We start from the raw sequence: 72089 nt of genomic DNA, 5'->3' as shown, positions 1-72089 counted from the left end.
CTGTGCTAGAGGACAAAGACTGGACTTTGTGTTGCCTTCCTTTATGTGAAGAACTCTCTAAGGGCTTGATTTAGAGCTTTCCTCCTGTTTGAAGTCTCAGGGACAGCAAAGACTTCTCTCTACCAGCACCTGGAGCCTCTGCTGAGACTCCTACTCTGTCAAGTGGTGCCCATCCAGTTCCTGGGAATCTAAAAGGAGAAGCTGGCAGGCCAAGAGTGAGAAATCCACACACCGACCGCCTTGCGGCTGAAAAATCGACGCGCTGCCAGCTTTGCGGATGAAAATCAATGCTTTCCTGCAACATGACCAAAAGATCGCCGCCCGTGGCTGGAGAAACAACGTGCAGCATCGCTGACGGAGGCTGGTGAGATCGCAACCTGCGCTGCGTGGTTTTCGGATCATCATACAGCTGAATTTCTGACACAACCATCGCTGGGAGTGCAAAAACGAAGCAAGGCCTGCCTGGATCTGAGAGTGCGGTCCGAATCGAAACATCGCTCTCCTGCAGAGATAAGAAACAACACACGCCAACTCGACTGAAGGAGAAACGACACAAGGTCTCGCTCGTGAGTGAAATCGACGAATCACAAGCCCTTTTTGACGCACACTCGCCGGTGCAGGATTATTTTTGACGCACGAGGTACATTTTCATGCTAACAGCATTAGGGTTGTGTTTAAAACTACATTAAGACTCTTTTTGCTTTTTAATTGATAACTTGAATTGTGTATTGTGGATTTTTGTTGTTTTGGTCTTGTTTTGTTTAAATAAATATTTTCTCTTTTCCTAAACCTGTGTTGTGTCATTCTGTAGTGTTTTTATTGAATTACTGTGTGTGTTGGTACAAATACTTTACACCTACCACTCTGAAGTTAAGCCTACTGCTCATGCCAAGCTACCAAGGAGGTGAAGAGGATTATGAATGGATGGGATAGGGGATTTGGGGAAAGGTGTGACAAAGACAAACACTACACAACAATAATCTATCAGTGCGCTGAGCAATACACCATCACCAATCTGTTCTGGAAGGAAATGTAGGAATGTGGATAGACAGAGTTCAGTTAAATGCATTGCAAACAGTCCTTCAACCCCAGAGACGTAAGGCAGTATATATATCTAAATGCTCTGTCATCCAGGTTTGAAAAATACAAATTATGGAGGAGTGAAGTGAACCCACCTAGTTTTAAAAACATATGATTGTTCAAAGAAAAATGACTCTTGGGAGCCTGGCCGAACTGGTCCGGTAAATAAGCAAAAGTGTTGAGCTTTTGCCTTTCATTCATGCAGGACAGGAGAAGCCCTGCGGATTGTAAAACAGAAAGTGTATTATAGAGTCAAGGAGAAGGACAGAAGGAAGGTAATCTTCATGAGGAGTGTACTCCGAGGCAAAGCAAGTGCATAAGAGAATTTTCATGATTGAACCAGCAGTGAAGCACACACATAAAGCAACATTTCCCAAATCAACGCACCTCACTCCAGTCTACAGAGCTGAGTACCAGGCCTTAGACTCATCATCATCATTGTTTCCCTTTGAAGTTGTTAACTTCCTTCTTCTGGCTGTTGAGGTAATCCTGCCCTGCGTCCTCCCATCCTCCTCCTGACTCAGCCCCGACTCACGCAAGATAGATCTGTAGTGAACTGCTGTTGAAGAATGTAGGAGGCTGGACTGGCTTGTAGTGAGTACCAAGGGGTACTTGCACCTTGCACCAGGCCCAGTTATCCCTTATTAGTGTATAGGGTGTCTAGCAGCTTAGGCTGATAGATAATGGTAGCTTAGCAGAGCAGCTTAGGCTGAACTAGGAGACGTGTGAAGCTACTACAGTACCACTTAGTGTCATATGCACAATATCATAAGAAAACACAATACACAGTTATACTAAAAATAAAGGTACTTTATTTTTATGACAATATGCCAAAGTATCTTAGAGTGTACCCTCAGTGAGAGGATAGGAAATATACACAAGATATATATACACAATAGCAAAAATATGCAGTATAGTCTTAGAAAACAGTGCAAACCATGTATAGTTACAATAGGATGCAATGGGGAAACATAGGGATAGGGGCAACACAAACCATATACTCCAAAAGTGGAATGCGAACCACGAATGGACCCCAAACCTATGTGACCTTGTAGAGGGTCGCTGGGACTATTAGAAAATAGTGAGAGTTAGAAAAATAACCCTCCCCAAGACCCTGAAAAGTGAGTGCAAAGCGCACTAAAGTTCCCCTAAGGACAAAATAGTCGTGTTAGAGGAATAATGCAGGAAAGACACAAACCAGCAATGCAACAACTGTGGATTTCCAATCTAGGGTACCTGTGGAACAAGGGGACCAAGTCCAAAAGTCACAAGCAAGTCGGAGATGGGCAGATGCCCAGGAAATGCCAGCTGCGGGTGCAAAGAAGCTTCGACTGGACAGAAGAAGCTGAGGTTTCTGCAGGAACGAAAAGGGCTAGAGACTTTCCCTTTGGTGGACGGATCCCTCTCGCCTTAGAGAGTTGTGCAGAAGTGTTTTCCCGCCGGAAGGATGCCAACAAGCCTTGCTAGGCGCAAATCGTGCGTTTGGCGTTTTTGGACGCTGCTGGGGCCCAGGAGGGACCAGGAGGTCTCAAATTAGACCTGCAGAGAGAGGGGACGTCGAGCAAGACAAAGAGCCCTCACTGAAGCAGGTAGCACCCGGAGAAGTGCCAGAAACAGGCACTACAAGGATGCGTGAAACGGTGCTCGCCGAAGTTGCACAAAGGAGTCCCACGTCGCCGGAGACCAACTTAGAAAGTCGTGCAATGCAGGTTAGAGTGCCTTGGACCCAGGCTTGGCTGTGCACGAAGGATTTCCGCCGGAAGTGCACAGGGGCCGGAGTAGCTTGCAAAGTCGCGGTTCCCAGCAATGCAGCCCAGCGAGGTGAGGCAAGGACTTACCTCCACCAAACTTGGGCTGAAGAGTCACTGGACTGTGGGGGTCACTTGGACAGAGTCGCTGGATTCGAGGGACCTCGCTCGTCGTGCTGAGAGGAGACCCAAGGGACCGGTGATGCAGCTTTTTGGTGCCTGCGGTTGCAGGGGGAAGATTCCGTCGACCCACGGGAGATTTCTTCGGAGCTTCTGGTGCAGAGAGGAGGCAGGCTACCCCCACAGCATGCACAAGCAGGAAAACAGTCGAGAAGGCGGCAGGATCAGCGTTACAGAGTTGCAGTAGTCGTCTTTGCTACTATGTTGCAGGTTTGCAGGCTTCCAGCGCGGTCAGCAGTCGTTTCCTTATCAGAAGGTGAAGAGGGAGATGCAGAGGAACTCGGCTGAGCTCATGCATTCGTTATCTAAAGTTTCCCCAGAGACAGAGACCCTAAATAGCCAGAAAAGAGGGTTTGGCTACCTAGGAGAGAGGATAGGCTACTAACACCTGAAGGAGCCTATCAGCAGGAGTCTCTGACGTCACCTGGTGGCACTGGCCACTCAGAGCAGTCCAGTGTGCCAGCAGCACCTCTGTTTCCAAGATGGCAGAGGTCTGGAGCACACTGGAGGAGCTCTGGACACCTCCCAGGGGAGGTGCAGGTCAGGGGAGTGGTCACTCCCCTTTCCTTTGTCCAGTTTCGCGCCAGAGCAGGGGCTAAGGGGTCCCTGAACCGGTGTAGACTGGCTTATGCAGAATTGGGCACCTCTGTGCCCAACAAAGCATTTCCAGAGGCTGGGGGAGGCTACTCCTCCCCTGCCTTCACACCATTTTCCAAAGGGAGAGGGTGTCACACCCTCTCTCAGAGGAAGTTCTTTGTTCTGCCATCCTGGACCAGGCCTGGCTGGACCCCAGGAGGGCAGCTGCCTGTCTGAGGGGTTGGCAGCAGCAGCAGCTGCAGTGAAACCCCAGGAAGGGCAGTTTGGCAGTACCAGGGTCTGTGCTACAGACCACTGGGATCATGGGATTGTGCCAACTATGCCAGGATGGCATAGAGGGGGCAATTCCATGATCATAGACATGTTACATGGCCATATTCGGAGTTACCATTGTGAAGCTACATATAGGTAGTGACCTATATGTAGTGCACGCGTGTAATGGTGTCCCCGCACTCACAAAGTTCAGGGATTTGGCTCTGAACAATGTGGGGGCACCTTGGCTAGTGCCAGGGTGCCCACACACTAAGTAACTTTGCACCTAACCTTTACCAGGTAAAGGTTAGACATATAGGTGACTTATAAGTTACTTAAGTGCAGTGTAAAATGGCTGTGAAATAACGTGGACGTTATTTCACTCAGGCTGCAGTGGCAGGCCTGTGTAAGATTTGTCAGAGCTCCCTATGGGTGGCAAAAGAAATGCTGCAGCCCATAGGGATCTCCTGGAACCCCAATACCCTGGGTACCTCAGTACCATATACTAGGGAATTATAAGGGTGTTCCAGTAAGCCAATGTAAATTGGAAAAATTGGTCACTAGCCTGTTAGTGACAATTTGAAAGTAATGAGAGAGCATAACCACTGAGGTTCTGGTTAGCAGAGCCTCAGTGAGACAGTTAGGCACCACACAGGGAACATATACATGCACACCTATGAGCACTGGGGCCCTGTGTGACAGGGTCCCAGTGACACATACATATAGGCCACAAACTTATGAGCACTGGGGTCCTGACCAGCAGGATCCCAGTGACACATACCAAACATACTGAAAACATAGTGTTTTCACTATGAGCACTGAGGCCTGGCTATCAGGATCCCAGTGAGACAGTGAAAACAGTGACAAACACCCTGACATACACTCACAAACAGGCCAAAAGTGGGGGTAACAAGGCTAGAAAGAGGCTACCTTCTCACAAAGAACAAGTAGAGAAACAAAATTTGAATATTTTGCTGTGTAGTAGTTTTGTGTTTGTTAACTAAAGTGACTTGTCTGGTCTCTGAAGAACCAGGAAAAAAGAATGGACCATGCCAGTAAATTTCATCAAGTTTTAAAGGGCCAATTGACTTCAGGAACAATGGCCACCTATCAGTCCACAATCATTGCAAATCATCAAAATCAAGTTTACAAATTAGTTGAGCACTGTCTGCCACCACATGAATCATCAATCATAACTCACAGTCACTCAATAATATATAATACCTCATTGGTGCAATAGTTAGTAGTTACCTCTTCCAATCCAAGCACTGTGGTAGGTATACAATTGTATCTCATCTTTGATGCAAGCAACTCATTGAAAATTGGCATTGGAAGTCTTGCAAATCAATGTTCTACTGGGGCAGCCCTGCTAGGTGATGCAATTTTTTTTTTTAGGCATACGAGGGAGGCAGGTATTGTCTCCAATGTGCTGAAGTGAATGTGTAGGCTTCTTCAATGTATACTGGTCTAACTCTATTCTGGCCATACATGTAACTAAAATGGTGCGGCAGCATAAAGTAGATAGAAACAGAGGCCCTCATTATTACATTGGTGGTAAAAACCAGCCGCCAAAAGACCTTCGCTGTGGCTACCAGCCGTCTTCTGTATTATGACCACAGCCGGATTTCTGCCAGAAGGATGGTGAAAATTCAGCCGTGACCATGCCGCGGATGGCTGTAAGGTGGCGCTGCTGCCACCAGCAGTGCCACGTAAGTAGACCTCCGCCAACCACACAGGCGGTGTTCTGCTGGCGGATGCTGCTGATGGCAGCAGGGCCCCGTCCCCTCTCCTGCCAGAGGACCCCCTGAACACAGGTAAGTGGGTGCTCCGACACAGGAGTGGGGTGGGGATTGCCATGTGTGTGTGTGGGGGTGAATGTTTGTGCGTGCCTCTATGCGGGTGTGTGTTTCTTGTTGGATGTGTGTGCATGTATGGAGGCGTAAGTGCGTGTGTGTTGTGTGAATGCATGTCTGTGTGTATGTATGAAAGTGTGTGCTGATGTGTGTGTGAATGGATGTATGCATGCATGGATGTGTGTGGGAATGGGTGTGTATATGCGTGTGTTTGTGTCTGAAGGGGGTGTGAATGGAGGAGGGGTTTGGAGAGGAAGGGGGGTGGGTGGATCTGAAAAGGGGGTGAGGGTAGGGAAGACGCTTATCATTGACAGGAAAGTGATTCCCTGTAAATGATAATGCCTACCGCCATGGTTTTCGTAGCAGTAAGGAAGCCACGAAAACCATGGCGGTAGGCGGGGTCATAATCCTGCCGGTGATACAGTGATGTCCGCCGGGCTATCGGCTTTTACCGCCCTGGTGGTCGGTGTGGTACATTGGCGGTTTGGCATCAGTCAAACCGCCAATGTCATAATATGGTGAAAAGTGCCGCCAGCCTGTTGGCAGTACTTTCCACCATATTAGCACCAACCGCCAGAGACGTAATGAGGTCCATAATCTTCCACTGGCTACATCGTTTTTTGGCAAAAAAATAAGTTTGTTGATAAATAACTAAAAGGAATACTATGGTGGCATACTCAGTCAGAGCAGTAGCGTTTGTCTTCAGGCTCAGGTGGTTCACCCAGAAGTTGGTCAGGTAACACACTTGATTCTGACCAATCATCCTCCTCCTATTTTATTTCAGGAATTGTGTGTTCTTGTGGAATTAAATGTTAGTTCATTTTGATCATGGTCAATCTCTCCACATTTTGAGGTGGAAGACTGGTCCTCCTCACTGTGACAACTGTGCCAGCTGCACTCAATACATGCTCAGCAGACACATTGCCTACAGGACAAGCCTGTTACTTTACTGCCAGCCTGATGAGCACTGGGCATTGGCACATCTTCACTTACCAATACCTCAATGGATTTTGATCCATATAGACCTCCTTTAGCTCATCCACATATTCCCAGAACATCCTCTCTATGGTTATTGATGTTGCAACTAGCTTGACCTCTTTAGCATTATTTTCTGCACTGAACTTAAGACCTGCCACTTTAAACCAAGCCATTGCAGAGGTTCGGGCCAATTATTGAGTTCCTTTATTTGTAGTTTTTGCTGGTGTTAATGTTTCTGGTGTTGGAACTTCAGCCCTGGAGTGCAACTTTCGTAATTTCCAGCCATTCTTCTCCGAGATCTCTGGCTTGCTCAACAAACCACCTCTTGTATTTTGAAACATCCCATTCCAAAAAAGGAATGAAAGTAACCAGAATTGTTTTGTACCATGAATCAAATAGTGTGGCACAGAAGTACCCTTTGGACAACATGATGTCATTTTGCAGCCTTGCATTACAAGCCAAACAAAGGATTAAGCTCTCAACTCAGGCATGCGTTTCTATGTTGTGTTGTCGTTCACACCTGCGAGTATGAAATTTTCAGACACTAAGGGGCATATTTATACTCCGTCTGCGCCGAATGTGCGTCAACATTTTTGACGCACATTCAGTGCAAACCTTGCCCCATATTTAAACTTTGACGCCCGAGCCCGCGGACGTCAAAATTCTGCTGTGTGCATTATTTTTTAGATGTGGCAACCCGCCTTGCGTTAATCATATGCAAGGTAGGCGTTCCCGTCCATAAAATGACTTAAACTGGCGTGCGTCGTATTTATGCTTTTGGGCAAAAAATTACACACAGCCCGATTTGCGTCAAAATTTAACGCCTGGGTCAGGGCAGGCGTTAAAATGAGGCAAACACACCTGTATTTAATCAGAACACACAGATAAACAGGAGAGCAGCAGAGCAGCAAAAGGGAGACATGGAGGTGCTTCTCATCCAGCGTTCACGCAGACGCAGAGCCCAGCAACAACAACAGCAGCTACCACAACACCAGCAGGGACCCCAAAGGCAGCACAGAAGGCAGGAGAGAATATTCCACCCCAGAACAACCCTTCATGGCCTCAGGGAACATGATATCATCCAGAGGTACAGGTTGAACTGGCAGGCCATTCAGCAGCTGCTGCGCAACATAGAGCCACAGTTGGCACCCACCTTGCTGACACCCTGCACCATCCCAACAGACACCAAGCTGCTTGCCATACTTCACATGCTGGCAAGTGGCTCTTTTCAAACAACTGGTGCCCTGGTTGCCGGAATATCACAGCCATCATTCTCTGCCTTTTTGCCCAAAGTCCTGGATTCCATCATTGGACTCACACCCCGCCACATCTCCTTCCCTAACGCACTGCAGAAGCAGCAGGAAACAAAACAGGGGTTCTACCTCATTAGTGGCTTCCCACATGTCCTTGGTGCAATCAACTGCACACATGTACGCTTTGTGCCACCTGCTGCAACTGAACACCTCTACCGCAAGAGGAAGCACACACATTCCATCAATGTACAGGCCATTGTCGATCACCAAGGATTGATCACCAACATCGTGGCCAAATATCCTGGGAGTGTACATGACTCATTCATCTTCCGTCACAGCACCATCAATCAACACTTCCAGGATGGACGGTATGGCAATGGACTACTTGTTGGTAAGTACAAAAACCTACTTATATACACACTGCACAGCAACCCTCTAGGACACACAACACATACACCACAACAGCAACATGTGGACAGGAACACACTGAGGTCGTGACATCGCTAGCCATGTGTCATAGGTCACCAATGAACCTGTCACACATCTGAAATAACTGTACAGCCTAATGTTACGACGTCAATGATCACACAGTTTGGAGTGTGTTGCCTAAATGTCACCTTGCAAATTGTAAGCGTCTCAATAATGTTTACATTAATCCATTGCATAAGTCTAAAGGTATGTCATGTCCAGGGTACATTGATATGAACGTGTTAACAACACTGTCAGTTTTAACCTGTGTATGGAACTATCATCTCACCCACAGTGAAGACACAGGGACACCTGTATCACAAGTCACAATGCTAGGGAGGGCACACTGTATTGCAAATCCCAAAACATACTGCTGACATCCGGTCAGCAGCCAAACACTTGTTCAGCCAAGGAAACAACACAATGCAGATGGTACATCCTACAAGGCTAGGATGCAACAGAATAACACAAAAGAGTCACAGACAACACAAGACAACTACTGCCATGCAAGGTGATATCAATGGGGCAAGCTACATCAACATGATCCCATTCATTTTCTCTTTCAGCTGATCAGGGGTATGGGATCCAGCCATGGATTATGACACCTATTGGCAACCCAAGTACTGCAGCAGAGCGTGCCTGCAATGACGCACATAGGAGGACACGCACCATAGTCGAGAGGACCTTCGGCATCCTCAAGTAGAGATTCAGGTGCCTCGACATCACTTGTGGTAGCCTCCTATATTCCCCTGAAATGGTCAGTGAGATCATTCTAACATGTGCCATCCTGCACAACATTTGCATTAGAAGGAACATTCCCCTCCTGGAGCCAGAGCCACGCATGCCTGAAGAGGACGAAGAGGAGGATGCTGGCCTGCAACATGAGGGAGAACAATAAAACACGGCAGCTGGATTGCGTAGGCGCCAACATATTGTGAACAATTTCTTTTAAATATAATAACCATCACCACTTTATTAACTAATGTAAATAAACACCGATAATAATCACCATATCATGATCTGGCTAATCATTTGTGCTCACCTTTATCTCTAACTATCAGAATAAGAGTGTTGCCTCATCTAGCATTACTGACATACCGATCAGGACACAGAAAATCCCAGAGAAATTGTGATGCGTATCATACAACGGTCACATACACACACACTGTAAATGACATAGATCCTGTACATTTCACCTTTGAAGGCCAATAGCAGAGGACCATACCTATTTCACACACACATGTTGGAAACATGGTTCATCGCAGCATATGGTACACAACTAAGACACCATCACTCAATAAGGGGAAAACAAACCTCAGACATGAGGCAGTTGATGTGCTTTTGCATCAGTAACAGGAATGTATGACCAGACCCTTGACAACAGTAAGTCCAACTGCATCCAATCTTTGCAAGGACTATCTGTGACTAGAGCTCCATATAAGTAGAACATAGACAGCACAAGTGCCACACATATGACAAGCATTGAGCACATGACATTCCATGTACATGTCAGCCCATTTCCTAACTCCTGACACACCCATGCACCTGGTCACAACCCACCTGTCTGAAGAGGTCCCTGGAATAGTAATATGTGTACCCCGATAGTCCCTCCTCTACACACACAGATTAACAATAGTAATCCAGTGTGCTACACCCTTTCCTATGGTATACCATTGTCATAGTACATCTGACTGCATGGACGTCAGGTCAATTAATACACTGGCTTGTAGTTTCTAAGCCCTGTTAGCACCTGTAGATTGCTTCCCGTGTGAAAGGTACTGTTGGCCATTTGAATGACTTGTGAGAAACTGATGCAGCCCACACATGTGATCACCACCATGCACACCACACATTTCAACATACACTGCCCCTGCTGATGCCTGGAACAGCATAGAAGTTGCCATTTTGTCAAATACACCATTAAGCATTGCTAGTAATGAAGCTGTGTAACACAGCCCTTGGGTTCATGTGTCACCTTCAAAAACACAGGACATACACAGTTTTACATGTCAACTGTCTAGTTTGTCCTCCAAACAGTCTTAGTCAGACCACTGATTATGTAACTTGTGAAATTGCTGGATCCTGATTGACCCTGCATCCTGTCAGCCTGACTGGCATCTGTCTGTACGTCACCCTAAAGATTCCCTGTGGCTACATATGTACCACACTTGCTTTACCAAACCTCTCATTCCTCAAAGTGTATTTTGTCATGTGCTTCGTCAATGCATACCCAAATACATTGTATAGCATCATCTGCCTTTTAATTGTACCATATTTGTTAAATTGTCTTTGAATACCAAAATCATGGCCCATCCCTTGTCTGGGTCTCATTTATGCATGAATGACAAAGTGTGACAGTGTCCCAGGGCCATATGCAGGGATTGGGTCCGGGGCCTTCAGCAGAACCAGCAACCTCTGATAATGTCCATGAAAAGTCCACACATGTTAGGACCCTGACGGTTCACACGCTGAATTACATTGCTCACAACATATTGATGGGCCGTGTGTGGTGAATAGCTGTGAAAATAATCAGCACAGAGGCTATGATGTTCCCAGATGTAGTGGAAATTTCAGAGGCCAACCTGTGTACAAATGTTGTAATGACACCTGCCAGACCATGTAACCTGAGACATGATCTCGCTCAGCACACCAAAGTTGCCCTGTTGACAGTTTCATTACACGTCTTCAGTGACAGGGTGGGACCATCCCCATGTAGGCTCTCATGTCCTCATTGACTTTATGCACATTGATCTCCGAAGGATACTCAGTAGATTCAGGAATAGCTGCCACTGACTCATGAAGAGACTTGGATGTAAGTGTGACAACATACACCCCTAAAAATATACAGGATCAACACTGGACCACACACATGAACAAGACACCTCTGTGCAATTGATCACTGGAAATATGTGGACACGTACTGCCTCGAATGCTGGTCCACCACAGCCACTGGAGAGTTGTGGCTCAGTTATATGACTTCAACTGTGGCATCAAAATACATTTGTGGTTCACCTTTGGCTGTCTGGGACAATTACATGGTACCCACTCAATGCATGTGCCTGACTCACTGTAGGATTCACCAACAAGTGCCTAGGAAGTAGTTACCAAAAATCTAGGACATAGTATGGTGAAATTGTGGACTATTGACATGAACAAGCGTCTGCCATCTATCTGGTGCATGCTTTGTCATTTGTGGTGTCTACGTTGCCCAAAATTTTGAAAGTGCACACAACGGATGTTGCTACATGTATGAGTAACACATGTCCTCTCTCATTTCCACAATGACTTGCATCTAAGGTATGGACACATTGACTTCACATTCATACAAGCATATTTTCAATTATGCATCTTGTGATGCACAGTGTCACGGTTTTCACTGGGCTTACCGTCAAAGTTGATGAGGGTTGGGGAACGACCCCGGTTCCGGCAGGTTCTGCTCTGCCTGAGGTAGGGGCGACCCCTTCCGGTAGCCACGGTGCTGTTTGATAATAGCAAGCCACTACAGTCCGTGCCCTCCAGAAGGAGTCCCAGAGGAAAAACCCCAATAGGGTAAAAAATCTCCAACAGGAACTCCCTGAAACAGAAGGAGGACACCAAGGCATTAGAACTGAAGATCTGAGAGTACAGGAAGACTGGAGACGAAGATAGGTCAGGAAATACTGGATTCACAAGAAGAAACCAGCCGGAGCGTAACTACCACCAAAGGAGTGTTGCAACGCAATGAGAAAGAAGCTAAAGTCCCCTTATATACCCATAGAAAGGAAGTGAAAAACAGGAAGTAGAAATACCACCATCTTGGATTGGGAAACAGGTCATGTTAAATGATAGGAAATATGTGCCTAGAAAAAGGAAAGCAATGCATGCAGGGAAGAGAGGATGTGAACAGCATGCTGGGAAAGGAGGAAGCATGCATAAAAAGAAATCATGTGCATGCAATCGGCTTTTGCTCTTGTATCCGGTAAGTAAGTGACAAGAGGGTTTCTGCAAGTAAAGGATTATGTAAATGCACCTTTAGAATGTTCAGCGCACTGAATGCGCTGTACGCGGCAGGTTCGATACCCGACTCTGAGTCTCTTCCCCTGCCGCGTCTGCCCTTGATGTGCGAAGCAAAAGAAGGGAGCGCGGCGAGTGCCGCGACCCCTGACCTGCATCGCGGCTTCTCCGGCGATCTGCCTGCAAGCCGCGGCTTCCCAACGGCTTGCCTGCGGACCGCGGTGTTCAGAGAGTGCCGCGCCGCGGCGGCCCGTGCTTGCGGCTGCGGCGTGACAGTAGGTCCCCTCCCCGAGGCCCCAGGTTTGTGAGGGAAGAGTCGAAAAAAGAGACAGACCAAAAGAGGAGCATGAACTGAATGGGCATCTTCCCAGGAACAGTCACTCATAGGATAGCCCTTCCAATGAATAAGATATTGGAGGCGTCCATGGAAAAACCGAGAGTCACAGATTTCCTGGACCTCGTACTCGGGCACATTATCAACCAACAGAGGGGGAGGACAGGAGAATTGTCTGTGAAAAGGATCAGGAAGGTAAGGTTTAAGTTGAGAGACATGGAATACAGGGTGTATCTTCCAAGTCCGGGGCAGGCGGAGACGCATAGACACTGGGTTAATCTTTTTGAGAATCAGGAAGGGACCATAAAAACAGGGTTTGAATTTGTTCTGAGTAAGTCGGAGAGGTAGGAATCTAGAGGAGAGCCAAACTTTATCATGGACCTGATATTGAGGAGCCGCACATCGTCTCTTATCAGCTATCTTTTTCATGCGAGACTTAGTGACCACAAGGTTGTAATGGATAACACGTTGGACACCCCGTAGCTGTCGAATATAGGAGGAGATAGCAGGAAGATTGGAAGTATCTTTCAGGGGAGTTGGAAAGGCCTTAGGATGGAAACCGTAGGAGCCATAGAAAGGGGAGACCTTTGAGGCGCTGCGTATGGATTTGTTGTAGGAGAATTCTGCAAGCGGTAAATAGGTAGCCCAATTACTCTGCGTAGCATTGCAGAAGCTACGTAAATATTGTTCCAGACCTTGATTGAGTCGTTCCGTCTGTCCGTTAGTTTGAGGATGGAATCCTGATGATGAGGCCACTTCGATTCCCAAGGTCTTACAGAATTGTTTCCAGAATCGGGATATATATTGAGGACACCTATCCGATATAATGACCTGAGGTAATCCATGAAGTCGAAAGATTTCTTGTGTAAAGATTTGACCTAATTCTTTGGCCGTTGGTAACGTTCTTAAGGCCGTGAAGTGAGCCATCTTAGTGAAGGAGTCCAGGGTTACCATTATTACGTGATTTCCATTTGAAGAGGGTAATGAGCACATGAAATCTGTGGAGATGGTGTGCCATGGACCTGGGGGAACAGGTAGTGGGCGAAGTAATCCTACTGGTTTAGTACGGGGTGTCTTGGCTTGAGCACATATAGGACAAGATGATACATATTCCTCAGTATCTGTCTTGAGAGTTGGCCACCAGAAGGAGCGAAGCAGAAGTTCTTGAGTAGCTTTCATTCCTAGATGACCTGCGATGGGGGAATCATGACACATACGTAAGGCTTCAGTCTGTACTAGTTTAGTGGGTAAGAACAGGGCCTTATCATGATAATAATACCCTTGATCTATATGAAGTTGCGGACGCAACTTATTCAGCTCTGTGTCTTCTAGATGGGCATATTCGGACCTGACTTGGTCTAAAAAAGTCTGTACTAAACCAATGATCTTGTTATTGTCAAATAGGTTCTTAACAGGAGAATCGCTGCACTCAGGGTAACGTCGGGACAAGGCATCCACCAGGATGTTCTGAGAACCAGGGATGTATGTGATATAAAAGTCATATTGGCTGAAAAAGAAAGCCCATCGAGCCTGCCTGCTATTCTGACACTGAAAGTTTCTTAAGCACTGTAGATTTCTGTGGTCTGTCCGGGCTTCAAAGGGTTCTTTTGAACCCATCAGAAAGTGTCTCCATTCTGTGCATGTGGTCTTTAAGGCGAGTAATTCACGTTCTAGCACGGAATGGTTTCGTTCTGAGTCGGATAAAATGTGGGAAAGGAAGAATACTCTAAATCATCATCGTCTTGTCTTTGCAGTAAGGCAGCCCCAATGGCTCTTTCGGAGGCGTCTGCGACAACAATGAATTGTTTGCTGGTGTCTGGGTGTCGTAGAATGGGGGCTTGAATAAAGGCTTTCTTTAAGTCTTGAAAGGCTAACTCTGCGTCTTGTGTCCAACAAAAGCCCTTCTTTAGATGGTCTTTTTTAAGGGTTTGAGTAATGTAGCTGGTTCTCTGGGCAAAGTCTGCTATAAATTGTCGATAGAAATTGGTTAATCCCAAAAAACACTGAGTCTCCTTGATGGAAGAAGGAGATGGCCAATTCAGTGTGGCTTGCACCTTGTCAGAATCCATAGCGACTCCAGTTTGGTTAATGCAATACCCCAAGTATTTTGCTTCCGTCTGATCAAACTCACACTTTTCAGGTTTGCAGAATAAATGGTGTTGTCGGAGTCTCTCTAGAACTTGGCGAACATGCTTAGAGTGTTCCTCTGGGTGAACAGAAAAGTTCATAATGTCGTCGAGATAAACCACTACTGTTTGTTGCAAAAGATCGGAAAAGATAGAATCCATGAACCTTTGAAAAATGGAAGGGGCATTGGTGAGTCCGAATCGCATTACTCGATATTCGTAGTGACCAAAAGGTGTTCTAAAAGCTGTCTTCCACTCATCACCTTCTTTAATTCTTAAAAGATGGTAGGCTCCTCTGAGATCCAGCTTGGTGAATCTCTTTGCCCCTCTGACTGCTTCTAGGATGTACTTAATGAGGGGTAACGGGTGCCGATCCTTAATAGTGATCTTGTTTAATCCTCTGAAATCAATACAGGGACGCAAATCTTTAGTCTTCTTAGGCACAAAGAAGAGAGGAGCCCCTGCAGGTGAAGAGGAGGGAGCAATCAACCCGCTCTGTAGGTTCTCCTCAAGGTATTCTTTAAGAATCTGTTTCTCAGGTTCTGTGAGAGAGTACATTCGCCCGAAAGGAACCACTGTATCTGGTTCTAAAGGAATGGCGCTATCATATTCTCTATGGGGTGGCAGTTCAGGTCTTTCTGGCTTCTGGAATACGTCTGCATATTCCTGATAATGCCTGGGAACTCCCTGTAGGACGTTAATAGAACATCCCACCTTCGGGGGTGCTGCTAAGAGACCTTTTGGGGACCAATAATCCCCTGCTAGGTAGCAGTGGTGCTGGCAAAAGTGAGAGGATAAAGAAATAGTTCTTGTTTCCCAGTTGATGTAAGGGTTGTGCCGTGTGAGCCATGGAATTCCCAGGATCATGACGTGGTGTGGTGATGAAATTAAATCAAATTAAAGGTTTTCTTGGTGTTTCCCAAACTGTAGACAGAAAGTAGGGGTGGTATATTGTACGGGTCCTGAGGCCAAGAGTGATCCATCCACCGTGTGAACTTGTTCTGGTACTTCCCTAGGTACTTGTGCTATCTGTCGTTCTTTGGCCCATGCTTCATCTAAATAGATGCCACTGGCTCCGCAGTCCAATAAAGCCAGGGTTCTTTCTTCCCCGCCATCAGTTAAGTGAAGGATAACTGGTAAAAGAAAAAGAGCAGTTCCTTCCTCCCTGGAAGAACAAATGGAAGGTATTTCACGATATCCCGTCCTCACCCTTCTCACTGAGGACGGGAGTTGGCGTTTCCCAAAGGCTTGGTTGGACGAATGGGGCAGGTGTGAATTAAGTGACCAACTGCACCACAATATAGACAAAGTCCCTTACTTCGTCTGTGTTCTCTTTCACTAGCTGATAAAGGTCCTCGAGCCGTATCAATTTGCATTGGCTCTTCCTCGGTAGCCCCCTTAGGTTCAGGACGGACTTCTTCGGTATGATGAGAGAAGGTGCAATACGTCACTGAGTGTGATGGCAAACAACTCTTCTTTTTCTCCATTCTTCGTTCATTCAACCGATATTCTATCGTCAGAGTCTGGTCCATCAATCCTTTAAGGTTCTCTATTCTAGCAGAGTGCACCAGTTCGTCCTTAATGTCCTCTCTGAGACCTATGTGGAACAGTTTCACCAAGGTACGTTCCACCCAGGATGTTTCTGCTGCTAATTGTCTGAAACGGGTGATGTATTGAAATACATCTTGATTCCCTTGTTGGATATCGCAAAGAGCTTCTTCTGCTGAAGCTTCGAGTCCAGGGCGCTCAAACATCTGTTTAAAGGTTGTGACAAAGGTGGAATAATTAGACAGGCAGGGATCATTTCTTGTCACTAAAGGAGTGGCCCAAGCCAAGGCTGGCCCTGATAAGGCGCTATTCAAATACCCCACTTTGGTCCTGTCTTGCACAAATTGCGAGGGGCGAAAGGCAAAATAAACCGTCAAGGCATCCAAGAATTCTCTCAATTTGTTAGGATCCCCGGAGAAACGAGGTGTAGTGGCAGATAGTGAGGGGACAGTGGTCCTGGATGCAAAGGCTTGTCGATAGACGGTATTTTCAGTACGTAGCTGTTGGAGTTCTTGAGCCTGTTGTTGTATCGTCATGAGCAGGGTCTGGCTGGAGGGTTCCGTATTTGCCACTGGATTATCCATGATTCCGGACTGCAACTGGATTTTTGGACATTGCAATCTGTCACGGTTTTCACTGGGCTTACCGTCGAAGTTGATGAGGGTTGGGGAACGACCCCGGTTCCGGCAGGTTCTGCTCTGGCCGAGGTAGGGGCGACCCTTTCTGGTAGCCACGGTGCTGTTTGACAATAGCAAGCCACTACAGTCCGTGCTATCATCTCCTGATGCCAAACATGCCCAAATTGTGCAATATATATATGTAGGCCACACATATGGCCATCTAGTGCGTCAGCCAACTGTCAAAATCCTGTTAAGGAAGTAGCGGGTCATGGTCCGCTGCAGTATGATATCTCACATGTGAACATACACCATCAACACCATAGTGGGTGCAATCAGCCTATCTCAGTTGTGTCCCAAATGTAACATAACATAAAAAATTTAAAAATCGCCAAAACCAGTCCATGCACTGAAATTTTGACATTGCTAGCGTTATGCGTAATTTTTTTTCACCAATACAGATTGTGCATCATATTTCTTGACGCACAGGAGTGAAAATTAGGCCACATCCAAATAATTGTAAAGACTATTTACTATTATTTGGATGCAGCCTAATTTTCACTCCTGTGCATCGAAAAATATGACGCACATTCTGTATGCATGAAAAAATATGACGCATAACGATAAAAACGGTGGCCATTTTATGCAGGATGTCATGTAATAGGATATCCTGTTTACAGATTATGTACAGTGGGTGTACTTTCACTTTCACTTTGCAGTCTGTGAATCTTCTAGACTGTGGCTGTGTTCAGAGTGTTGTCCAGTGATTTTGTGCTTTGGTGTCCTATTTGCTATCTTACTTGTTACTTTGTGAAATAAATATTGTGTTTTATTTACAATTGTCCAGTATTGTAGTGTATTTGTTGTTTGTGGGAGTCTGTTGTGGGTAGTGCTAGTTTGGGGATAGTTGGGCTCTTTTAGTTGTTAAGTTTACTTTTCTTTTTTTTTCGTACCCCTGCTTTACCCCTTTTCTCCTTTCTTCTTCTTTCTCCCCATTCCCCTTTTCAGTGCCAAGATGTTGGGTAGGCCACGTCTTGGCAGGATGGGTGAGGAGGAGTTGGTGGAGTTTAAATGGCTGGTGTGCCATTTCTTCCCACTCATGATCGAGGCAGTTGGCAGGGTGATACAGGGGTTTCACACTGAGGTGTGAAGAATCCGGTGGGGAAAGGTGCTGCATCACTTGCAGCACGTGTATGGGAGCCAGAGGAATGACCACCAGCTGAAGCACCGCTGGGCTGACCTCATCACCATGGAGCAAGATTCTGCTGGACCACCTGGGAATAGTGATTGGTGGCCCTGTTGGTGAATACAAATCATGTAAATATACACGATTAAATGCTCTGTAGTGACATCAGATGATTTGTACAATATCTGCCAGCTACGTTGCTGACTGTGTGCAATGCTGGGGAAACATACATGGTAATTGATGCACTATGAGATGGATCACAATTGCTAGCTGTCAGGAAGCACGTGCTCTGCAAACTTACAGTATACTTTTGCTTAATGTAATTTGGTGCCGCCTTTGTGTCAGACAACAAAACAAAATAGGAACTAATCATGTCTATATAGGTCACATTTGCCAGTGAAGTATAGATGTACAAAAATATTGGCAAACTTTGTTGATGCAATAGCTAGACTGACTTTAGAAACACTACATGATGCAGAAAATGAGTGCTGGCTTCACGTCAATTGATGATAGCAATGTGGCCCAGACATATGTCTCATGTGAGTCTGGTGAGTGTGTAAGGAAAGCGTTCACGGAAGTTCCATGAATGTTAGGGATTATTGTGGTCCTTCATCTTTTTGGATACATGTCAGATCTGGATTTGAAAACATCAGGAAAAGGTGTAAGGTGCCCTCAGCTAATATCTTAGACTGGTATTTGGAGTTTGTTGTGCCACATTCCAATTAGGGATGGCAGTCCAAAGGTATACACATGGGTTCATATCTCTATGTTTGGTGCAAATCACCATTGCTGGGCCACATCAAATGAAGAAAAAGTCCCTGGCCCTCTGTACATTGTACCTATGTGTAATAAATATGTCATGGCCACATAGGCTGTTTGACTGGTAATGCAGTCCTCAAGTAACCAGGCTTTGGATGTCTCTCTTGGATGCACATGATGAGACGATTACACACCATTATTATTTCTGTTCACTAATGAAGGAGCATGTTTGCCACCACATGATAGTTAGGGCCACTGCATGTGTGTGGATATGTGTGTAACTGTCGCAGGAGACCCATGCTATGTACATGTTGATCGTGATATATCAGATGCAGTATCATCATGTCTGAATGGCTTTCATTACTTTAGTCAGCTTACACATTGTTTTTGTCTTTGAAATTCTTGGTCAGTGCACAGATTCTGAGCACATTTCTTCCTTCCATGCCTTACAGGTGGACTGGCACCCTACAGTGTGGGAGAGGTGGCTAAATTTGAGGACCCCGACCACTCCAGTAAGTGTTATGTCTGTTATGTGTTGTGTTTGCTGGTGATGTGTGATGGACTCCTGTGTGTTTAACACATAGCAAGGTGTGATGCGCTGGCCAATCATTTGTCTTGTTCCATGAATGGGATTTCAGTTTCTCAAAATTTTTGAGATGGCCAATGCTTATCCTATTGTATTATCTAGGGATTGTAGGTCATTCCTGTAGGCCCCGCAATGAGAACTGGGATGAGTCATGTGGATAACACTTGGATCAACAAGAGTCGCACTGGAACTCATCTCAGATTTAGTCTGCCTGTCAGACCTACATTCTCCTAGATTGGTACTGCAAATCGCTTTCCAACAGACTTCTGCTTCCCTATTCACCAAAGTACTTATTGAACTGTAGGTTGAACTTCCTAGCAGCATGTATTTCCACATGTAGTGCTACAAGTATGTGGAACTTGAGTGCAATGGCCTAGGTGTGCATGCAAATCATGATCATTGGTTTTCTTGCAACTCTGTGTCTTTTGTAAGTCATGCCTTACTGGAAGTATATGATGTGGACCAAGCTCTGCATTTCCTGACATGTGTGGCGCTAGGATTGGTCAAGGGTTTGCAGACTCCTAATTGTTGATAGACCTTGCCTGTGGTGTGTGTGTAGAGCCAAACACGTGTTGAGCTTTCTATACACTCCTGGGTGTTTATGTTGTTTGGCATTGTTAGTTGTTTCTCCACCCCTCCCCCTCAAACACAGGCATGGGTACCTAGGACTGATGCTACCAGTATGTTACACATACATGTGAATAACTGAATGTTTGATTGGAACCTAGTAAACACACTCAGGTATGGCACATGAGTACTATACTTGCAAGTCCAATTACAACTTGCAGACCATGTGGCTTTAGTTTTTCATCCCGTACACTGACATCTGTAGCCCAGGCATTGGCGGAGGATGTTCAGCATGATTGTTAGCTGACAACTGGCAGAACTCAGATGGCAAGTGTAGGAGGCTGGACTGGCTTGTAGTGAGTACCAAGGGGTACTTGCACCTTGCACCAGGCCCAGTTATCCCTTATTAGTGTATAGGGTGTCTAGCAGCTTAGGCTGATAGATAATGGTAGCTTAGCAGAGCAGCTTAGGCTGAACTAGGAGACGTGTGAAGCTACTACAGTACCACTTAGTGTCATATGCACAATATCATAAGAAAACACAATACACAGTTATACTAAAAATAAAGGTACTTTATTTTTATGACAATATGCCAAAGTATCTTAGAGTGTACCCTCAGTGAGAGGATAGGAAATATACACAAGATATATATACACAATAGCAAAAATATGCAGTATAGTCTTAGAAAACAGTGCAAACAATGTATAGTTACAATAGGATGCAATGGGGAAACATAGGGATAGGGGCAACACAAACCATATACTCCAGAAGTGGAATGCGAACCACGAATGGACCCCAAACCTATGTGACCTTGTAGAGGGTCGCTGGGACTATTAGAAAATAGTGAGAGTTAGCAAAATAACCCTCCCCAAGACCCTGAAAAGTGAGTGCAAAGTGCACCAAAGTTCCCCTAAGGACAAAATAGTCGTGTTAGAGGGAAAATGCAAGGAAAACACAAATCAGCAATGCAACAACGATGGATTCCTGACTGAGGGTACCTGTGGAACAAGGGGACCAAGTCCAAAAGTCACAAGCAGCTCGGAGATGGGCAGATGCCCAAGAAATGCCAGCGGTTGGTGCAAAGAAGCTCTTACTAGGCTGAAGAACTGTGAATACTGCAGGAACGACAAGGGCTAGAGACTTCCCCTTTGGAGGATGGATCCCCCACGCCTTGGAGAGTCGTGCAGAAGTGTTTTCCCGCCGGATGGACGCCAACAAGCCTTGCTACATGCAAATCGTGCGTTTGGCGTTTTTGGACGCTGCTGGGGCCCAGGAGGGACCAGGAGGTCGCAAATTGGACCTGCAGAGAGAGGGGACGTCGAGCAAGACAAAGAGCCCTCACTGAAGCAGGTAGCACCCGGAGAAGTGCCAGAAACAAGCACTACGAGGATGCGTGAAATGGTGCTCACCGAAGTTGCACAAAGGAGTCCCACGTCGCCGGAGACCAACTTAGAAAGTCGTGCAATGCAGGTTAGAGTGCCGTGGACCCAGGCTTGGCTGTGCACGAAGGATTTCCGCCGGAAGTGCACAGGGGCCGGAGTAGCTTGCAAAGTCGCGGTTCCCAGCAATGCAGCCCAGCGAGGTGAGGCAAGGACTTTCCTCCACCAAACTTGGGCTGAAGAGTCACTGGACTGTGGGGGTCACTTGGACGGTGTCGCTGGATTCGAGGGACCTCGCTCGTCGTGCTGAGAGGAGACCCAAGGGACCGGTAATGCAGCTTTTTGGTGCCTGCGGTTGCAGGGGGAAGATTCCGTCGACCCACGGGAGATTTCTTCGGAGCTTCTGGTGCAGAGAGGAGGCAGACTACCCCCACAGCATGCACAAGCAGGAAAACAGTCGAGAAGGCGGCAGGATCAGCGTTACAGAGTTGCAGTAGTCGTCTTTGCTACTATGTTGCAGGTTTGCAGGCTTCCAGCGCGGTCAGCGGTCGATTCCTTATCAGAAGGTGAAGAGAGAGATGCAGAGGAACTCGGCTGAGCTCATGCATTCGTTATCTAAAGTTTCCCCAGAGACAGAGACCCTAAATAGCCAGAAAAGAGGGTTTGGCTACCTAGGAGAGAGGAAAGGCTACTAACACCTGAAGGAGCCTATCAGCAGGAGTCTCTGACGTCACCTGGTGGCACTGGCCACTCAGAGCAGTCCAGTGTGCCAGCAGCACCTCTGTTTCCAAGATGGCAGAGGTCTGGAGCACACTGGAGGAGCTCTGGACACCTCCCAGGGGAGGTGCAGGTCAGGGGAGTGGTCACTCCCCTTTCCTTTGTCCAGTTTCACGCCAGAGCAGGGGCTAAGGGGTCCCTGAACCGGTGTAGACTGGCTTATGCAGAATTGGGCACATCTGTGCCCAACAAAGCATTTCCAGAGGCTGGGGGAGGCTACTCCTCCCCTGCCTTCACACCATTTTCCAAAGGGAGAGGGTGTCACACCCTCTCTCAGAGGAAGTTCTTTGTTCTGCCATCCTGGGCCAGGCCTGGCTGGACCCCAGGAGGGCAGCTGCCTGTCTGAGGGGTTGGCAGCAGCAGCAGCTGCAGAGAAACCCCAGGAAGGGCAGTCTGGCAGTACCAGGGTCTGTGCTACAGACCACTGGGATCATGGAATTGTACCAACAATGCCAGGATGGCATAGAGGGGGCAATTCCATGATCATAGACATGTTACATGGCCATATTCGGAGTTACCATGGTGAAGCTACATATAGGTAGTGACCTATATGTAGTGCACGCGTGTAATGGTGTCCCCGCACTCACAAAGTTCAGTGAATTGGCTCTGAACAATGTGGGGGCACCTTGGCTAGTGCCAGGGTGCCCTCACACTAAGTAACTTTGCACCTAACCTTTACCAGGTAAAGTTTAGACATATAGGTGACTTATAAGTTACTTAAGTGCAGTGTAAAATGGCTGTGAAATAACGTGGACGTTATTTCACTCAGGCTGCAGTGGCAGGCCTGTGTAAGAATTGTCAGAGCTCCCTATGGGTGGCAAAAGAAATGCTGCAGCCCATAGGGATCTCCTGGAACCCCAATACCCTGGGTACCTCAGTACCATATACTAGGGAATTATAAGGGTGTTCCAGTAAGCCAATGTAAATTGGTAAAAATGGTCACTAGCCTGTCAGTGACAATTTGGAAAGAAATGAGAGAGCATAACCACTGAGGTTCTGATTAGCAGAGCCTCAGTGAGACAGTTAGTCACTACACAGGTAACACATTCAGGCACACTTATGAGCACTGGGGCCCTGGGTTACCAGGGTCCCAGTGACACATACAACTAAAACAACATATATACAGTGAAAAATGGGGGTAACATGCCAGGCAAGATGGTACTTTCCTACACAACCCCCCCCCCCCCCCAAACGAAGGACAATAAGACTAGCCATTACCTGATGAGTCTTCATTGTCTAAGTGGAAATATCTGGAGAGTCCATCTGCATTGGAGTGGCTACTCCCAGGTCTATGTTCCACTGTATAGTCCATTCCCTGTAGGGATATGGACCACCTCAACAATTTAGGATTTTCACCTTTCATTTGTTTTAGCCAAAGTAGAGGTTTGTGGTCTGTCTGAACAATGAAGTGAGTGCCAAACAGGTATGGCCTCAACTTCTTCAGAGCCCAGACCACAGCAAAGGCCTCCCTCTCAATGGCAGACCAACGCTTTTCTCTAGGGGTCAACCTTCTACTAATAAAAGCAACAGGTTGATCCTGGCCCTCAGAATTAAGTTGTGATAGGACTGCCCCTACTCCTAATTCAGATGCATCAGTTTGGACATAGAATTTTTTAGAGTAACAAGGGCTTTTCAGGACAGGTGCAGAGCACATGGCCTGCTTCAGCTCCTCAAAAGCTTTCTGACAGTTTGCTGTCCATAATACCTTTTTAGGCATTTTCTTGGATGTGAGGTCATTAAGAGGGGCTGCAATGGAGCCATAGTTCTTAATGAACCTCCTGTAATACCCAGTGAGGCCTAGGAAGGCTCTCACCTGAGTCGGAGTGGTAGGGGGAACCCAATCAATAATAGTTTGGATTTTCCCCTGAAGTGGTGCAATCTGTTCCCCACCAACAAGGTGTCCCAGATAAACCACCTTACCCTGCCCTATCTGGCACTTTGAAGCCTTGATAGTGAGGCCTGCCTTTTGCAGGGCCTCCAAAACTTTCCAAAGGTGGACCAGGTGATCATCCCAGCTGGAGCTAAAGACAGCTATATCATCCAAATATGCTGCACTGAAAGCTTCCAGCCCTTGCAGGACTGTGTTCACCAACCTCTGAAAAGTGGCAGGTGCATTTTTCAGACCAAAAGGCATTACAGTAAACTGGTAATGTCCTCCAATGGTAGAAAATGCAGTCTTAGATTTAGCATCTTCTGACAATTTGATCTGCCAATACCCTGCAGTCAAATCAAAAGTGCTTAGATACTTGGCAGATGCCAGTGTATCTATGAGCTCATCTGCCCTGGGTATAGGGTGAGCATCAGTTTTGGTTACCAAGTTGAGACCTCTATAGTCAACACAAAACCTCATTTCCTTCTTTCCATCTTTAGAATTGGGTTTTGGTACCAGTACCACAGGAGAAGCCCATGGACTGTCAGAGTGCTCAACCACTCCTAGTTCCAACATCTTCTGAACTTCTTGCTTTATGCAGTCCCTGACATGGTCAGGCTGCCTATAGATCTTACTTTTGACAGGTAAACTGTCTCCAGTATCTATAGTGTGCTCACACCAAGAAGTGGTGCCTGGCACAATGGAGAAGAGTTCTGAAAATTGTCCTAGGAGATTTATGCAATTATCTTTCTGCTCAGCAGTAAGACAATCAGCCAAAACTACACCTTCCACAAGAGCATCTTGTTCTGTGGAAGAGAAGAGATCAGGTAGAGGATCACTGTCTTCTTCCTGTCCCTCATCTGTTGCCATGAGCAGGGTGAGATCAGCCCTGTCATAGTAGGGTTTCAGGCGGTTGACATGGAGCACCCTAAGGGGACTCCTGGCAGTGCCTAAGTCAACCAAGTAGGTGACTTCACCCTTCTTTTCAACAATTGTGTGTGGACCACTCCATTTATCTTGGAGTGCTCTTGGGGCCACAGGCTCCAAGACCCACACTTTCTGCCCTGGTTGGTAGTGAACCAAAACAGCCTTCTGATCATGCCATTGCTTCTGGAGCTCTTGGCTGGCCTGAAGGTTTTTACTGGCCTTTTTCATGTACTCAGCCATCCTTGATCTGAGGCCAAGTACATAATCCACAATATCCTGTTTAGGAGCTTTTAAAGGTTGTTCCCAACCCTCCTTTACAAGTGTGAGTGGACCCCTAACAGGGTGTCCAAAAAGAAGTTCAAAGGGGCTGAAGCCCACTCCTTTTTGGGGTACCTCCCTGTAGGCAAAAAGGAGGCATGGTAGAAGGATATCCCATCTCCTGCGGAGTTTTTCAGGGAGTCCCATAATCATGCCTTTGAGAGTTTTATTAAATCTCTCCACCAGTCCATTTGTTTGTGGATGATAGGGTGTTGTGAACTTGTAAGTTACACCACACTCCTTCCACATGGCCTTTAAGTATGCAGACATGAAATTGCTTCCTCTGTCTGATACTACTTCCTTTTGGAAGCCCACCCTGGAAAATATTCATAAGAGGGCCTTTGCCACTGCAGGAGCTGTAGTGGTCCTTAAAGGAATTGCTTCAGGATATCTTGTGGCATGGTCCACTACCACTAAGATAAACCTATTGCCTGAAGCAGTAGGAGGGTCAAGGGGGCCAACTATGTCAACCCCTACCCTTTCAAAGGGAACCACAACCACAGGCAGTGGGATAAGGGGTGCCTTTGGAGTGCCACCTGTCTTGCCACTGGCTTGACAGGTTTCACAGGACTTACAAAATTCTTTTGTGTCCTCAGACATCCTAGGCCAATGAAACAATGGTACCAATCTGTCCCAAGTTTTCATTTGACCCAGGTGCCCAGCTAAGGGAATGTCATGTGCCAGTGTTAGGAGGAACTTTCTGTACTCCTGAGGAATCACTAATCTCCTGGCAGCTCCAGGTTTAGGATCCCTATGCTCAGTGTACAAGAGGTTGTCCTCCCAGTAAACTCTGTGAGAGTCACTGACATCCCCATTAGCCTGTTTGACAGCTTGCTGTCTGAGACCCTCTAATGTGGGACAGGTTTGCTGTGCCACACTCAGCTCCTCTCTGGCAGGCCCCCCTTCACCCAAAAGCTCAGCAGTGTCTGCTTCCAGCTCCTCTGGTGTAGGTTCTGCACAGGGAGGGTATTCTTCTTCCTCAGAAGTAGAATCCACTGTAGAGGGAGGGATAGTAGGAAGTGGTTTGCTTCTACTAGCCCTAGCTTTAGGGAGCACTTGGTCCATTGTTCCAGGATCCAAGCTTCCCTGTCCTTTTTGCTTTTTGGCCTGAGCCCTTGTCAAAGCAAAAATATGCCCTGGGATGCCCAGCATTGCTGCATGGGCCTCCAACTCCACATCTGACCAAGCTGATGTCTCCAAATCATTCCCTTATAGACAGTCTACAGGTAAATCTGAAGCTACCACAACTTTCTTTGGACCAGATACCCCCCCCAGTTGAGATTTACAACAGCCATGGGGTGGCTTTGTGTTATGTTGTGAGCATCGGTTACTTGGTACTGGTGTCCAAGTATGTGTTGTTCAGGGTGCACCAGTTTCTCAATCACCGTTGTGACACTGGCACCTGTGTCCCTGTAGGCCTGGACCTCAACACCATTTATTAGGGTTAGTTGCTTGTACTTCTCCAAGTTATGGGGGCAAGCAACCAAAGTGGCTAAGTCAATAGCCCCTTCAGAGACTAAAGTAGCCTCTGTGGTCTCCCTAATCAGACCAACCCCAACTAAATTACCAAAAGTGAGCCCAGCTACTCCCTTGGATTGGCTATTAGTAGGTTTGCTCCCACCACCACTGCTATTAGTAGGGACACTAGGTGTAGCAGTAGGGGTTGCAGTGGTAGGAGCTGTGGTGCCTTTCTTTGGACAACTGGGATCTGTTGTCCAATGGCCTTTTATTTTACATAAATAGCACCATGGTTTCTTTTCCTTGTTCTGATTAAAGGAGGATTTGGGCCCACCACCCCCACCAGAGTGTTTTTGTGGGCCTGATGAAGACTCATTTTTAGATTTGTCCCCACCCTTGTCAGAAGACTTACCATCCTTCTTTTTGTTGCCATCTTTGTCACCCCCTGTATGAACTTTTCTGTTCACTCTTGTTCTGACCCATTTGTCTGCCTTCTTTCCCAATTCTTGGGGAGAGGTCAGATCAGAGTCCACCAAGTACTGGTGCAACAAATCAGACACACAATTATTAAGAATATGCTCTCTCAGGATCAAGTTATACAGGCTGTCATAATCAGTAACTTTACTGCCATGTAACCACCCCTCCAAGGCCTTCACTGCCTGGTCAATGAAATCAACCCAGTCTTGTGAAGACTCCTTTTTGGTATCTCTGAACTTTATCCTGTACTGTTCAGTGGTTAAGCCATAACCATCCAGGAGTGCATTCTTAAGAACTTGGAAATTGTTAGCATCATTTTCTTTTACAGTAAGGAGCCTATCCCTACCTTTTCCAGTAAATGATAGCCATAGGATAGCAGCCCACTGCTTTTGAGGGACATCCTGTACAGCACAGGCCCTCTCAAGTGCAGCAAACCACTTGTTAATGTCATCCCCCTCCTTATAAGGGGGAACTATCTTGTGCAGATTCCTGGAATCATGCTCTTTTGCAGGATGACTATGGGGAATACTGCTGCTGCCACCATGGGTATCTAAACCCATCTTCTGTCTTTCCCTCTCTATTTCTAAAGACTGTCTATCCAAATCCAGCTGTTGCTTCTTGAGCTTCAGTCTGGTTTGCTCCACTCTCAATCTATTGAGCTCCCTTTCTAACAATCTGTCATCAGGGTGGGTGGGAGGGACATTTCTAGATACAGAGGTATGATGGGAATGAACAGAAGGAGACCTGTCCCTTCCAGAGGGCACCCTAACAGCTTGGCTACCAGCATAATGTGAGAGCACATCATCAGAATGATGTGATTCAACCTCTGTACCAACTATGCTAGACTGTCTAGTAATGGGCAGGCTGAGAAGTTTCTTTCCTGAACCTTTTCCTGGGGGAGTCCCTGGATCAGATTGAGAACCATTAGCTACTTTTTCTACAGATTGGGCACTTATGGCCTTATCCTGTACTCTAAGCATATTAATTAACAGTTCTAAAGAAGGATTCTTCCCTACACTCAAACCTCTCTCTATGCAGAGACTCCTTGCTCCTTTCCAGCTAAGGTGATCATATGCAAGTTTGGACAGTTCAACTTTTTGGCCTGTGCCAGACATTTTTAGAGAGAGTTGAAGTGATAGAAAAAGAGAAAAAAGTTTTCAGAACTTTTTGGAAAGACAGAAAAAACTTTTTAAACTTTTAAGAACTTTTTGAAAGTTTAGAAGTACTTTTCAGCACTTAGAAAAGAGTGAAAAGAGGAAATGCAAAACTTTTTGGCTATGTGTATATACACTGACCTTGTTTTGTATATTTTTCTCTTATGAAAAGTACAATGACAAGAGTGGTAAGTAGTCTCAAAGCACTTATCCCACCGCTGCACAACCAATGTAGGAGGCTGGACTGGCTTGTAGTGAGTACCAAGGGGTACTTGCACCTTGCACCAGGCCCAGTTATCCCTTATTAGTGTATAGGGTGTCTAGCAGCTTAGGCTGATAGATAATGGTAGCTTAGCAGAGCAGCTTAGGCTGAACTAGGAGACGTGTGAAGCTACTACAGTACCACTTAGTGTCATATGCACAATATCATAAGAAAACACAATACACAGTTATACTAAAAATAATGGTACTTTATTTTTATGACAATATGCCAAAGTATCTTAGAGTGTACCCTCAGTGAGAGGATAGGAAATATACACAAGATATATATACACAATAGCAAAAATATGCAGTATAGTCTTAGAAAACAGTGCAAACAATGTATAGTTACAATAGGATGCAATGGGGAAACATAGGGATAGGGGCAACACAAACCATATACTCCAGAAGTGGAATGCGAACCACGAATGGACCCCAAACCTATGTGACCTTGTAGAGGGTCGCTGGGACTATTAGAAAATAGTGAGAGTTAGCAAAATAACCCTCCCCAAGACCCTGAAAAGTGAGTGCAAAGTGCACCAAAGTTCCCCTAAGGACAAAATAGTCGTGTTAGAGGGAAAATGCAAGGAAAACACAAATCAGCAATGCAACAACGATGGATTCCTGACTGAGGGTACCTGTGGAACAAGGGGACCAAGTCCAAAAGTCACAAGCAGCTCGGAGATGGGCAGATGCCCAAGAAATGCCAGCGGTTGGTGCAAAGAAGCTCTTACTAGGCTGAAGAACTGTGAATACTGCAGGAACGACAAGGGCTAGAGACTTCCCCTTTGGAGGATGGATCCCCCACGCCTTGGAGAGTCGTGCAGAAGTGTTTTCCCACCGGATGGACGCCAACAAGCCTTGCTACACGCAAATCGTGCGTTTGGCGTTTTTGGACGCTGCTGGGGCCCAGGAGGGACCAGGAGGTCGCAAATTGGACCTGCAGAGAGAGGGGACGTCAAGCAAGACAAAGAGCCCTCACTGAAGCAGGTAGCACCCGGAGAAGTGCCAGAAACAGGCACTACGAGGATGCGTGAAATGGTGCTCGCCAAAGTTGCACAAAGGAGTCCCACGTCGCCGGAGACCAACTTAGAAAGTCGTGCAATGCAGGTTAGAGTGCCGTGGACCCAGGCTTGGCTGTGCACGAAGGATTTCCGCCGGAAGTGCACAGGGGCCGGAGTAGCTTGCAAAGTCGCGGTTCCCAGCAATGCAGCCCAGCGAGGTGAGGCAAGGACTTACCTCCACCAAACTTGGGCTGAAGAGTCACTGGACTGTAGGGGTCACTTGAACGGTGTCACTGGATTCGAGGGACCTCGCTCGTCGTGCTGAGAGGAGACCCAAGGGACCGGAAATGCAGCTTTTTGGTGCCTGCGGTTGCAGGGGGAAGATTCCGTCGACCCACGGGAGATTTCTTCGGAGCTTCTGGTGCAGAGAGGAGGCAGACTACCCCCACAGCATGCACAAGCAGGAAAACAGTCGAGAAGGCGGCAGGATCAGCGTTACAGAGTTGCAGTAGTCGTCTTTGCTACTATGTTGCAGGTTTGCAGGCTTCCAGCGCGGTCAGCGGTCGATTCCTTATCAGAAGGTGAAGAGAGAGATGCAGAGGAACTCGGCTGAGCTCATGCATTCGTTATCTAAAGTTTCCCCAGAGACAGAGACCCTAAATAGCCAGAAAAGAGGGTTTGGCTACCTAGGAGAGAGGAAAGGCTACTAACACCTGAAGGAGCCTATCAGCAGGAGTCTCTGACGTCACCTGGTGGCACTGGCCACTCAGAGCAGTCCAGTGTGCCAGCAGCACCTCTGTTTCCAAGATGGCAGAGGTCTGGAGCACACTGGAGGAGCTCTGGACACCTCCCAGGGGAGGTGCAGGTCAGGGGAGTGGTCACTCCCCTTTCCTTTGTCCAGTTTCGCGCCAGAGCAGGGGCTAAGGGGTCCCTGAACCGGTGTAGACTGGCTTATGCAGAATTGGGCACATCTGTGCCCAACAAAGCATTTCCAGAGGCTGGGGGAGGCTACTCCTCCCCTGCCTTCACACCATTTTCCAAAGGGAGAGGGTGTCACACCCTCTCTCAGAGGAAGTTCTTTGTTCTGCCATCCTGGGCCAGGCCTGGCTGGACCCCAGGAGGGCAGCTGCCTGTCTGAGGGGTTGGCAGCAGCAGCAGCTGCAGAGAAACCCCAGGAAGGGCAGTCTGGCAGTACCAGGGTCTGTGCTACAGACCACTGGGATCATGGAATTGTACCAACAATGCCAGGATGGCATAGAGGGGGCAATTCCATGATCAAAGACATGTTACATGGCCATATTCGGAGTTACCATGGTGAAGCTACATATAGGTAGTGACCTATATGTAGTGCACGCGTGTAATGGTGTCCCCGCACTCACAAAGTTCAGTGAATTGGCTCTGAACAATGTGGGGGCACCTTGGCTAGTGCCAGGGTGCCCTCACACTAAGTAACTTTGCACCTAACCTTTACCAGGTAAAGGTTAGACATATAGGTGACTTATAAGTTACTTAAGTGCAGTGTAAAATGGCTGTGAAATAACGTGGACGTTATTTCACTCAGGCTGCAGTGGCAGGCCTGTGTAAGAATTGTCAGAGCTCCCTATGGGTGGCAAAAGAAATGCTGCAGCCCATAGGGATCTCCTGGAACCCCAATACCCTGGGTACCTCAGTACCATATACTAGGGAATTATAAGGGTGTTCCAGTAAGCCAATGTAAATTGGTAAAAATGGTCACTAGCCTGTCAGTGACAATTTGGAAAGAAATGAGAGAGCATAACCACTGAGGTTCTGATTAGCAGAGCCTCAGTGAGACAGTTAGTCACTACACAGGTAACACATTCAGGCACACTTATGAGCACTGGGGCCCTGGGTTACCAGGGTCCCAGTGACACATACAACTAAAACAACATATATACAGTGAAAAATGGGGGTAACATGCCAGGCAAGATGGTACTTTCCTACAGCAAGTTAATGCCAGTTGTTACCCATCTTGTAGGTTTTGGATGTGCTATGTGTGATTTGACCTTTGTAGGCTGGCCTGCCATGTACTTCCTCAGGGACATTCAATGATCTGTATGGTGATATGAGCTGTTACAAGTACAGTAGATGTATTGTCTGATTTACTTCTTGTGCCATTTCACACAATGCAGTTCCTATTGTAAATTGTTTGCCTTTGTCTTCACAGCTGTGAACATGACACCCATCCAGGTCCGTGAGTTCCATAGGGGGGCCATGAGATATCAACATATCCTGCTGGTAGAGTCGGGGTTCAGGAGGATGGCCCGATGATACCGCAATGATTGAGCCTCCGGAGCATGGAGGGCTTTCCCACAGGGTGGCCCTACTTTTCCCACCACAGCCACCACCAGCACAACAACCAGTTCCACCCAGGTGGCATCACCCACAGCTGGGGCTGTTGTCCCAACGTCTACATTTGTTCCAGGCCCCAGCAGTGCAACACCTTCAGGGCAGCCCACAGGAATTGGCTCTACACGCCCACAAACCTCCTCCGCCGGTACCCAGACTGCCCCAGCTGCTACAGTTGACCCTGCAGCTTTCCAGGCAATGGAATGTAAGATGGACCGTGTGCTAAGGAAAATTAGTAATCTGAGCCGGGATGTTCGCCATATGAATAGGCATGTGCGGTCCATAAAGCGGACCCTCCGGAGGGCCAACCTCTAGACTTTGGTATATGGACATGATTCCCTCCCCTCCCTCCTCTTTCCTTGTTTTCATACTTAGTGCGCTTAGGGGGCTTAGTGTTAGGTTCCTGAATCTTTCTATTTGTACTTATTAAGTGTGTGGGTGGGTGGGTGGGGGGCCATTTTGGGGTTTTTGTGTGTTTAAAAAAAGAATTATTTCAAAATATCAAAAAATACAAAAAAATATATTTGTTTAGGATAGTATAGTATGTGTTTAGGTTAGTATTTGTTGTCCTCCATGTGTCCAATCTCATAAGGGGGGGGTGATGTTGAGAACGTTTCGTTACATGTGATAAGTATGTTTAGGTTAGGTTAGTTAGGGACAGTTGTGGGTAATGAGTAGTCAGGGTAGGTTAGGGTAGGTAAGACTTTTCCCCCAGTTTCCTCTTCTGTGATTACCATTTAATAAATATATAGTGAACCCTTTACAGTATGTGTTAAATGCTTGTTGATCATGGCCTTGGCATTAGTGTACTTGAATTTTGCACTATTACATTTGTGTCCTATGCTACGAACAAATCCCAAATGAGCTGTAGGATTGGCAGCTACCCCAGAGCTACCTTGCAAAGATTTCACCATTCGTTGCAACCACCAATCACAGTTAATATGGATCCCAACGTGTTTTTGTCGATAAGTATGTTTTCTAAGTCACAAACAGTGCTTCCACACTTGGTATTGGGGGAACAGTTTTAGGTCTGACTGCAGTGTGATGTTCAGGGACACCCTTATAAGATGAGTTGTCGTAAGCTCTCTTGTAGTATCGTCTTCATGACTCACATAGATCATTTGTGACACTGTTCAGCATGATTACCTATTTGAATGTAAATTCAGACACCTTCATTCATGCATTTTTTGGAGTGTTCTATGTGTTAGCATTACATGGTGACAAAATTTTGCTGCCACTATTTGATGACTTAGTTATCCCTTGAGGAAGCATTATTCTGTCCAACAAAGCATGATGGTGTATGGTTTCTCTCTTCATCAGATATTACCCTCAGGAAGGGCAGAGTACGATGCAATCCTGGCCACTGTGCAGATTTATCTGACTACATAATTTCAGGACAGTTGTATTGACAAGCTACGTTATTTGACACGAGGCACATTTCAGTTATCTACTGCACAGTTGATGTGTCACATTACACAGAGACAGATTTGTTGTGTAAGTGCTATTTATTGAAAAGTGCTGTAGTGCTATATGCACATTGTCCATGATTGTGAGTCCATTATAGTGACATCTTCCATTGTGATCCTACACAAGGGGTAAAGGAAAATCCTTTTGACATGCTGGGGTGATGTTTCAGACAGTGCAGAGGGACCGGATTTGCCAATAAGTAAGAGAGAGATAAGCACTGGGCAGGCTGACAAGATATACAGTGGTTAGCAGAACAGTCATTGAGTAGTGTTGTTGTAAGACTGGCATGTTACAAAACGCAGGACCTTGGTAATAGTTGGCCATGTGCAGGGACTAGTGCTTCTGTGTACTTTTCCATGTGAATGTGATCTGTTCCATGTCTTCTTCTTCTGATGTGTGTGTTGCCTCCTCTGTCTTTGGTGGTGGTGGTTGTGAAAGGGCAACACACACCTCAGTGTTAGAAGACGTGGAGTCAGACATCCCAGTTACTGCTACCTGTGAAGGTCTTAAGGGCAGTACTGCCGCAAGGAGGATCTGCTGATTCTTAAGAATAGCAGCCACATCACAATGGTAGGCAGCCAGGTCGGCCTGAGGGGGTCATGATTGCATTCATGCATGCAGTGGAAGGTTTGGGGTGCAAGGTGTTGTGGCAACTTCTTTACTGCAGTGGTGAATTCCTTGACAGTTTCTTGTAGTCCTTGCAGGATGGATGTTAGGGCTTGCATGGCTGCTGCCTTATAACGCACCTCCTCTAGGCTGGCTGCCATAGTTTGCATTCCCACCCACACCTCATTGGCCAGTTCCCGCTGTATCCCAACTACAGTTCTCTCAAAGTTGGTGCCTGTGTCGTCTGAGTCCTCAGCTGTATTGGAGCTGGCAGGTCTTACAATTGAGGTGGTGGGTGGATCCTCTGCGATGGCTGCTTGTTCTGTGCTCCTCCTTGTGACTGAAGGCGGGGTCTGGAGGGCTCCAAGGACATCTTGGATGGTCTGCTGGGGAATGTTTGCCAGCTCGTTATCCATGTCATCAGGGTATTCTGGGACAGGCATATCCGCAGGAGATCCATTGTCCTCTGCAATGAAATGGGGTACAATTAGTGTGTCTGTGTTGTGACATTTGTGATGTGACATGCCTGCCTTGTGATGATTTCACATTGTGATCTTTGTAGGAAGTTGGCTCTGTATGTGCTATTTCAAAGTAAGGAATAGCATGCACAGACTCCAAGGGTTCCCCTTAAGGTAAAATAGTGGTAAAAAGAGATAATACTAATGCTCTATTTTGTGGTAGTGTGGTCGAGCAGTAGGCTTATCCAAGGAGTAGTGTTAAGCATTTGTTGTACATACACATAGACAATAAATGAGGTACACACACTCAGAGACAAATCCAGCCAATAGGTTTTGTTATAGAAAAATATCTTTTCTTAGTTTATTTTAAGAACCACAGGTTCAAATTTAACATGTAATATCTTGTTTGAAAGGTATTGCAGGTAAGTACATTAGGAACTTTGAATCATTTCAATTGCATGTATACTTTTCAAGTAATTCACAAATAGCTATTTTAAAAGTGGACACAGTGCAATTTTCACAGTTCCTGGGGGAGGTAAGTTTTTGTTAGTTTTACCAGGTAAGTAAGACACTTACAGGGTTCAGTTCTTGGTCCAAGGTAGCCCACCGTTGGGGGTTCAGAGCAACCCCAAAGTTACCACACCAGCAGCTCAGGGCCGGTCAGGTGCAGAGTTCAAAGTGGTGCCCAAAACGCATAGGCTCCAATGGAGAGAAGGGGGCGCCCCGGTTCCAGTCTGCCAGCAGGTAAGTACCCGCGTCCTCGGGGGGCAGACCAGGGGGGTTTTGTAGGGCACCGGGGGGGACACAAGCCCACACAGAAATTTCACCGTCAGCGGCGCGGGGGCGGCCGGGTGCAGTGTTAGAACAAGCGTCGGGTTCGCTATGGAAGTCAATGAGAGATCAAGGGATCTCTTCAGCGCTGCAGGCAGGCAAGGAGGGGCTTCCTCGGGGAAACCTCCACTTGGGCAAGGGAGAGGGACTCCTGGGGGTCACTTCTGCAGTGAAAGTCCGGTCCTTCAGGTCCTGGGGGCTGCGGGTGCAGGGTCTTTTCCAGGTGTCGGGACTTAGGTTTCAGAGAGTCGCGGTCAGGGGAAGCCTCGGGACTCCCTCTGCAGGCGGTGCTGTGGGGGCTCAGGGGGGACAGGTTTTGGTACTCACAGTTGTAGAGTAGTCCGGGGGTCCTCCCTGAGGTGTTGGTTCTCCACCAGCCGAGTCGGGGTCGCCGGGTGCAGTGTTGCAAGTCTCACGCTTCTTGCGGGGAGATTGCAGGGTTCTTTAAAGCTGCTCCTTTGGATAAAGTTGCAGTCTTTTTGGAGCAGGTCCGCTGTCCTCGGGAGTTTCTTGTCGTCGTCGAAGCAGGGCAGTCCTCAGAGGATGCAGAGGTCGCTGGTCCCTTTGGAAGGCGTCGCTGGAGCAGAGTTCTTTGGAAGGCAGGAGACAGGCCGGTGAGTTTCTGGAGCCAACGCAGTTGTTGTCTTCTGGTCTTCCTCTGCAGGGGTTTTCAGCTAGGCAGTCCTTCTTCTTGTTGTTGCAGGAATCTAGTTTCTAGGTTCAGGGAGAGCCCTTAAATACTAAATTTAAGGGCGTGTTTAGGTCTGGGGGGTTAGTAGCCAATGGCTACTAGCCCTGAGGGTGAGTACACCCTCTTTGTGCCTCCTCCCAAGGGGAGGGGGTCACATCCCTAATCCTATTGGGGGAATCCTCCATCTGCAAGATGGAGGAGTTCTAAAAGTTAGAGTCACCTCAGCTCAGGACACCTTAGGGGCTGTCCTGACTGGCCAGTGACTCCTCCTTGTTATTCTCATTATTTTCTCCGGCCTTGCCGCCAAAAGTGGGGGCCGGGGCCGGAGGGGGCGGGCAACTCCACTAGCTGGAGTGTCCTGCGGTGCTGTGACAAAGGGGTGAGCCTTTGAGGCTCACCGCCAGGTGTTACAGCTCCTGCCTGGGGGAGGTGTTAGCATCTCCACCCAGTGCAGGCTTTGTTACTGGCCTCAGAGTGACAAAGGCACTCTCCCCATGGGGCCAGCAACATGTCTCTAGTGTGGCAGGCTGCTGGAACCAGTCAGCCTACACAGATAGTCGGTTAAGTTTCAGGGGGCACCTCTAAGGTGCCCTCCGTGGTGTATTTTACAATAAAATGTACACTGGCATCAGTGTGCATTTATTGTGCTGAGAAGTTTGATACCAAACTTCCCAGTTTTCAGTGTAGCCATTATGGTGCTGTGGAGTTCGTGTAAAACAGATTCCCAGACCATATACTCTTATGGCTACCCTGCACTTACAATGTCTAAGGTGTTGCTTAGACACTGTAGGGGCACAGTGCTCATGCACTGGTACCCTCACCTATGGTATAGTGCACCCTGCCTTAGGGCTGTAAGGCCTGCTAGAGGGGTGTCTTACCTATACTGCATAGGCAGTGAGAGGCTGGCATGGCACCCTGAGGGGAGTGCTATGTCGACTTACTCATTTTGTTCTCACTAGCACACACAAGCTGGTAAGCAGTGTGTCTGTGCTGGGTGAGGGGTCTCTAGGGTGGCATAATACATGCTGCAGCCCTTAGAGACCTTCCCTGGCATCAGGGCCCTTGGTACCAGAGGTACCAGTTACAAGGGACTTATCTGGATGCCAGGGTGTGCCAATTGTGGAATCAAAAGTACAGGTTAGGGAAAGAACACTGGTGCTGGGGCCTGGTTAGCAGGCCTCAGCACACTTTCAATTCAAAACATAGCATCAGCAAAGGCAAAAAGTCAGGGGGTAACCATGCCAAGGAGGCATTTCCTTACAATCTTGTTTCATCTTCATCTCTCCAGTCTTTCAGATGGGCATTCTCCCAGGCCTATGCCCCACCTGCATGTCACATGTATTGTGGTAAGTTATTGGACCTGTCGCATCATCTCCTCTAGGTGTTTGTTCTGGCCAAATTGTGATTTGCCACCTTCTTGTCCTACTCAACCCTCCGTCTACATCCATTCTCATGGTGAGACCTTTCACTGGCTGTGGGTGCTCTGATGGCACTGGCAGCACACTTAACAATCTGGACCTGCCCCAGTCTCTGATCTTTCACATCCACTTATATGTAGTTGACATGTAGCGTATCGTATGCATACCATTGTTATGGCACGATATGGATGTTGGCATTGGTAATGTGTACAGCTGATGTTAGGGAATGTGTGGTACATTGGATTGCCCTGATAGTCGTAGCAGTGTCCTATTTCCTCCTCTGACTGTGCTGGTGTATTTCAGTGACCAGTTACATGTGTCCTCCCCCTCAATGCTGTGTCTGAACAGTATGACATTTGGGATGTTACATTGTGAGCCAGGCACAGGATGGACCCTGACATATGCAGCTTGGGTGTGTCCTTAGTGCTGTGTAGCTCCTACAGTTGATGACATTGGTTGATGTTTGCGACAACTATGGGCATTGACATTTGACAGTACTGGAGCCTTTGACTTGTTTCAGGGGATTATTGGAGTTGTCATCCTCAACCCTCTAATTTAGGTGTGTATGATCCATGGGGAAGTTACTGCCATTGGCTACTTGAGCTGCACACAGAGCATAGGTGGTAGTGCCAACTGGTGTCACTGTTACATTCCAGTTGTCGGTATGGCTACAGGTTGTTAATTGGGCCCTAGTTAATGTAGGGGGAATAGTGGCTGACGTGAGCCAGGATGTCAGTTTGACATTGTGCCCTTCCCTCCTGGCATGGCTTTACCTTTGCTCCATCGTTGGCATGGCAGCATGCCCCCATGGGACTGTTGTTGGTGTAGTGTTATGGTGTGCCCCAGCCCATCTCTGTGTAGGCCATGCCCCCATGCCATACCCCTTTACCCATGCCACTCCATGTATATGATGACTTCCATGCATTTTGTGGTCCGTATCCTCCCCTGCTTACAGTTGACATTAGTGCATTATAATTCCCCATGTGACTTACCCTGCATGTGTGTTGTCTCCTGGTAGTCTGCGCTATCCTGTCCTTGAATCCCTGTGACGATCTCCTCAGGGATGACGGCTGCAACCATCTCCTCCATGTGGTCCAGGACCTCCTGGTGTGCTGGACTCCCACCTCCAGTCTGCAGTGCTGCCTTCTTGTTCCTGGCCATTTTTCCTTGGCCCTGCACTTGCAGACATGCCAGTGTTTCTTGCACTCGATGACTGTTCTGCGTACTTCTGCCACACTGTTGATCTTGTCAAAAATGTGTTGCCATATTGCCTCTCTCCTACTGATAGGCAACTTTGAGGTGACAAACAGTTGGTGCTGGTGTTCCGTCATCTGTTTAACCAGAATTTTCTGTTCCTCTGCACTGAAGCAACACTTTCTTTTCTTCTTAAAAGTGTCCTGGTTCTTGTGTAGGTCCTCCTGGCTGATTCCTGGTCTGTTGTCATCTTCCTGGGGTCTGTACAGGCATCTGGGAACCCATTTTGGCTCTCCTCTGCTGAAATGGGATGTGTTGCGGGGAATTTTGACGCTATTGTGTCAAAAAACACCGCATATCTGGTGTGCGGTGTCGTAAATTGACCCACAGTCATTTCCGCCGTGTTAACTTCATTTTGCTTTACGACTTGACGCTGCGGTGTGAGTAAAAGAAAATGACTTACACCTGTGGTTTGCGGCGCCGCGCATCAAAGTATAAATTTGACGCCCGCACAGCCCTCTGAACACGTCCTCTCGTGACCACTACTGACTGCCCGGATTACAAAATGGTGTTAAGGGATGCCAAATCTTGTTCACACGTGCATTTCTGGAGCCTCACAGGAAAAAAATTCTGCCACGAGGCGATTTGTGGAATTTGGCTGGAACTCCACCTTACTAGAGTAATGCAGATTCACAAAATTCTGCCAACTTAGTAGGTACAATGAAAAATTCCTCCTACCCCTACTATTTGTGTTTAATGATTTGGATATATTTTACAAACACTGTTTCAGGAGTTATCTCTTGAGGATTATGAACCAGATACTGTGCATGTTGTTATTTCTACATAGGAAGAAAACATTAACCTAATTTCTTTACAGACTTTGATCACTTTTCTTCAGAAACTTGTCTGGTATTAGGGTGCTGCCAAACAAAATAGAGAGTGACCCCTCAAACAAAAAGAACAGTATTGTAAAAAGCAAATTACTAAATAATCCCTTTAGAGGCTATTAAAACACAACTTCACTAATACTCCACATCTGTTCAATCTCACACATGAACACATACTCACAAACATGGAAAAAATGAATATCACAAAAGCTTAGAAAAATATCTGGTTTTAATCTCATGATATGATTAAAAAACTTAAAATCATATAAAATATAAAGAAAATATACTAAGTATCACAGAAACAAGGAAGATTCCTCTAAGCAAAAACAATCTGTCTTCTAATATGTACACTTGAACTACATGCATCACTGGGTGTTCATATATTTGAATTAATAAAATATAAGGACATTCATTTGCTGTATATCATGTCGTTATATTTTGTCAATGTGTTGTTTTGCAGACTTCACCTTCTTCAGGACTAATACATGAATATATCTCCCATAAGTTAAAATAAGCAATTTCATAAACAGCTATAAAAAGTTAAAAAAATATATTAATGTAAAAACATTCCCAATCAATGTATAGTGTCAAGAAATAAACAATGCATAACATATAAAACATCACAAATACCATGCCAACATACAGAAATTAACATAAACAAAAACAGTTCTTTTATATTCTTGTAAATTAATTCTAAAGAATCATAAGCCTTAAAAAGATTACTTAAATAGTTGTTAAATTAAGGGCATTGTTACAAGGCTGGTGGTCCGAACGCCGCCAACCTCGCAGTCAGATTGCTGCGGCTGCAGTGGTCCAACCGCAACTTTATGAGGTTGGTGGGCAGACCCACCAACCTACCGCTGACCGCACTAAGATCCATGATCCTGATGGGCTGATGACAGTCCTGGTTGTAGTCAGCCAGGGCGGAGGTGAACTCAGCGCTGCCCTGCTGATTACTACCTTGTTCTCTGCCAGGCTTTTCATGGTGGTCTGACCGCCATGAAAAGGCTGGTGGAGAATAAGTGCATGTGGCCACAGGGGCCCTGCATGGGCAGTGCAGGGTTCCTTCTGCCCAGCATTTCGAGGGTGCTGGTGCCCCCTGCATGCGGCCTCATTGCCACTGGCTCTATTATGAGCCAGCGACAATGCTGCCGTACCTATCCCACTGGGCATATGGGAAGAAACCTTGGTTTTCACCAGTCAGCCCAGTGGGAAAGTCGTAATGGAGCCGGCGGGGAGGTCGCCAGGGGGGCACTGATCCTGATGGGCTGATGGCAGTTCTGGTTGTAATCAGCCAGGGCGGAAGTGAACTCAGCGCTGCCTTACTGATTACTAGCTTGTTCTCTACCCACCTTTTAATGGTGGTCTGACCACCATGAAAAGGCTGGTGGAGAATAAGTGCATGGGGCCACAGGGGCCCTGCATGGGCAGTTCAGGGTTCCTTCTGCCCAGCATTTCGAGGGTGCTGGTGCCCCCTGCGTGCGGCATCATTGCCACTGGCTCTATTATGGACTGGCGACAATGCTGCTGTACCTTTCCCACTGGGCATACGGGAAGAAACCTTGGTTTTCACCAGTCAGCCCAGCGGGAAAGTCGTAATGGAGCCGGCAGGGAGGTCGCCAGCACCTTGGTGACCTCCCTGTCGGGATTTTGGCAGATGGATGTTTCCATCTACCAAACTCATAATCAGCCCCTAATTGACTATATACATCCATCCAGGGTTGTATGGTATTCATTGGCATTTTATCATTATCAGAATACATCCTGCATACTAGAATTACAATACTCCAACATTATGATAACTCATTCAGTAGCAGTCAGCAAGTGCACATAATTCAGCCTTCATCCTTCACCCAATTTCGATAAAGTCCTAAATTGCAAACGTGCAATTGAAAATTTGTTTCACCCGAAAGTTAAATATGTTGAAATCCCAGCAGCCTACTTTGTCCAGCATCAAAGATAAAGGCCTCAGCAAATTCCTGATAAACATTATGGCATCCCTCTAATTATCACCATACTAGATTCTTGATGTAACATATCATCGTTTCACTTGCCTTTTCTCACCTCCTCCTTTGTGTTCAGAGTGATATAGAAAAGAATTATACCCACTGTGCCATAAATCAGACTCTTTTTCCAAGGATGTGGTAAACATACTGAGGCCCGTATTTATACTCCGTTTGCGCCGAATTAGCGTTGTTTTTTTCGACGCAAATTTGGCGCAAAACTAACGCCATATTTATACTTTGCAAAGAGCGTCATTTTTTAGCGTGAACGCCTTCCTTGCGTTAATGAGATGCAAGGAAGGCGTTCCCGTCTAAAAAAATGACGGCGACGCAAATGCGTCGTATTTATACTCCCGGGCAAAAATCACGCCCAGGAGGTGGTGGGTCAAAAAACCCCGCATTTGCGCCACTTTTTAACGCCTGGGTCAGGGTAGGCGTTAAGGGGCCTGTGGGCTCAAAATGAGCCCACAGGTGCCCTCCCCTGCCCCCAGGGACCCCCCCCTGCCACCCCTGCCCACCCCAGGAGGACACCCAAGGATGGAGGGACCCACCCCAGGGACATTCAGGTAAGTTCACGTAAGTATAATTTTTTATATTTTTCAATTTTTTTTGGGTGGCATAGGGGGGCCTTATTTGTGCCCCCCTACATGCCACTATGCCCAATGACCATGCCCAGGGGACAGAAGTCCCCTGGGCATGGCCATTGGGCAAGGGGGCATGACTCCTGTCTTTACTAAGACAGGAGTCATTTAAATGGCGTCTGGGCGTCGAAAAAATGGCGCAAATCGGGTTAAGACGATTTTTTTGCGTCAACCCGACTTGCGCCATTTTAAGACGCCCTAGCGCCATTTTCCCCCTACGCCGGCGCTGCCTGGTCTACGTGTTTTTTTTCCACGCACACCAGGCAGCGCCGGTCTGCTTGCGGCGGCTAACGCCATTCCATAAATACGGCGCCCGCATGGCGCTTCGGAATGGCGTTAGACGGCGCTAAATTTTTTGACGCTAAACTGCGTTAGCGCAGTTTAGCGTCAAAAAGTATAAATATGGGCCCGAGTTCCTTCAGGTAGTGGACCGTCAATTGTAGGGTGTACCCCCACATCTTTAAGGCCATCAAAACCCCTATTAGGATTACACAATACACTGCAATTCACTGAAGACTACTAACTGTGCACATCTACGTTTTTCATTGTATGCTAATGCATTTAGGGCCATATGTACTAACACGTTTTCCCATAGACACAGAATGGGTAAAACCCTTTGCTACATCTGGCCCTTAATCGCCTCCTTGTATAGTTTTCTGAGATCCTTATCTGTCATCTAAAATTACGTTTGACTCACAAGACTAACCTATCATTCTCCATGAACACAGGGACAAGGTAGGGATGTCCTGTATCACTGACACTTTTTTCCATCTATATTGATCCCCTTACTACTAATAGCTCTGTGGTTTATTTTGCCTACGTTGGGCAAAAACAGCCTAGGATTGCTTGTGTTCCAATTCAGATGAGATCTGGCTTGCCAGTTTAGGCTCGACTGTTCCTTTTGGAACGAGACAAGGATGATTTGCACATGGTTCCTATCTGAGATGGCATAATGGTAACTCTGTCCTACGTTCCAATTCGGTAATAAATTTGGAGGGAGGGCATTTTGGCCTACCACGATGGCCGAGGCTTTTGGCTCGCTCACCACAGCTGTAGACAGAGGAGCTCTGTGTTGTTCCCTTCACAGCACTGAATGTTTCCTGAGTGAGTGCCATGTTTCAAGTGCCCACTCACAAAGTCATTTGTATTGAGAAAATAAACACTTGAGTGGGAGTTTGTTTCTCATTATAAATATTAAATGGCCTGGTGTGCAGGAAGTTTTTTACAATGTCCATGCATGACATGGTGGCCTTAGGCAGGGGAAATAAGTGATGGCCACCCTTCTTTTATAGGCCTGTCTTTATAGACCCTTCTTTTATAGGCCACTAGTTGCAGCTCACAGAAGGGAAAAAGGCAGGGTGGCATGGCGTGTGGGGGGGACCCAAAAAAAAATCTACAATTTTTTCCTGTGACGCAACACTCCATCTGCTGTGCTCCATCATTGCAGGCTGCAAGCACAGCCTCCCAGCCTGCCCTGCAGCCAATCCTGCAAAGCAGCATCAGGATTGGCTGGGAGCATCCAGCCAGGGCACTCCCAGGCAGACTGGTAGACTGTGCAGGCTCTCTCCAGCCCGGCCACACATTGCCGGCGTGGATACACCACAGTGCGCATGTATGTTTAGCCAACCCGAGACAGAGACAGAGTTTATTATGTTGTTTTTATAGAGGTTTCGGAGCTCTTGGCGGCCACGTGACTGAGACTGTGATCAAGGAGTCCTTTGGTAGATGGACTGCCAAGACAGAGGTTTTTGATTTCGGAATCACCTGAAGCTGCAGCATGAAAATGCTCTAATTAGAATGAAGAAACTGCAAGTTTAGCAGAGCGAAAGCAATGGCGTTTTTGTGATATTCCTACTCCGCCTAACTCTGATTGACCCCATACGTCATTAATCTACAAATCAGACATATACTTTCTAGGCCTTCACAAAATATATCCATAGCAATGCATTCAATATCCATGTCTATTACTCTACGCACATGAGCACATGCAATACAATTGAATAGGAATTACTTAATAATTTTTTCCGGACTGGTAAAATATCTTCAATGCCAAGAAAACCCTCACAATCTTTTCACATTACGTTTGAGTATATTCACCTCTCTTCCATTCCCTATAAATACATTTACTTTGCCTTTATATGTGTTTCCAAAGGTAGCAGTGCCACAGCACAATCACTCTATGAACAATACTATGATGTGATCTGCAATGTGTAAAAGTATGAGAGACTAATCCTGTAGAAGAGGTTTTCCTTTGCTAATTATTAATGATACTAGTGAAATAAAGAGAGCTCTAATTGAAACAAGTAAATTGCTGCATTTTTAAGATACATGCTATGTTTTGACAAGGTACAAATGGAGAAGTCGGTCTCCAGTACAAAAGCTTACATTTTTGCCATTAACATTTTTCTCCCTTCTAGTGTATTTGGCTTTATGCTAATTAATCGTTTTAGCTCCAGATGTTCTTCTATTAAAATTAAACATTGTCCAGAAATTACGAAATTGGTGTTGTAGACAGAACAGCCATAACACTTCATTTGTCTTAGCCCAGCTTTCTTTTTTTCAGCAATAACTTGCTCTTATGAATTCACATTTTCTGAAACACAATTAGTTTTTTGTACCTACTTCCAGGTTCTTATTTCTTTAAAACGCCATCTGAAGCTAATCTTCATAGAACAAAGTTTCTGAGTATGAAAATCAGTCACATCAAAAGGACCCCATCTGTTGTAGGCGTATCCCCAGTTTTTAATTTTAAAGCTCTCTGGATAGTATCTTCTGTGGTGGTCTGAGGCCTGATGAAAAAGGTAAACATTGATGTACCTTCTCTCACAGCGCAGCCCCTATTAACGTGTCACTTTGACAGCTCACCAGGGTTTCAATGGGAGCTGTCAAATAGTAACAAAAATTAACCAGTTAACTAATTGTGGTAGTAAAGGAATATCTTATAATAGTCATATGTGTATTTGAGTTATTTGACAGAAGATTGTGCATCTATTTTATTCCATAGCCAGAATATCCCTTGTGCTTGTAGTGACACCACGCCTCCCACTGAACTTCAAAAAGGTATCTGGTAAATTGTCATGTGTGTACTCGTCATCCATTAATAGGGCATTTGGTGGGTTATATAGCTATGTTTATAAATCACATATCAGAAATGAGAACTTAATCACCTCTTTCAGATCACTATTCAGGAACAGTTAACAAATTCCACATGTATTGGGCCAGTTTTTTTTATTCCCATCTTACAATGCATGGTGTATGAGCGCTACAGCACGTTGAATACATGAATCTTGAACACCCCCTACCGCAAACACTTGGCAACCCTAAGCACAGTAAGTCGGTCTATCAAAAACAAACCTCAGTTCCCGCATATTTCACAAATACTATGTTGTGTGTGAGCACATTCATTCCTTAATGGAATGTGTGGCTAATGACGCGAGGAAGTTCCAATGTCCACGATGTTGGAATTCTCTTGTGGTCAGTTGAGTCAGGATGTTCGTCTGTACGGACCTGTTCCCTTTCACTGTACTGGCTATCTAAATAAAGGAATTAGTACTCACCTCGGTTCCTTGGTTCATCTGTTGACGATCGTACCACTACAATTTGGCGATGAAGGTGGTTTTATGTGCGATGTGACCAGCGCAACGTGACCAGCGTCCAGGCGGGATTCCCGAGTGGGTGCGTCCAGACAGGATTCCAGAGTACGTTGTCTATTTTTCTTCCTGTGGCTTTTGTCGACATCAGGTTGTGTCCATCATCATTTTTTTGATTAGACTTTTAGGCGTGACGCGCAAGCGGAAAACCGTTTGAGTCACGAGCCGCTCGGCGTGCACGCGTCGTTGCCAAGGATACAACTGAGCCACGAGCCGCTCGACGCGCACGCGTCATTGCAAAGGATACGGAGACACATTCCTCTTGCGTCTCCTAAGGCATTTTACGCATGTGCAAAGGCACGATTTACGAGCTGAGCGTCTCCTAGGCAACTGGAGATGCTCTGCACATTGCTAGCTGCATGCTGCCCATCAGTCTCTAGGCAACGAGCATTTCGTACATTAGTACGATAGAAGTGGAAGGACATTAAAGCTTTCATTTTATTTAAAAAAATAAAATACAAAATAACAAAAGAAGGAAAAGAAAAATACAGAAGGAAAAGGGAACAGGTCCTGAACTGTACATTAAGTTGAATTCTACATTAAGGTGTGGCAATCACTGAATTGGGTATTAAAGTGTGGGTGTCATGGCACAACTCGCACAGCCTAATTTTTCTATCATTCCACCACAAGCATTTTGGGCTGCAGGGAATGCTCCACCAGTTAAATGGATTGAATGGAAGGACTATTTTTTTAACTCTATAGGGGCCATTGATCTTGAGAATAAAATGCCTGCAGAACAGAAGAAGAGACTCTTGCTACATTCGTTGGGGCCCATTGGTTTGAAAACGTACAACAAGATGCATAAAAGTTCTTTAAGTAGTGACACTTGTGTTTTTAATGTTGCAATGCAAGATCTTGACAAATATTTTGCACCAAATGTTTGTGTTGGAATTACTCGTTATAAGTTTTTCCAAAGGAGGCAAGAGAAAGGGGAGTCGGTGGATGACTATGTGGCAGATTTAAAAACATTGGCCCTTGATTGTAAATTTGGTCCTATACACGATGATCTGATACGGGATCAGGTGGTTATGCATGGCAACAATCAATCCATTCAAGAAAGGTTATGGATTAATGGTGATTCACCGCTGGAGGAGATTTTGGCCATTGCAAGGAGGGCAGAAATTTCTGAAAGGTGTGTTTCAGAATTAAAATCAACAGAGGAGTGTTGACAACGCTTACAAAATTTCTAATTGTAAAACACAGAAGAACAGAAAACATCACTGAGCAATGATAGTGAGAAGAGGTGTTATAGGTGCGACAGTAAGGAGCAACTGGCATACGCTACGTTGTGCCCGGCCTTGAAATTAAAATGCAGCAAAAGTGGTATTATGGGCCATTTTGCAAAAGTCTGCAGGAGTAAAAAGAAAATAGTTAAGTGTATATCGGAAGGTGATTCTCACATGGGAACTGAGAACGAAGAATATTCTCCTGAATTTAGAGACGTTACTGTAAACAAGAATTTTATCTTGAATATAACTGATGCACGGACTAAAAGGAAACCAATGTGTGATATGGAGATTGGTGGAATTCCGATTACTTTATATGCCGATTCTAGCTCACCCTTCACCATTGTGAATGAAGAAGTGTGGAACACAACATTCGTGAATAAATTAGGAAAACAATTGTCACAACCAGATGTCTGTCCAGAAAGTTATACTGGAGAAAAAATTGACCTGCTTGGCTTCAGATGGCTCTCATTCTCCTTTAAAAATAGGTGTACCAGAGGGAAACTGTATGCATCAAAAAGGGGGCCATCAGTCCTTGGATGGAAAGATCAAGGAAAACTTCAGATGATCTTGGATCCCAACAGCAGAGAAAAAGTATTAATAGTTGATGATGGGTTTTCTTCAGCTGTGGAAATGGAAAGAAGATTCCCTAAAGTCTTTGATACACAGCTAGGAAAATTGGCTGGTTTTGAACATGAAATATTATTAAAGAAGAATGCCATACCAAAAATTCATAAAGTGAGATCGGTACCTTTAATGATAAGGGATGAAGTTTCTAAAGAATTGGAGAAGTTGGTACGAATGGATGTTATTGAACCAATAGAAAATGCAGAGTGGATTTCGCCAGTGGTTATCGCTCGACGCAGCAATGGGAGGATCCGCTTATGTGTCGATTTGAGATATTTAAATGAAAATATTGTGATTTATCATTTTCCTTTACCAAAAATCACTGAGATGGTTTCCAGTCTAAAAGGTGCGGGTTGGTTCTCTACAATTGACTTATCAGCTGCTTACCATCAGATTCCTTTGAGAACTGAATCGAGAAATCTGACAGCTTTTATCACTCCTTTTGGATGTTTCCAGTACAAAAGGATGCCTTTTGGACTAGCGTCTGCAGCTGCAGTTTTTCAAAGACTAATGTATAAGTTATTTGGGAAATCATTAGGAATGAGGTGTTTCCAAGATGATATTTTGGTATTCGGGTGTGATCGAAAGGTGCATGATGAAAGATTGAGACATGTTTTGTTTTGCGTTTTGCGTGTTGGAGAGTAAGGGTTTGACTGTAGAATTGAGCAAATGCAAGTTTGCCAGGAGAAGCATGGAGTATTTGGGGCATGAGATCAGTGGTGATGGTGTGAAACCAAAAGCGTTGTTGGTTAACGCCATTGTTGGTGCAGCGACACCCACTTCAAAGGAAGAAGTAAGATCATTTTTGGGGATGGCAGAATTTTGTGCGAAATTCATCCTAAATTTTGCTAGTAAGGTTTATAGTTTAAGACTTCTTCTTAAAAAGAATGCCTATTTTATTTGGAGTGAAGTATGTGAACAAGAATTTGTGAAGATTAAAGAAGATTTGAGCAATGTTGCGCATTTAGGAAGTTTTGACCCTGAATTAGATACTGTGATAACTACTGATGCTAGCAATAAGGGGCTAGGAGCTGTTTTATCTCAGAAAGGTAGAGATGGAAGGGAGCGGATAATCTTGTTTGCTTCCAGATCATTATCACCTTCTGAGGAGAAGTACTCAGTTATCGAAAAGGAGGCTTTAGCATGTGCTTGGGCTTTGGAACACTTTCGTACATTCATTTGGAGTAAGTGCATCACTATTCAATGTGATCATAAACCTTTGATTAAACTACTTACATCAGACGGTAGTGTGTTGGCTTCTGCGAGAATTGTGAGACTGTCCTTGCGTATGAAAGATTTTATATACCGCATTGTGTACGTTCCTGGGAGAAACAATTTGATGGCAGATTGTTTATCAAGGTTGCCAGGCCCGTTGGAAAGTTGTGTGGATGATCCTTGGGAGGATTATAGCATTGCTCTCATACATAATGCTGGTAGTTCTTCTCTTGATAAGGACTCTTGGGGTGATGAGATGGATAGGGATCTTGATTTGAAAATGGTAAGGAAGTTTATTTTGGAAGGTTGGCCTAGGAAGGACCAACTTACAGAGCTGAGTAAGCATTTTTTGGAGGATAGACATGAACTGTCCATAGATGGAAGCATCATCTTGAGGGGAAATAAAAGTATTCCACTGTGTGGTATGAGGGATGTTGTTTTGAATCTGTGTCATGAAGGTCATTTTGGCATTGTCTGCACCAAATCAGTTGTTAAGGATTTATTTTGGTGGCCGGGAGTAGACAAAGCGGTGGAAAGGTTTGTAAGATCCTGTAAGGTGTGTTCATCAGCGGACAAAAGTTTGTGTACCTTGAGACCACCTATGGAACAAGCTCTCTTACCTAAACAACCTTGGGAATGTGTTGCTGTAGATTTGTTTGGTCCTGTAGGGGATGAACAAGAATACGTTATTGTTCTTACCGATCTATTTTCTAAATGGCCTGAAATCAGTATAATAGAAAGAGCGGACACTGCTAGTGTGCTAGAGTTTATGGACAAGGTATTTTTGTCCGAAGGTATTCCAGCGAAGTTGTTAAGTGATAATGGTGTGCAATATGTTTCAGATGCTGCTAGAATGTATTTTGAAAGAGTTGGAATTAAGCACAAAACTACGTCTTTGTACAATCCCAGTGGCAATGGTACTGTGGAGAGATTCAAAAGAGTCATCAAAAATGTTATTCAGAACTCCAGGAGTAAGGACGATTGGCACACAGCTGTATTTAAAGCTGTATGGGCGTACAGAATTACTGAAAATGTATCTACTGGATTGAGTCCGTTTGTCATTATGAGAGGCAGAAAACCCAGGGGTAAGCATAATCCTGTGTGGTTGTGTGATGTGGGTGTGGAGCATTGGTCTTTGGAAGTGGTTAGGGATAATTTAGACAAAATGCATATAAAAAACAAGTCGTACTATGACCAATCTCATCATGTGAAACCTGTGAAAATTTCTGTGAGAGATTGGGTACGGGTTAAGAAACCTTATAGTGTTAAGAAGAATGAAAGCCAATATTTTGAACCAGAACAAGTGATGGAAGTATTGCATGATACTGTTAGATTGAGTAATGGGAAGGTTTGGAATCTCAAACGCATTGCTTTAATTAACAATAAGGAGTATATTGTGCGAAAAGCTATTGGTCCTGAGATTGGAAGATCTGATTGGTTAGAAAATGAGTTACAAGGTGTTAGGACTGCAGGAGAGAGTGACTGCATTTTGCCCGTGACCCAACATGGTTCTTACTATGAAGAAGGGGGAACGTGTGAGAGTAGTGACTCGGAATGTGATGGGGAAGATGCTATGCGTGTGGAGAAGAGGAAGGTGACACGTCCGGGTTGGCTGAAGGATTATGTGTTAGGATATATACTTGAGGGTTAAACTTCCATCTTTACATTGTAGGGAACTTTATCATCTTTGTATTCTAACTTTGAATTTTTTGTTGTTGTTGTTCTTTATTTAGCTTATCTGTTGGTTATTATTTATTTTAAGATAAGGAAAGGGGATGTGTTGTGTGTGAGCACATTCATTCCTTAATGGAAAGTGTGGCTAATGACGCGGGGAAGTTCCAATGTCCACAACGTTGGAATTCTCTTGTGGTCAGTTGAGCCAGGATGTTCGTCTGTACGGACCGGTTACCTTTCACTGTACTGGCTATCTAAATAAAGGAATTAGTACTCACCTCGGTTCCTTGGTTCATCTGTCGACAATTGCACCACTACATACTACTGCTCAAAAATGGAGTTTAAAAAGAATACTACAGGCTCATTCCGGTTGTTTTGTTTCACCCACAATCTGAGCTCCACCCGGGCTCTCAACCCACCCAACCTCTCTCTCCCTGTGCAGTTGGTCCCCCGTCTATGAGTGGCCACTGTTCCCCAGTCAACCTCCATGTCCTGAGTTCCACTCATCAGAGCCTGTTTCATTGTCTGTAACATGCAGTCCGCACTTCCAATCTAGTAAATCTAGTCCAGCGGGTTCCCATGATGACACATAATTATTAGACACTGCCTTCAACCTTGCCCCCATGAAATTTACTTGCTCAGAACATTTTCTTCAAAATTTCTTTTAAGTCGAAAGGTAAGTGCTGACTGAGTCCACTTCTTGTATCTAATCCACCCTCCATCGTGATAAGCCAAATATTTAGACTTTAATTCATTCTTGTGTGATTAGATTTCTGATGCTGCTGCTTTTATAATTTAGGAGCTATTTATTAAAATGTTTTAAAAAATCATTACTCCGGTTCAAGTGCTTGGCTGATTGATGAAAGCAACTTACTATTAAGTCCACTAAACACATATGGTTGCAGGGATATATAGGCCCATATTTATACTTTTAAGCGCTGTATTTTTGTAATTTTTTGATACAAAAACAGTGAAAACTTGCAAAATACAATTGTATTTTGTAAGTTTGCGCCATTTTTGAGTCAAAAAGCAGCACAAATGTGGCGCTAAAAAAGTATAAACATGGGCCATAGTGTTTGTAGCTTCTCCAAGAATCAATGGTACCCAGAGCAACCAACTGAGCTGTACCGTACAATGGTTTTCCATTGCATACCAAGTACAGGCTAAGGGGGTTATTACAACTTTGGAGGAGGTGTTAATCCGTCCCAAATGTGACGGATATACCACCAGCCGTATTACGAGTTCCATAGGATATAATGAACTCGTAATACGGCTGGTGGTATATCCGTCACTTTTCCGTCACTTTTGGGACGGATTAACACCTCCTCCAAAGTTGTAATAACCCCCTAATTCTTAAAGCAAAATAGCCATAGTGAACATATATTTCAGAAATGGGCACAAGATACAGAGTTTAGCAGCAGTGGTTATTTTTACATCTCTGAATTTGTGGGTCCCCTTACTAGCATATGATTTGGAGGGTATTTTTCAAAATGTAATCTTTCTTATACACTGGCTTATATTGAAAGGCAAGATGCAGCATAATACAACTGGTAATAACAACTGTTCTACTGATCTGTGCTCCTACAAGTTTCCCAATAAAAATGGTATCCCATGTGAGTGGGTAGGTCTACTGCCCGTGTCAGGAAATGGCCCAAAACGCAACATGGATGCATTGCATTTTTTCAATGTAGGTAGCTCTATATTTTGGACCGTAGCACAGCCCTCACCTAAAGAAACCTAGCCAACCTGTACATTTTTTAAAACTAGAAACCTTGGGGTATTCAGGATGGGCTGACTTCAATGGCTCTCACCACGTTTTTTTACCGAGAATCCAAATGACTATAAAAACAAATTTCCTTACTTTTATGTGTTGGAAAGTTCTAGAATCTTTGGGGAGTCACATGCTTCCTTCTATCCTGACACTCCCCCAAGTCTTCAATTAAAATATGGCACCTCACTTGTGAGGATGGACCCAGTGCCCGCAACAGGAAGTGGCACAAAATGCAATATGTTTGCAGTGTATTTTTCCACTGCAAACTGACCCTCTTTTTCCAATGTGGTTAGTTCTAGATTTTGGAACCTATCTCAGCTGGCACCTAGGGAAACCTAGTCAACCTGTACATTTTGCAGTTTTAAAACTAGACACCTAGGGGTATCTAGGGTGAGGTGACTTTCATGGCTTTCAGCACATTTTGTTTACCAAGAATCCCTTACAAACCTCAAACTGTGACTAAAAAACACATTTTCCTCACATTTCTGTCATGGAAAGCTCTGGATTCTGTGGAGAGCTGCAAACTTCCTTTCACCTGGCATTCTCCCAAGTCTCCTTATAAGAATGGTACCTCACTTTTGTGGGTAGACAAAGTTGCTGTGGGTAAACTAGGACATCCAAGAGCTTGATTACAGTAAGATTCTGATGCTTGCAACATTCAGACTTATTTGGGTATATTCATTACATCCTTGAATATTAATTTTGCAATAACCAATGCTTGTTAAATGTCTCATTTATTATAACCAATGCTTGTTGATTATGCATATTGTATTCTACCTGCTCCAACTGTAACTGCAAAAACATGCCCTCTTCACAATGTGATCTGTATTGAACATGTACCACAATAAGCAGGATAATTGTTCATTTCCTTATTGAAAAAAAACAGACCTCTGTCTTTTAAATAATTTATGGCAATAAGAACTAGCATGATTTATTGTTGGGGTGTGAATCCAGGATACCACTAAACAGACATTAAGGAAAGATGTAGTTCCTATAATAAGCACTACTCTGAGAATTAGGGGACTGAAAATAGAGCAAGTTTACACAAAGAAGCCCTTTAGTCAAGTTGACTGTTTTTGAGTTTGGACATTGCTTCAGAGACTCTGAAAGTATTGTAAAAAGAGGAAGAGACTTGTTCGGCCTATAGAAACGTAAGCACAATGTGTCAACAATGTATCATTTTGCAATAGTTTATGCAAGTTCAATTTAGTCTTGAAGTAATTCTTTTGCAGCCCAGAATCCTAAAAAACAAGAACCCAGTAGTCCTGACGCCCAACACGACACACAGTCCATGGTCCAGCAGTCCGATTATACAGTCCACACATCAGAAGCTTGTTTGTTCTCTTTTTGTCTTCCCAAAACCCCTTTCCCCTTGAGGACTTGAGAGAGGGCAATGTCAATTTTATCACAGTCAAGTTAGGCCTCATCTGGATTGGGGAATTAGGTGTTTTTACCCACAATGCCCTGCACATTTCAAACTGTGCCTGAAATCACCCTATTCATTCAGATTTCTGTGATGGAAAACTCCAGAATCCCCAGGAATCCAATAACTTCCTACCACCAAGCATTGCTGCACCTGTGCTGAAACAACACTGTCCCACTTGTGTGGCTGGGCCTATTGCCATAACAGGAACATATCAAACTATGAACAATGGGCCGAGGCTTACCGTGACCAGTGGTGCACAGTTTTGATCTGTACAGGTGGAGCAAATCTGAGTGGTAGGAATTTTGTGGATTCCTGCAGATTCCAGAAGTTTCCATCACAGAAATGGAAGGAAAAGCTGTGACTTTAGCAAAGTTGGAAGTTTGCAGGGCAATGTGTGTTAGAACGTGTTATTTGGTGCATGTGAAGCATAGGGCCCTGGACTCCACCAGGTATCTAATTTTCAGATGTGTCTGGATCTGGTAGATTTTCCAGGTTTCAGCCTACCCAACCCCATAAGTGCAGTCCTTCACCACTGCAAGAGGGACAAAATTGGAAGTTAGTCTAGTTCTCCTGGCCTATATGTAAAATCAACACACAGATGAGTGAAATGTCCTTTTACTTGCCATTGGGATGAGATGCTTTAGTCCACAGGGGAAGCAGAAAGACTGTTGTCCCCTTCACTTGGGATGGGGACATAACCATGGTGGTGGGCAGCCCCACCCCTCTATTCTTTTAAATTAACTGTCGTCTAGTGGGCTGTCTGACCCTGTGAGACAGATCAGGGGTAATTACCCCCACCTGCTCCCCTAGTGGGGCATAAAGACTTATTCCTCATTTATTTGATGTAGGAGAATGTCCATGCCAGCCAGCCTTCAGCTCTCTTTTTTTAAAAACATCCCTGGTACATAGTGGGCTTTCTACCCCTATCTGCCCCAAGCGGGCAGAAAGACTGAGCCCATTTTTGGGAGGGAGCTTTGTCATGCCCATTGCAGTAATTCCTGGTGCCCAGTAGGCTTTCTGCCCCGAGGGGCAGATCAGGGGCTAGTTCCGTATGTGCCCCCAGGGGAGCAGAAAGACTTTGGTCCCTATTCATTTGAGGTAGTGGCATGGCCATGCCCATTGTGAACAGCACCTACCCCTCTTTATAGAAAAAAATACAATAATAATTCCTTGGTGTCTAGTGGGCTTCCCCAGCCCCCCCACCGGGTGGCAGATCAGGATACTAATCCCAGGAGTGACAGAAAGACTCTGCCCGTTTTCTGGGGTGGGTGGGGACATTGCAGTGCCCATTCTGCAAAGCCCTCACCCTTTCACTAATAGATTGGGGGCCCTTGCCGGGGGGCTCAAATTATTAAATAAAATACTCAGTGGGAGCAAAGGCCCTTGTCCAAGGGACTGCTTCCCTGGCATCTAGTGGTAGATTCTTGCTTAGGGATCACCCTCCTGCAGTGATCCCAAGCAGGGATCCATTAGGAAAAGGTACCATTGAAAAGGGGAGATTTAGTTGAAATCAATGTTGGACTAGGAAACCAAAGGTAACTAGTACTCGGTCCCTCACGATGCACAGTTTTCTCATTAATAATTTTACTGCAAATGTTACAGTGATATTATCAATGATGTCATAGAAGATATCATGAGTGAAGTAATAGAAGGGTAATTAGGACTGCATGGTGAAGGTTGTAGTTACCTTAGGGCACAAGTTATAGTTACCTGAAATACCTCTAATTATAAAAGCTGAATATCTATGATTTTGTGTGTGTAAAATCTGAACTTAACTATAACAACTGTGTAACCTGTGTTTTCTGGTTGAAGTTCTAAGGTTTTTTTCTATTCTATTGCCTAACTATAATGTCCCTGTAACGTTCAATTTTTTCAGTGAAATTTTAGGGTTTTGTTAACATTAAGTAAGATGCCCATCGCAATGCATGATGGTGGGGGCTTGGATGAAGTGCTTGGTATTGTGCTTCACTCACCCAAGCTTGCTGCTCCCGGCCCTCCTTGCTATCCATTGTCCAAGTCCATGCCTCTGCTACCTCATTTTAGCCCTGTGTGGCCATTGTCCTGCAACAGCCCTTCCTGCCTGCCCTGAACAGTTAGCTTGCTCCGCCATCTACCTCCTCCCTACCCTATGTTGTCTTAGTCCATGTACCAGCCTCCTCCCCACTGCCCTGCATGGTCCGATGGGCTACCACCTCCCTCCATTGAGCTTGCTGTCCCTACCCATGCCTCCTGCCATCCATAGCCCAATTCATTGCCCCAGCATTGCTCTCCTGCTTGGCCTCTATGCTTAGCTTGCTGCCCCTTCCCTTCCTATATACTACGAGTAATCTATTGAGCTGCTATTGCCCCTCCTACCTGCCTAGCATGGTCAGTTGGAATGTGCCTGTCTCTTCCACCTCTATCATGCCTATCACAGTTGCTTGCCCCATCCCCCCTTCTGGTCTTTGTGGTCCATTTTGCAGCCACTCCCTTCTGCCCTCCATGCTTTGTTGTGCTGCAACTGCTCCTCTGTCTGCTCTGCATGGCTTGTTGTAAAGCCCCTTCACCTGCCCTCTCTTGTCTGTGTCCAACCCCTACTCTTCCGTTTTGTCCTGCATGGTCCTTTGTGCATGACCCTTCCCCCTCCCTCTTGCCCACCATGGCCGTTGTGCTGCCACTAGCCCTTTCACTTACCTTGCACGGTCTTCTGTGGAGGTCCTCCCACCTACCCTGTGTTGTCCCTCTGTTGTTTTTGTGTATACCACTATATTTTCAATGTTGTCTTCCAAGGTGTGTTGTGCTTCTATCCTGCCTTCCCTCCATGGTTATCTTGCTGCTCTAGCCCTGCCCCTTACCCACTAACCTCCATTTTCTATGTACATGTGCCTATTTCCTCCCTCTTCCCTTGCCCGGTCCGTTGTATTGCCGCTACCCCATCCATCCTGCCCTTCATGGTAAGGCACAACCCCTGTCTGTCCTTCCTGTCTCTGTTTCCTGTCTGTCTGGTATGGTCTGCTTGCTGCTCTTGCCTCTTTAATCTCTGCTCTCTGTGGTATATGTGCATAGCTCTGTCCCCTCCCTATTGCTTTCCATGATTAATTGTGCTGCATTGCCATCCTGCTTGCCCTGTATGGTGTATTGTGCTGCTGCTACCACTGACACCTGCCCTGTAAGGTCAGTCTGGTATCCATGCCCATCTCGCTCCTGCCTTCTGTAATCCGAGTCCTTGTCCCTACCCCATTCCTCCTGCCCTCCATGATCCAATGTACTATGCTTGCCAACTTTTTGATCTTGGTAAGAGAAAGATTTTGAAAAAAAACTAGGGAAATGATCTCCCCATACACTTACATTAAGAAAGAGGAGATATTAGGCAGGAGGCAAATAAAATTATGCCCTTTTGGGCTTAAAACATTGTGAGTCTCCTGCCTGAATCAGGTCTGTTACCATGTATGAATGTGCTGTCACTGCCTCTTCCATCTGCCCTCAATGGTCTGTTATATTGCCCCAGCCTCTCTTGCCTGTCTTGCATGGTTGGTTTGTTGCCTATGCCCCTCTTTCCTCTGCCTTCTAGGGTCAATTGTGCTGCCACTGCCCCTCACACCTGCCCAGCATGGTCAACTTGTTGCCTTTTCACCCTCCTACCTGTCTCAATTATTTAAGTCCATGCCCTTGACCGCTGCCTTCCCACAGTATTCTAATGAACAACTAGATTGCTAATATTTTATATTTATTACAAAAGTGTGGCACACCTGACATCATCGTGTTGTAATCAAAACTTTAATAAATAAAGCATTTCCTTAAGAAATTATAAAAAACAAGAGGGTCTTATTTACAAAGAAATTATGGTTTGTACTCTTAAAAACTGAAATAAGGACGTTTTGTTTGCCATATTTATTTCTGTATATCCATTTGATCACTTGATTATATGTTTCTCTTAGGGGAGAGGATGTGGCCTTATGGCCAGTGGTGCAGAATTTGCAACTGGTGAACCAGGTTTGAGTTTCAACATCAGTTCAAAATCCCGTGATTTAGGGCAAATCACTCAACCTCAGTATGCCAAAAAACAAAATTAATGTGTCCTTGTGCACTGTAACTGATGCTCATGTAAAGCTCTATGTCTTCACTTCAGGTCTGTGCTATATAAAACGGCAGAAAAAAAGTCACTAAGGGTCTCATTATGAGGTTGGCGGAATGACTGGTGAAGACACCACTGTGGAGCTGGCAGTCTGCCGCGGGTCCTACTGCAATGTTTCCACTGCGCTGACAGGCAGAAACCTCCATATTAGGAGGAGGTTCCCACCGGTCTGTCGCGTGGGCTCTCATTATCCTAAATGAGACTACTGGATTTCTAGGCAGCAGGATCGATAACGGTGTGGGGGACTGAGTCTGACCCACGTGTAAGGAACTCTGTCACCCTAAATCCGGTTGTTGCTCCGGCTAACTAGCAGTGCCTCATTTCTCCCACGGGGAAGAGATGATTGGGCAGCCGAGCACATGACATCTTTGGAACTTCTCAGGGAAGTCGTGGTCACTCAGATCCAAACCAACTCTCTCATTCACAATATGGTCTCATATACAAATGACAAAGACAGTATAAGTTTTATATAATGTTTTAATAAAACGACTGTATTTTAGATATTAAGGCGTGAGCCGCAATAACCAGAACAATACAACATAGTAGGATTGATATAGTAACCAGGAGAGTGAAACATAAGAATAAAGCTATCATAATTCCTAACCGTTTCTACTCTCCCTCTGCTTGTTCTATTTAGAGCACAGCATGTTAAGCTTCTAGCTTGCCTTTCTGTATCACTAGGGAGACGGACACACTCATACCTGAGCAAAGGCCTGTGATCTGGTTCAGCATCTGCAACGAGGCAGTCAGCGTCTAGTTGTGGTTCCCTGGTCGGAATCTCCCTCTTGCATGTATTGGGACAAGGAAGTGATTTTATAACTAACATGTCATCGTGATCACAAAATGTCCCTACGCAGGAATGGCAAGTCTAAACTCCTACCACGTCTATCGGCAATGTACCAGACTGTATCCATGACTGAAGCACAGAGTGAATATGTTATGAACTCCAGTGCTGAAGTAGGCAAAACAGTGTGATATGAATAAAAAACAACACCGTAGAACTGGCTATTCTGAAAAATAACAGTACGAAGCCTAATAAAAAGCATTTAGAGTAAAGTGCACAGAGGCTCTAAGCTGTTAGCAAATGAATAAAATATATTTAGGGCAAAGTGCACAGAGGCCTAAAGCCTGAAGCTAATGCGCAAAATATACGTAAAACTGACCACACTACACACTCCCCTTGTCGGTAGCAAGTGGTTCTAATAACATAAAAAACATAACCTAAATTTAAACACAACATTTCGACAAGATGAGAAGATAACAAAGTCATAAATTTAGGAAACATGTGACAATAGAGCGAATTGCAATATAGTGTCAATTTAGTCGGAAAAAAAAAATCCAATTGTCAGACAGAAGCAATAGAACGTAGAAGCTCCTCCACTTCGAGATATGTCAATATCGGAAGATCCACGCCACAAAGTACCATGGAGCAGGTGTGTTCCAAAGCCCCAAAACCATTCAGGGCGGCACCCCGTGTAGTGCCAAGGAAAGAGACAAAACCATCTTCCTCCAGGAAGGGAATCTCATAATCCGCTTCACGAAGCAAACGCAACCGTAGTGCACAAGTCTGGGAATGAGCCCTAATCGGGAACATCAACAGATCAGGATCGACTACTGGAGAGCGCAGCAGTGAGAGACAGAAAGCCAGTGCATGTTCAAACGAGCACCAAAGGCATCGAAACACGGGTTGCACACAATCCAAAACCGGTCTGAATGACAAAGACCAGTCACACTCCAAATGAGCCAGGAGTGTTGCTCCAAAACGCTGCATCATGCGTTCACGACACAGCTGCGCTGACGGGAGCAGCAATATAGGATCTCGTCGCGGCGGGACAGCCATTGCGAAAAAATAGTAACAATAGCAAAACTCCAGCCAATACAGCCAAAGTAATTGGGAAACCCCCAAAAATGCTTCCGAAAATAGAGTGTATAGTCGAAGGTATCAAACCGAATATGGAAGAGAAGGTGTGAACGAAACCAACACCAACGGCTTTGAAAAAATGAGCAATACCAGCAGTGCTGGATGCATTAAATATACGTCCCACAAGTTCACTGAAGTGAGTCGGAAAGTTAGTATTCAAAAGGGACTGTATCTCCTCCGATGACCTTGCCACTTGAAGTGCGTAGGTCTCGCTAGCAGATGTAAGGGCCACATGCTTTTGAAACAATAAAGCTTTCAGCCGACTCAACTTGTCGAAATCAACCTTGGAAGTAGCAATATGAGGCCAGATGTCTGCTACCTCCCTAAATTCAGTAGGGGGAAACAACACATTCCCGCAGCACGTAACGGCCTTGTTGACGACAACGACGTAAACTATTCCGGCACGCATGCCACAGCAGCGTTCGCTGTTAAGAACAATGTAACTGCCGTTAGAAAGCACCTGGAATGTGTTTTTAATTACCAGGACTGGAACTCCCTTCAGATAACAAGCTAAGTTAGCAATTGAAGCGTTACACGCTCCGTGCAAGGACAGCTGTTTACAAACCATGGAATGGCTAACAGAAACTTCGCAGTCGCTACCGCTAAGAAAAACCTCCTGCAAACCATTAACACATCTGTACTGAAAAGGAAGCTCCCACACCTCGTGTATGTAACTGTCACCCAATTGTTCATATCTACCCACCGGAATGTGCTTCAAACAAGAAGTAAATTGCAGAGTGGAGATAGGCAAATTAATAACCCCATGAATCAACCACTCAGCTGACGGAATCTCAGCCACTGTGAAAGGCAGTTTCTCCAATTTTTCAATATTTAACATAACATATGTCGCTTCCTTCTTAGCCATCAATTGTTGTTGACGAGTTAAATTAAAGGAGATAAAGATCTCTCTAGCATGAATGTGCTGCCATGGAACGCGACCCGCCTTCAAGGTCTGAAGAGTCCAACCCAGCTGCATGATAGATCGTGTCTGACTCTGCCCATGATATAAAGAAGACATGTCCGATTTTATAATGTCAATAGCAGAAGAGACAATGCTGTCAATCGTGTAAACACGGTCAGAAAGGGTATGCATGCCATTATCAACAACAGACAAAGTCTGCAGCAGATTTTCTTGATCAATCTGTCTTAACCGGGCTGCAGCCTCCTGCTGGGAAAGTTTCCAAAACTCATTATACACTTCGTATAAGAACCTTTTTCTCCGGGGCACCGTGGGACCTGATAAGAAATCTTGCAAATCAGTACCATTAGACAGTAACTTGAGGTGTGACTGAATTGCACCCAGGGTGGAATACTTCAACCATTGTTGACAAAGTTTCCCCACACTGTATGTAGTTATTATATCAGCATGTTCTGGTGAAATGTAACGAGGGTCTGCCCTACTAGTCCTGAACTCCCCTGAAGAGGTAACAAAACGTTGATGACACTGATTAGTGTCTACAGGCCACAATAACCACCCGCCCGGATGTAACGATGAAGCATTAAGCGTACCATTCTGGACCCAATGCGTAAATTCACTAAAAGTAGCATTCACATAGTGCTGCCAGTTATTTAATTTAGAAGGGACAGGTATACTAGGCAAAGTGAATTCTCTAATCGACGCCAAGCCCAAACAACTAGTCTGTTGTACTGGGTCATTGAGGAAAATCATTTGCACAGGGATAATGCATGCTCGAAATAATGTATCCCTGCCTTGCATCTGCCAATTCTTCGTACCCCAAACACTTTTCAAGTCAACAGTCTTTCACCAGTATTCATATCCTTCGACCGAAAGTTTAGATACAAACGAATTTGAATAGAGTAATTTAGTATCGGTCAACAAAATTTGCTTATTAGAATACGGTGCCACTTTAAAATAGTAAGACTTAGCATTTCGCTGATCATGCCCAGAAAAATATGCAAATTTATCATTATACGTTTTCGAACTCCCTTGTGGAGGAGTCGAGCAATGTTCCCATTGTACATAATTAAACATGGACTTAGGGCTACTCGCTTTGTGAATAAAGTGGTGTCCATAATAGTTGTAGCAAAACATATCACCATGATTATCTCTAAATTGGTAAGCATCTTCATCGTCATAGACAGTATAATATTGCAAATCTTTTAGCATAGAATCTACCGTCTTCACATCCCAATCATCAGAAACAATACCTGGAATAACAATATCATTCATTGATAACTTGAGGACATACGGTATTTGAATCAATTCAGTGGGACCATATATATCAAACATTACTTTATCCCACACAATCCCATCCGGAATCGGTATTGCAGAAATGTTCACATTGGATAAGTCTCTTCGAACCATATGAGACGAAAAATGTGGTCTCAACACAGTCTCCACGTGCTCAATGTCAGATCGATCAGGAAGAAAATGACCATGGATCACCAGAAAAAAAGTAACCACAAATCCCAACCATAGAAAAAGAGTCATAACAGCCGTAAAAAGCCACAAATAGTTCCAAGGAAGAACAAAATATGTATGTTTAAGCCACCCGAGTAGCTTACGTGAACCTCGGACCGAAGACAGCGAAGACGAAGAGCTGGATACAGCCGTATCCACGTCGTTGAAGCAGCCAGAGGCAGTTCTTGCAAAAGGTGCAACAGTGAACAAAGAAGTAGATGGAGACTCTCTCCTAGGTACGCTATAAAGCACATGTTCAGAAACATCAGTAGAACGTACAGCAACTTGATCAAAAGAATCAATATCAATCGTTGACTGTGGAACAATCGCAAGATCATCTTCCACCCTCCCCAAGCTCGGAGAGGAAACAACGTCGGTGCAAAGCACCTGCAGCGGGACGTCTTCCCCAGTAGTGAGAGGGATGCCGGAACTACTGGGTGTCCCTCTTGGTCTGCTGTGCAGAATCGGCCACATGTTGCAACTTGACATTATCAATGGAAACAAAACGATTTCCTTTGGCCCCTTGCAGCGGTGGTAAAATCACAGTTCTCGTGCCGCTCACCCCTAACACCGGGACAGGTGCTCGATAAGAAGGACCAAATTCTTTCTTTACTGCGACCTTTTCTCGCACTAGATCCCCAATCCTGGGTATCCAACCAGTAGGTGTTACTGGCTCATCCTTAATTCCTGAGGAGGCAGCACTTGCAGAAGAGTTATCTTCACGGAATTGTTGTAAATCCTGCAAAACAGTGACACGATCATTTATGTCAAAGGGCGTATCTGCCGCCTCCACACCAGGACCATCTAGATCAGGAACATACATTTGTGTTCTGAACAGGCACTCATATGAAGTACGACCCCCCAGTGACCTTCTAGGCAAGTTATTAAGTGCTCTCTGTACTCCATACAGGTGGGCTAGCCAACTACGACCCGTACCTATAACCCTGGCCATTAAGGATTGCTTTAAATCACGATTTAAACGCTCCACAACAGAATTTCCCTCGGGATGAAATGGAGACGAGAATTGGAGCTGGACCCCCAACGAAGCCATGGTGTCCCTGAATGCCTTAGAGGCTAAATCAGCGCCCTGGTCCGAATGAAAAGCCGCAACTGCAAATGTATCGACAAAGATACGCAAATCTTTAATAACAGTCTGAGCGTCAGCCGAGCGCTGTGGCTAGACCCACACAAATCTGGAGCACGAATCTACAGCAACCAATATGTATTTGTATGCACTATCTGGTGTCAGCGGACCACAATGGTCCAAGTACACACACTGTAATGGTCTGTTTGAAATCAGAAGAGGCGTCTGCTGCGGGCGTCTAGCCGACGATGCTTTAATTTGTTGACAGACGTCACAACAAAGGACATACTGCTTTGTCTCCTTATAGAGACCAGGCCACCAATAACGGGCCTGTAAAAGTGAAATCGTGGCAGCCACACCAGCATGCGCAGATGCCACCCCTTCATGTGCTGCAGAAATTAATCGAGGTCTCTCAATCTTATTCGGTAACTCACGTACACCAATGCCTGGAATATTAACAACAGCATTTAGTGCACCACCCAAGCAGTAACTGTATTTAGAAGGAAATCCTTTAGGAAATGGCGTGCCATCAGCCGTAGCTTTTATGGCAGCTGAGATCTCTATTTCTGGTTTGGAACTCGAAGGAGTCACCGCGGCTACAGTGGCGATAGCCACTGCCGACTTTGCAGTCTCATCAGCCAAAGTATTCCCAGCAACGTGTATTCCAACGCGCTGGTGTCCAAGTGTATGTACAACATGGACCTTAGGAAGCGTTTCTTTCAGACCCACAACCTTACCCCACAACAATATATGTTTAATGGTGTTGCCTTTAGAATCTCTGAACCCATTTATTTTCCAATAGTGCAGATATTCATTGAAGGATTGCACACAGTAGTAGGAGTCAAAGACCAGCAAGGTCAATATCGCCGGCTCTGCATGCTCCAACGCCAACAAAAGAGCTTTGAGCTCAGCCAGCTGCGCCGTGCAATCTCCCAAGGTTTTAGTATAAGTATGTCGGGGGCAGAAGACTTCCCCCTCCATAGTCCCGCTCACCACCGCACATGCAGCAGAATACTGTTGTTAATCCCAACCGCTGGTTGCGCAGAGCCATCGGTATACATGACCACTTCATATTGGTCAATAGGCAATGTGCCAGCAGGAACTGGGTACTCTATTTCATATTGAAGAAATTCTTGAGTCTGCAGCTAAGGGTCAAATATGTAATCCACATCAGTGGCCGTCAAAGACGTAGCCCATTGTATCCACCGCGGGTGTAAAGCTTTCGAATTAGGAACACTCGCTTTTGTAACAGCCTCTAAGGCCGGAATCGGGGAAACAACAATAATGCGTTGGCCCTGGGCTAGCGGTCTTTCTTTGATCACAGCCATCTGTACTGCAGTGAGAATTTTCTCAGTCTGTGCAAAACGTTGTTCTGCAGCAGAATACAAGTGGGACTTTTATGTTATCGGGACTGTCTCCCCTTCATTAAAGGTGACATACGTAAATCCAACAGCCCCATGAATCACCCTGATGACCAAATTAGTTTTATTGTCCCGTGTGTGTAAGTGTTTAACCGCTAAGAGATCATCCTGCAACTCTCGCAGTATGTGTGTATGCTCAATCGTCCAAAATCTACTTGAAAAATTCGGGCGAATTAGTTCATATAAAGGTTTTATACGTGTAGCATAATCAGGAATGTAAGTTCTGCCAAAATTCAGAAACCCCAACAATGACTGGAGCTTCCGAACCGTATTAGGAGGCTGCAATAAAGCACATTTCTCAAAAAAATTTGGCGCCAGGCTCTTGCCCTCACTCCATAACTCATATCCCAGGAAAATAACACTGAGGAAGGCAATCTTTGATTTCTTAAAATTAAACTTATAGCCAATATCAGCAAAACCCACAACAATGCGCGATACGCGTCTGAGATGTTGTAGAATCTCATCGTCTGTCAAATAAATGTCATCAACATATGATAACGCCTCAGGGTCCAACTCGTGCAGAAGTTCAGTCACACGAGCCGAAAACAGTCCTGGGCTATTCTTATACCCCTGAGGTAAACGACAAAACTTTTTCTGAGAGCCAAACGCACTGAAACTGGTATAGTCCCAACTTTCGGGTGCTATATTCTGGCAGAAAAATCCATTTGAGATATCCAAGGTTGTTTTGTATTTTTTACGCACTATATTATTCATAAGCGCAGCGCTATGTGAATTCTGTATGGCATATGTGCGTGTATGACTATTCAAATGTCTGTAATCCACCACTATCCTATAGGAATGGTCCGGTTTAGCAACCGGAAATAAGGGATTATTCATCGGCGAGACACAAGGCTCAATCACACCTTGGTACTCCAATTGTGTAAGAATTTTCCTAACCGATGCCCTTGCTTCAAATTTAATAGGATATTGCGGCTGTGGCTGAGGTTCGCCGTTTATTGGAATAACATGATAAGGTGATTGTTTATCCCACCCCACATTATTTCTATATAGGGCGGGGGCTTGTGCTACAGCCCATGATTTACTATAGGACTCCGCTAGTTCTCTCGGAACAAGTGGTGAAAAGGAAGGCGCAATAACCTCCTCCCCAAACGGACAGTCGCGAACAAAGTCAGGTGGCCAATCTTGTTCAGCTAACAGGACATCATATGATTTCACCACAAGGTCCCAAAAGATGGCGTGTACAATGCGGTCAATGTCCCCTTCTAATCGTAGAGTCACAAGATATACTTGATCAGGATCAGAGACTCGCATATCTGCCGTCTCGACTTGTATGAAGTCATCAGTTGCTTTCGCCTCCAGATGCTCTAGAAGACTCCGGCGAACTATTGTGACCTCTGCCGCGCTGTCTAACAGCGCTAACGCCCATGTCTTGTTCATCAAGAGAACTCTCTTCTTGAGCGGCATGTCTAACTGAGACTGTTGCCACTTTCTTCTTTTCAAATTGCTGTTTTTGTTGCAGCGGTTTCTCTTCTTGTTTAATAGAAACCTCCGCTGAGCGTTGTGAATCCTGTCTCGGTTTCACGTACTCCGTCCTCCGCTCTGACCGCCCACCTCTCTCACTTCTTTTTTCCGAGGAGTCCTGAAAGGAACGAGATTGGCGCGTATCAGTATATTGATATCTATCAGGCGTCTTCAAAGTATCCCTATTCCTGAGATTATACTTATTTTGTGGGGTCTCCGGTTGCGGAGACTGCCCACCATCTTTCTTAGGTGTTTGCTGTTTCTTTTCCCAGCGCTTTTTTGCACCCTCAGGTTGCTGTTGCTTAGCATTATCCTTATTATTTTTACCCTGCAATTGTGGTTTCTGCGGTCGAGCCCCCAGGCTATCACGACCAATACTAGAATATGTTTCTGCTATTATTCTCGGAAGTTCCCGCTCCTGATTAATCTGCGGAACGTCCCGAAGACGCATTCGCACTGCTAGTGCTACAGCCTCCCCCTTGAGATTACTCAAAATAATAGAAGAAACCGCATCAAAATTACCCATCAATTGCATGCCTAAATCCAAGGCAGGGGCTGCCCCATATTCATCCTCAATTTGTTTAAGCACCTCCGGCAAATTAGCCAAAGTCGGTGTACCGTGTGCTGTAGTGTAGAGTGCGGCAAACACCGTGCCCCAAGTATTACAAAGGTCCACCGTAGGAACCATCCCATACGGCAAACACATCGTCAAAATTCTATGCTTATCCTGAGGTCCCGTATGGGGAAATACTGCTTCCAGCGTATTAATTTTTTGCGCCAGCCAAAATGGAGTCTCCTCACGTTTAGCCGGTACTTTGCCCATAACTGAGTGTACAGTGGACGGATTGATTCCCGGTACCACCGCGTGTGGGTGTGCTGGAGCAGCACGCGCTGCATTAGTATTTAATGTCTGCATCACAAACTGAACTAGGCGTCTGTACGTTGCAGTTAATTCCATATATAAACGACGTACTTCAGCCACTGCCACATTTGCCACTCCAGGATATGGTGTATACGTAGCCAATAAAGGCCAGGTCGGACCATCATTACTCAACGGACCTAACCTTACTGGTGTTACTGAGTGTGGGAGGGCGCCATCAAGCCAATTATGGTGTTCTTGATAAGATAAAGGTATTTCTAAGTATGCATAAGCCCTGTATTGTCCAGGGACATTCGCAACAGTATATTCGTGAAAAGTATTTGTACCCCCATCAGCTGCTGGAAATACGACCCAAGAATAAAAAAGTTCTGTTCTATAAGCTGCATGGGCGTCCACCACAAAAGTGACCGGACCCCCCTGGACTGTCAGTCCATGTGCTATCAGATGACCCGTGAGCGGAAATCGCATATTAAGAGGTATATTTACTACAACTGGATTTGCCATTAGTATAACAAAAATAGCTCTAGGACAGAGAAGGCACACCAATATCGGGGTTTTTCCTTTCAAAGTTCAAGCTTGAACAACCAACCACTAAGTAATAGGATGTACCTAACCTGTGGTGGCGGAAACCCTCAGCCCCACGGACGTCTCCGCATACGGAACCGAGGAGTCAAAATATATACGAGACCGAGAGAGTCAGTCGGACCCAAACATTAGAGCCAGACCAATCGTTGGCGGCGCCATGTCGCGTGGGCTCTCATTAACCTAAATGAGACTACTGGATTTCTAGGCAGCAGGATCGATAACGGTGTGGGGGACTGAGTCTGACCCACGTGTAAGGAACTCTGTCACCCTAAATCCGGTTGTTGCTCCGGGTAACTAGCAGTGCCTCATTTCTCCCACGGGGAAGAGATGATTGGGCAGCCGAGCGCATGACATCTTTGGAACTTCTCAGGGAAGTCGTGGTCACTCAGATCCAAACCAACTCTCTCATTCACAATATGGTCTCATATACAAATGACAAAGACAGTATAAGTTTTATATAATGTTTTAATAAAACGACTGTATTTTAGATATTAAGGCGTGAGCCGCAATAACCAGAACAATACAACATAGTAGGATTGATATAGTAACCAGGAGAGTAAAACATAAGAATAAAGCTATCATAATTCCTAACCGTTTCTACTCTCCCTCTGCTTGTTCTATTTAGAGCACAGCATGTTAAGCTTCTAGCTTGCCTTTCTGTATCACTAGGGAGACGAACACACTCATACCTGAGCAAAGGCCTGTGATCTGGTTCAGCATCTGCAACGAGGCAGTCAGCGTCTAGTTGTGGTTCCCTGGTCGGAATCTCCCTCTTGCATGTATTGGGACAAGGAAGTGATTTTATAACTAACATGTCATCGTGATCACAAAATGTCCCTACGCAGGAATGGCAAATCTAAACTCCTACCACGTCTATCGGCAATGTACCAGACTGTATCCTTGACTGAAGCACAGAGTGAATATGTTATGAACTCCAGTGCTGAAGTAGGCAAAACAGTGTGATATGAATAAAAAACAACACCGTAGAACTGGCTATTCTGAAAAATAACAGTACGAAGCCTAATAAAAAGCATTTAGAGTAAAGTGCAAAGAGGCTCTAAGCTGTTAGCAAATGAATAAAATATATTTAGGGCAAAGTGCACAGAGGCCTAAAGCCTGAAGCTAATGCGCAAAATATACGTAAAACTGACCACACTACAGGTCAGCCTAGTGGAAACAGTGCGGCGGCATTGACCTTGGCTCCCCATGGAGCCGAGGCCAATGTCATCGCACAGAGAGGGCCCTCAGTACCCTTGGGATGTGTACTGTCTGCCACAGCAGACAATGTGCATTCCAAGGGAGCTTGGCAGGGAGGCCTCTGCACTGCCCACAACATAGTCACGGGCAATGCCGCCCCCGTCCCCTTCAACACTGCCTTTCTGCCAACGCATTCATGGTAGGGACCCCACCATGAAAAGGCTTGTGGAAAGGGGACTCATGATCAGCACACCAGCGTTGAACTCAGCGCAGCCGTGGCTGACCATGACTCGGACTTCCAGCACCCCATCAAGAATCAGTGGCAGCGGTCCCCTTGCGGTCTGACCACCAAGGTCATAATGTGGCGGTTGAACTGGTAGGAGAGTGGCAGTCCAACCACCACCATAAGTCTGGAAGTCTTGAGACTGCCTTATTACGAGACTGGAGGTCCTAGGACTGCCAGCCTCGCAGTGTCAGTCAGAGTGCACAACTGTTCTGGTCCGACCGCCACATTACAACCCTGGCAGTCAGACCCACCTGGAAACAGCTGTTACTGCCAGGAACATTATTCCTGATGGGGTGACAGCAGTTGGAGTTGTAACCAGCCAGGATGGTGCTGAATTCAGTGCTGCCTAGCTGATTACAACCCCACTTTCCACCAGTCTTTTCATAGCGGGGACCCTGCCTTGAAAAGGCAGCTGAAAAGCCAGTGCTGTGAGGCCGAGAGGGGCCACTGCACTGCCCATGGCTGTGGCAAGAGCAGTGCAGGGGTCCCCCTGGCCTGCACCCCTGGAATGCGCACTGTCTGCTTTGAGGGTGCTGGAGTGCTAGAGGATATTGGGCTTTGCTCCTTTAAAGGAGCTGGGCCAATATTCTAGCACTGCTCCTGCAGGTCAGCCCAGCGAGAACAAGTATTATAATGTTCCCATCGTTTAGACCAGCAGGAACATTGTAATACACTCGGGGGGACGGTACCAGTATGATGGTGGCACCCTCCCCATGGCTTTCGTGGTCCGCTTTTAGGACCCCAATGAGGTCCTAAGTGTTTTGAACACTTCTGTCATTCGGCTATACTTGGGCGATATTTTTGCTACATTTGGGCTCTTTTTTCTCTGGTGGCCATTTTGGGAGAGTTATTTGTTATGAACTCCCTAATTTCCTTATTTATTATAGTATCCTCAGCAGAAAATGCTTTCAGCCAAGACGGTGTGCAGATGTGTTGCACATTCGGCATAAATTCATAATGTTAACACTCTAGTTGCTCATTAAAACATTTTAGTAAAGATGCTGATCACCAGTGAGTTAACTGGCAGTACTGGTGTTGGTGCATGTTTCAGTCTGCATGTCAGAATGCTTCAATGAAACAGAAGAGGAAGATATTTGAGAACTCTCTGAAAACGTGTCCTAATTTTACTTTCTGCAACACTTACCATAATTTCTATGACAAAATTAACCCACTCATTTTGTTCCTTTGTAAATGAAGGCCCATATTTATACTTTTTTTGCACCACATTTGCTTCATTTTTCGACGCAAAAGTGGCACAAATTTACAAAATACAATTATATTATGTAAGTTGTGCCGCTTTTGCGTAAACAAATTACACAAATGCGGCGCAAAAACAGTATAAATATGGGTCCAAATGTTTTAAGTTTTACCAGATTGACTCTAGCAAGATGGCTTGGGGTGTGCCACACTTTTGTCATAAGTAAGACTTTTAGCGCTCTAGTTGTTCTTTGGAACACCCTAGGAGGCAGCAGTAGAACACAAAGCAATCAAATGGCAGGCTGCTCCTGTTAGAAGTTCATGTTTTACTGTCATGATCATTCTCATATGGCTGAGAAAGATAGTAGGAATTTACACATGATATGCTCTCATTTTAGCTTTTGGGACACCTTCCATAACCTCAATGGGAAAAACATGAGAAAACAGTTTTACTCTCTAATATGATTCATGCAATCCCAGTAGGGTATAACCTCCTTGTAGCACACCACAATTCCTAAAATTAGCATGGTACAATCAACAAATTATTTATATTGTAACTAAAAAATGTTATCACCCTTTATACATTATCCTTTTTGTCACCCTCAAAACCTGCCATTCACTACAATGCATTTTAGTGGGGTGTTATCATGTATATTGGTCCCAAGTTAGCTGCTAGCACTTCTTGGTTGAAGCGTTGACAGCCAATCAGATACCACCATGAGATCTGTACTTAGGCTCTGTGCAGTTATACAAATTTATTTTACCTTTAATATCTTGAAAATTACTGAACACATTTATTCCAAAAAGCATGCTTTCTGGACCTAGAGCTACCTTACTGCACAATGTGTTGTAACTCTGTCCAGTGGTTCGGGCTGTAGTCATGTTCAAAATCCCTATGGTAAATATCATGGAAAACACACTTTTTCGCCCCCTCTCTTTTTTTTCGGCCCCACTTGAAAAAGAAAATTATATGGAAAACTTCCAGAAGATTTGTCAAACTGTGCCAAAGATATAGCCAACTCAAAATATTTTCTCAAGGAAATATTATAATAAATGTTATTCAATTACTGAATCATTTATTTTCCCCTATATACCTCCACAAACATAGCATTCTGGACCTTAAATGTAACTGAAACATGATAAATACTCTATAAATTACACATTTAAAACCAAGGAAATAATCTATTAACAATAAATAATTAATTATAATGAATTATTACTTAATAAACTTTCCACCCTAGACACCTATAAACGTAGCATCCCACAGATAAAATATAATTGAAATGAATCAGTCTTCCATAATTTACACCATTAAAAATCAATTACATGATTCATTTGCAATAATTAATTTATTGATCATGAATTATTACTTAATTAATTTCTCACCCTATATTCCTACAAGCCTGGCAGCCCACAACTAAAATATAAGTAACATAAATAAGTATTCCATAAATTACATAATTAAAAATCAGTAAATAATGTATTAACAAATATGTAATTGGCAATTTATTATTACTTAATTATTCTTCCTCCATATATCCCTGTAAACCTAACAGCAAATAACATGTAACAGAAAAAAATCAGTATTACATGATTCCCAT

This window comes from Pleurodeles waltl, chromosome 2_1 (genome assembly GCF_031143425.1).
Source record: "Pleurodeles waltl isolate 20211129_DDA chromosome 2_1, aPleWal1.hap1.20221129, whole genome shotgun sequence".
Taxonomy (NCBI): domain Eukaryota; kingdom Metazoa; phylum Chordata; class Amphibia; order Caudata; family Salamandridae; genus Pleurodeles; species Pleurodeles waltl.
This window is presented reverse-complemented; position numbering follows the sequence as displayed.